The sequence below is a fragment of the Malania oleifera genome, chromosome 3, assembly GCF_029873635.1.
Source record: "Malania oleifera isolate guangnan ecotype guangnan chromosome 3, ASM2987363v1, whole genome shotgun sequence".
NCBI lineage: Eukaryota > Viridiplantae > Streptophyta > Magnoliopsida > Santalales > Ximeniaceae > Malania > Malania oleifera.
Genome location: NC_080419.1, coordinates 108,680,597 through 108,752,685, shown reverse-complemented (window position 1 = coordinate 108,752,685; position 72,089 = coordinate 108,680,597). Strand labels below are relative to the sequence as shown.

Genomic DNA, 72,089 nt, shown 5'->3' with positions numbered 1-72,089 from the left:
GAGTGGACAAAACACATTGAAGTTGATTGCCACTTTATTTGGGAGAAACTTGTACAAAAGCTCATCACAACCACTCATGTGAACTTTGAGTTTCAGCTTGCTGATTTGTTCACTAAGCCTTGGGAGTTGCTCGTGTGAAATTCATTTGTAACAAGCTAGGAACATATGATCGTGTGAAATTCATTTGTAACAAGCTAGGAGCATATGATATATGCTCCAGCTTGAGGGGGAGTGTTAATGGTTATTTAGTCATTTAGCATTATTATTGTATGTGTGAGAGTTATATTAATTAGTGTGAGTTAGTGAGGGTATTATGGTCTTTGGAATTGTACTCTACATATATTATAAATATAGGGAGATACCTATCATTGATGTTAAGTCTTCCATTTTAACCAATTATTCAACAATACCTTATTCTGATCTTATCCTGAATGTTCCTTTATTCTTTTTACCTCCATGTATATTCATGTGTGTGTCCTTTGTCCATCAATAAATCTAGGGGTGGATAAGTTTGATCTCTTATGCTATCAAATGTATTTTTTTTGGCTACTCATGCATTCAAGGGATGTTGTTATTATAGTCCTAACTTGAATTGTTTTTTTTTTTTTACCCCTCTTCTCATTTCTACCAATGTTTCCTTCTTTGGGCCTACATATTCTTTGATCCTTGTTGACCTTGACATAGCTTTTCCTTTGCTTATCCTTCTAGATTTTGGCCAATTATCTCTGCCTAGTCGTCCTCGTGCATTTTCATAGAGTCCTTCTAGTTGTCTAGATCATCTTAATTTGCAGATGTACACACAACAATAACTCAAGGGTGGAGAGCCACCTCCGATTTCTACTACTATGCCTTTGGTTTCATCTTCGGATGATCTTGTTTCCTAAGATGTTGACCTTCCTATTGTTTTTCATGAGGGAAATTGCACCTGTACCCAACATTCAATCGCTAATTTCATTTACTATAATTTCTTTCATCCTTATATTACTGTTTTATTAGTGCTTGACTATTGCTCTTTTTAATCCTATCCTAAAGCTTTATCCCATTTTGGATGGAGGACTACAGTGGTCGGAGAAATGCATGTGTTATAACGACACTTGGGTGCTGGCCATTGGTTGTCGTTGGATGTATAGTGTGAAGGTCAATATTGATGGTTTCATTAATTTTCTAAAGGCTTGTCTTGTTACCAAAGGATATACTCAAGTGTACAATTTGGACTGTTGTGACACGATATCCATGGTTGCCAAACTTGCCTCGGTTTGTTTGATCATCTCCTTATTCACCACTTGTCAATGTATTTTTGTATAGTGATCTTCAAGAGGACATCTGTATGGAGCAACTTATATCTTAGTGTGAGCCAGCATTGGTTTTTCATTAAGAAAAAAAATAAAAAAAATCTTATATGGCCTAAAGAAATCTACTAAAGCATGGGTTGGTAGGTTCAATGTAGTTGTGCTTGACTTTGGGCTTCAGAAATGTGCAACAGATCACTCTGTATTCTGTTGACATGCTGACACTGATAGGAATTTTCTAGAAGTGTACGTAGATACATTGTGATTACTAAAAGAATAAAACCGCTTCAAACTCCAAATACCTCACAATGTTTTTGTTGGTGGTAACCAAGAATCCTAAAAAGAGTAAGAAAGAAACTTTTTGTGGCCTAACTGAGTCCTGAGCCTAGATATAAGGCCATGGCACACAATACATGTGAATTGGTTGGTTGAAGAACATGTTAGAAGAACTTGGTTTTCCAGAGTCTCAGCCTATGAAATTGATGTGTGATAGTAAGGCTGCTATTTACATTGCCCCCATGAGAGAATGAAGCATACTGAAGTTGATTGTCATTTTTATCAAGGTGAGAAACTTGTATGGAAGCTCATTGAAACCACTCATGCGAAGTCTAGACACCAACTTGTTGATATGTTCACTAAAGCTATAGTGGTTGTTATTGGTCTCACGATATGCCGTCCGTGAGACCTACTCCGACATCGAGAACTCCTCCCAAATCTTCGAGCTTAAGACGCGACTACGCCAAATGAAGCAGGGAGAAAGGGATGTTACGGATTACTATATGGAGATGACTGCTCTTTGGTAGGAACTCGATCTGATTTTCGAAGAAGAGTGGGAATGCTCGGGAGATAGTGTTTGATATAAAAAATGCCTCGAAAATGAATGGGTGTTTGAGTTTCCTGTCGGTTTAAATTGGGCCCTTGATGATGTTCATGGAAGAATTCTAGGCCGTTGTCCCTTACCATCAACACGCGAAGTTTTCTCAGAATTAAGACGAGAAGAAAGTAGGCGTAAGGTGATGTTGAAGGAGACAATCTCTACTGACCATACTAGACCAGAAATGTCTGCCTTCGTGTCTCGAGGGACTCTTCCAGGATCTAGTTCACGACAACAGAAGGGATGCCCTTAGTGTGAACACTGTCGAAAAACTGGCCACACTAAGAAGACTTGTTGGGAGATACATGGGAAACCAGTTGATTGGAAGCCACGGCAAGGCAACAAAAATCGGGGCTAACGAGCCACGGTTGATAATCAAGCCGAGAGACCTCAAGGGGAGAAAAACAGTAATAGTTCCAATTCAAGTGGTGCATTTAACTCTGAGCAGTTGGAACAACTCTACAAGATGTTCTCTACCTTTCAGACTTCAGGTCAGTCTTCCACAAATATTTCATCCAGTTCTTTAGCACAAAGAGGTAATTTTTTTGCAAGCATTGAGTATAACCTCTAGATCCAAAACTCCTTGGATTATTGATTCTGGTGCCTCTGACCACATGATCGATGCCTATCATCTTTCTCATCATATTCACCTTGTGCTGGAAATTTGAAAGTTAAAATTGCAGATGGATCACTCTCGTCCGTCGCAAGCAAAGGGAATATCCGATTCTCTGACTCCATCACACTGGAGTCCGTTCTTCATGTTCCTAATTTATCCTGCAACTTACTATCCATTAGCCAGTTAACTAAGAATTCCAATTGTTCTACTAAATTTCTTCCCTCTCATTGTGTTTTTCAGGACCTATCATCGGGGAAGACGATTGGTAGTGCTAAGGAGTGTGAGGGACTCTACTACTTTGAGGAGGTTAATTTGTGTGGATAACGTCAAATTGCTATCTGTGATTCTGCATCTGTTCCCAAGGATAGTGATATTTTGTTATGGCATTTTAGAATGGGTCATCCTAATTTCCAGTATTTGAGATAGTTATTTTCTTCCATTTGTTCGAATAAAACATCATTTGATTTTCAATGTGAGATTTGTGAAATTGCAAAACACCAACGTACTTCTTTCCCAAAGTCCAAATTCAAACCAACTTCACAGTGATGTATGGGGCCCGTCTAGCACTCTCAATCGTACCCACACAAAATGGTTTGTTACTTTTATTGATGACCACACTCGTATTTGTTGGATGTATACTTATTGAAAGACAAAATTGAAGTGCGTTATGTGTTTATCAATTTTCATTCCATGATTCAAACACAATTTCACACGAAAATTCAAATTATGCATACAGATAATGGCACAGAATATTTTAATCATATTTTGGGAAATTATCTCCAAGAACATGGCATAATTTATCAAAGTTCCTGTGTCGACACCCCCCCATCAAAATGGGGTTGCTGAACGAAAAAACAGACATATCCTTGAAGTAGCTCGTGCATTGCTTTTTACTACCACTATGCCAAAATTTTTTTGGGGTGATGCCATTCTCACAACTACATATCTCATTAATAGAATGCCTAGTCGAGTTCTCTCTTTCGCCTCACCTCTTCAAAAATTCTAGGCATTTTTTCCAAACTCTCGTCTCAACTCAAATCTCTCTCTCAAAGTGTTTGGTTGTACTGCTTTTTTCCATACACATCATCGACTTAAACTGGATCCACGCGCCCTCAAGTGTGTCTTTCTTGGCTATTCTCCTACCCAAAAGGGTACAAATGTTATGATCCTGCAACAAAAAGGGTATTTGTTAGTCTTGATGTTACTTTCTTTGAAACTACTCCTTATTTCCAAAAGCCCTCGCTTCAGGTTGAGACTTTGAGTAGTAAAGAAGCTCAAGTTTTGGACTTCAATACCTTTATTACTGAACCCGAGCATGTCCCAAACACTGAAACTGTCCCAAACACTGAGCCTGTCTTGAAAAGTGCTTCTAATCTGCCAAATATAGAAGAAAACTTTAATTCAGGGAGAGATGTAGGAAAACAATATAACAAGGAGATACTTGTCTACTCAAGAAAGCCAAAATTAAAGGACACAGAGAATCTCATACCCGAGGCACCAAAAGAGTTGGAACCGGTGATAAATCCAAGCAACCATGAGTCTTCATCCACTCTTGATCAGGTAATGTCTTCAAGTAATCTTGAGTCCTCCTTTGATAAACTTGCACAGGCTGATCTCAATTTAGCCATTGCTCTCAGAAAACAAACTCGGTCATGTGCTCTCCATCCCATTTCCAAATTCATGTCTTACAATACTTTGTCTATAGGGTGTCGTGCTTTTACCTCTAATCTTAACAGGATAAAAATGGAACATGGGATGTGATGAATCTACTGAGAGGGAAGAAACTAGTGGGCTGCAAATGGGTGTTTACCGTGAAATGCAAAGCTGATGGGACAATGTAAAGGTACAAAGCCCACCTTGTTGCAAAAGGGTTTACTCAAACCTATGGCATTGACTACACAGAGACTTTTGCACCCGTGGCAAAACTGAATACCGTCCAAGTTCTCCTAGCCTTGGCAGCCAACCTGAATTGGCCACTCTAGCAACTTGACATCAAGAATGCTTTTCTGAATGGCGAACTAGAAGAAGAAGTCTTCATGACAATACCACCAGGCTTTTGTAAAAGGGGTGAAAAAAATAGAGTATGCAAACTCAAAAAGTCCCTGTATGGACTCAAACAGTCTCCAAGAGCCTGGTTCGATAGATTTACAAAGGTGATTACGAGCCAAGGATATCGGCAAGGACAATTAGACCATACTATGTTCTTCCGAGAGTCTAAAGATGGGAAGAATGCAATTCTGATTGTATATGTTGATGACATCATCCTAACTAGAGACAACATGGCAGAGATGGACAGGTTGAAGAAAGTCTTGGCCATTGAGTTTGAGGTAAAAGATTTGGGACAAATGAGGTTTTTTTTGGGGATGGAAGTTGCTAGATCAAAGAAGGGAATTAGTGTTTCTAAGAGGAAGTATGTCCTAGACCTCCTAACTGAAACTGGCATGCTTGGGTGCAAACCAAGCAATACCTTTAGTGAAGTAGGAAAAAGAAGAGAAGACATCGGAAAACCTGTTGAACGAGAAAGGTATCAGAGATTAGTTGGCAAACTAATCTACTTATCACACACTAGACCTGACATCGCATTTGTAGTAAGTGTGGTGAGTCAACCCATGAGGGAAAGTCACGTAGAAGCCGTGTACAGGATTCTTAGATAGGGATCTCTGGGCAAAGGACTATTTTTCAAAAAAATGTGAAAGCAAAGAAATAGAAGTCTTCACAGATGCTGATTGGGCAGGATCAGCAAAAGATAGAAGGTCCACTTCCGGGTATTGCACCTTTGTATGGGAAAACTTGGTGACTTGGAGAAGCAAAAAATAGAACGTTGTGGCCAGAAGTAGTGTTGAAGCAGAGTTTAGAGCAGTGGCACAAGGGATATGCGAAGGACTGTGGTTACGGAAACTCTTGGAGGAGTTGCATGTCATGGTAAAGTTCCCTATCAAACTCTACTGTGATAACAAATTAGCCATTAACATCTCTCTCAATCTAGTCCAGCACGATAGGACCAAACATGTAGAAGTGGACAGACGCTTTACCAAGGAAAAGATTGAAGAAGGAGCCATTTGCATGACTTATGTTCCTACCAAAGAACAAATAGCCGACATTTCACCAAAGGACTACCTTGAAAAATTTTGATGATTTCACATAAAAGTTGGATATGGTCAACATTTATGATCCAACTTGAGGGGGAGTGTAGAAATCCTGAGGATTATTAGAGTTCCTCAAAATAATGGGTCAATGATACTAGAGATTGTATAGGGATATCTAGTCTAATACTTGGGCAGACTTTATGCCCCTATTTTAGGCAATTCTTTCCTTATTGATATACGGTTTGTATTATGGATAGAGAGTTGTGATTGTATAAAAAAAATTCAAGAAATACAGAAATCATTCATTCTGATTTCATTTATCTTATGTTCATCCTGCCTCGTTGGAAGGATTGGAGGGAGTGTCTATTTTTAAAAATGATGGTTTAGTCAACAACTTACTGTGTAGGGATGGAATATTGCCTACTCCTGTGGAGGAAATTCCCAAGGAGGATTTAGAAGCTCAAGATCTTTTGGATAAGTTGGATTTAAAGTTGAGTGTTTTTGGAGGAAATAAGGTTCGCTTGGATGGTGGCAGAAGTCGTAACTTGAAGGGTCAAAGAGAATTAGCAAATTTGAAGAGTTCAGTAAATTATGATAGGATCGGTCTGAAAAATGGGTTTTCTTAGTTAATTTTATCAAGTTTCATGGTATGTTCTTAATTTTTTTCTTTGTTTTTTATTTTCTTTCTTCTTTTTTTGTTTTTGGTGGGTTCCTTGTCACCACACGTTGTACCTTCTTTTTTGCTTATCTAATATACTTACTTTTATTATAAAAAAAGATGGCCATTTGGTATCACTATAAAAAATTATGAGAACAAAAATAGAAACCAAACAACTAAAAACTGAAAACTGGAAACCTCTTTGATATTTTCAAAATTAAAAAATTAATAATCTAATTGAATGCATGTTCATTTTTTTTCTTTGAATCAAATAACAGTTAAAATATATGATTGGAATAATGAAAATGCAGAAGAATAAAAATTTAAAGATATTACAATAAAAATAGAAATTAATTATGACTATTTTACTTAATTATTATATTTTTAAACTCACTTTTTAGTACTCCAAAAAAAATAAATTCTATTGTATATAACAATTGAAAAGTGGTATTTATAAATAACATTTATTACTTTTTCAAAATTTTAGAAATCTATAAAATTTTTATTTTAATTATATTTTAAATTCATGTGGCCATTTTATTTTAGTTTTTTTTTTTATTAAAAATGTGTATATAATGATTTAATCCATAATTTTTTTTGGGTATTATCGCATTTAAGTAAGTTGCTGCAACAACGGAAAATAAAATCTGATTTTCAGTTTTTGCTATGAGAATTGAAACTGACATGAACTGAAAACAAGCAATGCAGACAAATGCATTGGTATCATCTATTTTTTCACTGTAGCGCGATGAAAACAGAAAACAAAAGACAACTGGTACTGAACAGCGCATAAGCTTTGAGGTTGTTTTTCTTGTAATGGTTGAGCTTCTTTTGTCTGTTTGCAGATTGTGCTCTGCTCAGCGCCTGGTTTTTGGAATTTTTTTATCTTTTGAGTCAACGCTAGGTTGGCTAGTAAGAAGCGTACAAAGTGGTATATTGTTGAAATGAATTTCATTATTGTTTTCTGCTGAAAAACATGAGAAGAAATTTTGATTTGTAAACATTAGATCTGCTGAGAAGGCTAGTAATGTGATGGCCTTGGATGGTATTACCTTTGAAGTATTGTAATTTTCTCAAAAAAATTGTTGAAGTTTTCCAATTTATTGTATCTTTTTTATTATTTTTACAAAAATATATTCAATTCTTTTAGCCTTGTGTGTGCATGTCAATAGGCAGATGGTGGTGCAATGGGTAGATTATGGTTTGAGGCAGGCTTGGTTATTTTCTGCTTTCAAACTTTTTATGTGCACATTCTTTATTCTGGTGTACTGGATAACTTACATTCTCATTGGCTTGATATGCTGCATGGAACTAACATGTTTTAGCTTCTAATCCAGGAAGGTCTAGTTAAATTGAGGAGACTAGTGACTATTACCCATCACTTCCTGCAACACAGTCCAAGTTAGCTCAATCCCAATCTGAATCAAGCTGCTGTTGGGTTAACCCCATGCTCTGCTAGTTGGCTTTGAGGGCCCTGACTGCATTTGTGGGTGGGCTCTCATATTTCTGCACAGAAAGATAGATCCATGATTGTTTGGTTCTCTTTGTGGTTTTGCTCAAGGAGGGACAGGAAATTCAAAAGGCTTTGCATTTTGCATTATCAAGAATCTCTTGGTCACATACACTGCATGTGCAGCCCTAAAATGGAATTAAAATGGACAATAGAACTCTTACAGTTAGGTGTGTATACCAGAGTACTACAGAACCTAAGCCTTAGCTGGAGAGTGAATTATTGCTTGAACAGCAGCAGATAATACTGCAGGTGAAATAAAGTTCCTCTTTTCCTTTCTGGTCTTGCAGTAAAATTCCTTAATTCCCCACTGGTCAAGGAAAGTTACCTGAAAAAGTGTCATTTGTTTTTCTTTTTGGTCCGCAAATTCTAGGCTTAGCCTCATCCTTTAAATTCCTTCCACTTTAGTCGGAAGCTATTATCATCGTGCATTGTGTTTTAGATGTTGGACATGTGCGTGCATAACTGTGCTCAAGTGCATCTTGTTAGACTCTACCTCATTTTTAACTTTTGATAAATGGTGCTTTAATAATGAAACATTGTTTTATTGGTTTGGTTATTTCTGATTTTGCTGAGGCTGATGTTACAAACTGGTGCATTTGCAACCAAGGTTGTTGTTGACTCTTGTAATTAGTGCTAGTAAGTTTAGAAACAATTGGGAGTATGAACACATTAGGGAGAACATGAGATGAGGGTGGAAATTTGTTAAATATTTGGATTGACCAGCTGTTCTCCTGGACAATAAGCTGCCACACTTATTGCATAAATATTAGGATAAGTTATACTTAAACCCCCTGAATGTCATAACTACACTAGCATCCTCACGTTTTAAGTATAGCACTTTTACCCCTTCTCAATTAATTTTTATTAACTGTGAAACGGACCAAACAAATTGACACTCCTATACTCTCACATTTTAAATGCAGTTACAAACAATTAATAAACAACTTCTATTTTATTGATTTCTGTGAATTAAAAGAATACTAGGGCCTTGCATTATAATTATGACAATAATTTTTAAGTTTTCCCATTTTATTGATACACACGTGCACACAGATGTGTGCGTGTGTGCGTGTGTGTAGGGCCATTGTGGTAGAGAAGGAAGGAGGGGAAGTTCTAGTTGTTTTTGTGGTTTTGTAGAAGGAGGATCGACCCTTTTATCAGTCTTGCTGCAATGGCTTCAACAGGTATATCTTCTAATCCTACTTAATCATATTGATCTTGTTTTTTAATTTTCAACAATTATTGGTGAAATTTCTCTGCAGTTGGTTCATTTGATTTGCCTGCTTTTGGCTAGCTGTGTCCTGTATGTTGTTTTCTTGTGTTTTTCTGATGTTCGAAACAGAGGGGAGGGGAGGGGGGAGAGAGTTAATTGTTGGAATATTTTGTTTCTTGGTTGATAACAATTCACATACCTCTCAGAAATGTTTTTCGCGGCACTTGTGCTTTTCCAAGCCCAGTACTGTATTAGACCCTTGTAATGCAATGAACACGTAGAATCATGATGGTCAGTACAGCCATGTTTGCTCTCTCTCTCTCTCTCTCTCTCTCTCTCTCTCTCTCAAACACATACACAAACACAAGGGGACAGACAAAAAATTGAAGTTGGAGTGCTGAGTGAACATCCGTCCGCATTTGGGAATGCATGAAATGCGTAGCTGGTAAACTGCATTTAGTTGTTTTCAAAGCTTGATACACATTGTTGGTCCACAACTTAATAGCTTACTAATAATCTAGCATGGTATTAGAGCTGGTTACCTAGAGTTCTTGGGTTCTTTTTGCCTGCGTTTATCGTATGGTGTTTAAAAATTAATTTATTCTTTGTATGGGTGTTATTTATCGTTTCTTTATCTCTCCACGTGCAACCGGGCTACTTGTTTGGGAGAGTGTAAAATATTGATATACATTGTTGGCCCTCAACCTAACAATAAAGTGGTAATCTAACATTTGTAGGATGCTAAAAATAAGTATTCTATCTTTTGGCTAATGGGATTAGAATTAATTGCTTTTATGAGTGTATGTAATAGAGAAAAATGAAAAAGAGGGGTTGGGGAGAGGGAGAGTGAAGAATTTACTTACTCTTCTTTTGGTCTTGATATTGTATTATTTGTTGCTTTTGGAAATCTTATTATCTTAGGTCTGTTCAATCGTGAAATACAAATATCATTTTTCATATTCAGTTTTTAAAGAATTACAAAAATATTATGTTGTTTTTCAATTTTATAACATTTGTATACAACAGATGGAACAATTAAAAGCTGTATTCAAGATTTTCTATAAAAATGTTGGAAAATTAGAAAATAAGGTGACATTTTTGTAATTTTTTGAAAAATTAGAAATGGAAATTAAAACTATTTATTACAGGTGAGTTGGCTTTATTGTTTTTCTTTAGGTACATACTTTCTGAAGCATATCTTTTGTTAGTTAAATTTTTTTTCCCTCCTAATAAGGTGGTTTGGAGTATTTAGATGTTGACAGTGCTACAGGAGCCTGATCAGGGATGAATTGAAGGAAACTTGCTTCAAATCTATGGCATGATTGTCTTGTTAATTAGGAGAACAAATTTGCTTTTTTTTTGGGGTGCAGGGTGTGAGGGCTATGTGCTCATGTGTATTATATAATTAATTATATGATTTTGTTTACATATTTTAATGATTTAATTAATTATTATTATTATTATTATTTTTTTTTTTGTCTTTGAATTTTGCTTTGTAAAGTAGCCCAACTGTTTACCAGCTGGTTAGGTAATAAATAATGTTTTTTGATCGAGAGTTAAATTTGTGTCGGAATATTTTGACAATGTTAAACAATTGGCACCAAAGAAAGAGATATAGATAATTATTAGTTATGTAATATTCATTGCATTTGTTAAAAGTAATTATGGATTACTCTTGAGATATTTAATATCTTCTTAAATGATCAATAACTTTACTATTCAACAAAATTTATATAGAAATATTTTTGAGAACAAAACAATTGACAAAACTAGGATTTTTTTTAGAGATAATTTTTGCCTCAGGTATTCATAATTTTTGATTTTGTTGAATTTTCTTCCTTGATCCATTAATTAACTAGTTTGAAACAAGTTGTGCTCATCATATGTATGAGCAAGCTAGCCAACAAGCCTTCTTGCAAACCTAAAATGCAAATGAAAGAATGTAAAATTTAGTCACCAGCATAATTTTGATGCAGATAACCTGTAGAAGAGCCTAAATATTTTCATCAGCTAGAGTTAGCACAAATAATGTGAAACCATTGGGAAGAGGGCTAAACAACTTGCCCTAAGGTGAAACCAAGCTTGGTCTAAAGTCTAAACAGATTAATTAGCAAGTTTAGGGACAAATTCCCCCACAATAAAAAATTTGCATCCTCATGCATATAGTTTCTCTTACTGCAATTCCTATAGAAAATAATGATTGAGATTACTTTTTTCATGATCTCTTGAATAAAGTTTAGTCAACTGAATGTAGTTTGAAAATTTAAACTCTCAGATATTAGTGTCACACACTAAAAAAGGATAATTTAATCAGTATTAAATATAATGAGTGATGTACTGTTCAACTTTCTTAGGGACACAATGATGATTAAATTTTGAATAAATGTGCTTCTGAGGATATTATCATTATTATCAAACTTGTTACAGGAGGACTATCAATGAAATATGGTTTTTTGAATTTTAGGGGTAGTTTAATTTATAGTATAACTAGCAAACTAACTATACTAATTTGAGCTCGAAAAGAATAATCAATAGAATTTACAAAGGGATTATTTTATTATTAACAATTTGTGCCAGTTGGAATCTTTAGTCTGACAATCTTGTGATGGCCGAAGGTCTTCATTTTGGTGTAATATATACTTTCTTGTCCATGTGCTTGTATGCTAAGAACCCATCACTGCAGTCTTCATTTTGTTCTTTAACTGATAAGATCTTCATTACTGATGGGCCATCATGTATTGCACTACATTATTAGATTATCTCCCAGTTATTTTTGGACACTATATACACCAAGGAAAATGCTAGGCTTCCCACTAGTTTTACAAACAAGTATCCCAAATTTGATTTGCAGGTTTCCTTTTGGAGCCTTCACAAATCATCACTCGGGTACCTTAATCTGATGTGATAGTACTTTTTTAAGTCACATGCACATCAGTGCTGAGTTGGGTGATTTGTGTGGGTCCCAAAAGAGCACTGTAACAGATTTAGGTATATGTTTGTAAAACTGTTGAAAAAACAAGTGGAACCAACATATTAATCGACATCCTTGTGCATAATGAAACATTTGTTGATGGTGAAGTTCCAATTGCTGGGTTTCATGTGTAAAATGAGAAGATAGTCAAATGTAGCCAAGGATGACTCAATGGCGGAGGAAATTAATACAAGTTGATATGGGAAAAAAATGAAAAGGAAATGCCCAGCGCCGGTCAAGTCATCCTTGGCTGCACTCAGCTTTCCATCTCCATATATATATATATATATATGTATCATCATGTCCACAAACTGTGGAAGCTCTGCAGCTGCATTATGTTGCTATGTATCTTTATATGTTTTTAAATATACCAAGCCATTTAAGGTCTTACATGAGAAGAAGAGAGCCTAACATAGCCAATAATGACTTGCCCGTGAACCGATACGAATCATGCATTTAACAATCTGTTGAATTGCATTATATATGGTTCCGACAAGTCATCCTTGGCTGCATTACACTCTCTGCCTCTTCATGCAAGGCTCCTTCAGCCATCAATTCCACACACACCACGTTGACACACACATATACTAAATTTTTAGCTAGCTACCTATTCATTTTCTCTGCCTTGCTTAATTAGTAGATAAGATGTGAGTAGTGAGGGTGTATATAGGCAGCGGCTAGAGCTCATCTGTTGAAAAAGATCAGTACTTACGAGCAATAGTGGGATTAGTCATGTGTGGCTCATATTATTTCCTTCAATATTCTCTCTCTCTCTCTCTCTCTCTCTCTCTCTCTCTTTCTCTAATGTAAATATTTAAGGAAATTGAAGCATGCATTGGGACATCTTTCAGAAAGGGCAAGACCAAACAATGCCAGCTTGCCAAAGGGCACCATTGCATGCATTGTCCCAAATCCCTTCCCCTCTGTAGCTAGTGATCATGAAGACCCAGCTGCTTAATTGGGACGCCAAGTGCCCACGCACTGTCCCTAGCTATCTAGCTAGCTTTACACCATTAAAAGACCCAACAGCCCATTGAAAACTTTTTGATTGGTTTGTGCATATGGGAATCTATACCATCTTGCCATGCAATGATTAAGTATTGGCCACCTGCCCAACCCCACAACAGCTTGTATTGGTTTCTTTTTTTTTTTCGAAATAAATATTCTAACCTTATCATTTTTCTGCTATATTTTTTTTGTTTTTTATTTTTACTTTAATTAGATTTCCAAGAGTTGTCCTATTTTAATCCCCTCTTGTGATTAACTTTCTTATTAATCTCTCGAGTAATTTTTCTTTTTGACTATCGGTATCTTTGATTTTTTTTTTTGAAAAATACGCAATTGCTGCATGATGTCGATAAAGTCATTTTCATAATCTTATTAATTACTTCCATTACCAATTATCACATTTTGTGTTGAACACAATTCCTCCTTTGGCTAGTTTTACTATTATTTTATTCTTTTACTAAAATAAAAAAGAAACACTTTGTTCTATAATTAATGAACATTTTTTTTTTGTAAAAAGAATAGGAAAGAAGTCAATCATCAAAAGGGGATAACTGATCAATCTACATAGTATTTCATTTTCAATTCTTTAGAATATATAGGAATTGAAGTAAGAATATTAAACAAATAGGACTATATATATAATTGTGATGGTCAAAGATTGAAAAAAAATATTTAGTGTAAAAAATAGTTAGAATAAGCAGTTTTATCAAAAAAGGTGTCTGTTTTGTAAGCAACAAGTACTTAAGTAGTTATTAGATGAAGTAGTTGTTAGAAAAGGTACTTACCATCAGATTGGACACACGGAGATAAGGAATACCACTTTTCAGCTGACGATAGAACCTGAAATAGGAGCAATGTCCATCTTGTAGGTATGCACGTACAAGATATGTATACTAGTTGGATGGTTGGTATATTCCCTTGCATGCACAAACCACTCCAAAAAAACGTTTTCAACGCCCTTTACTGGAGGGAGGGATAATGCACGGGCACATTTCGCATCCCAATTAAGCAGTAGTCATCATCTTCATTTGTCAACAGATGAACTCTAGCAGCTGCTTATATATATACCTTCACTCCCTCCTCACATCTCACATCTTATCTACAAATTAAGTAAAGCACAGAAAATGAATAAGTAGGTATAGGTAGCTAGCTAGGAGGTTTAGTATTTGTATGTGTGTTTTTATGGAATTGATTGCTGAAGGACCTTTGCATGAGGCTGAATGTGTAATGCAGCCAAGGATGACTTGCTGGAACCATATCTATATACAAGTAAAGGGATCCAATTATATTTGTGTTCTACAAGTAATAGGATCCAATTATATATGTGTTATACAAATAAAGGGATCCAATTATATTTGTGTTCTACAAGTAATGGGATCCAATTATATATGTGTTATACAAGTAAAGGGATCCAATTATATATGCGTATGTGATGTGTGTGTGTGTATATGTATATGCATGATTTTTCAGCTGGCAAGTTGTTCTTGGTTATGTTGGGCTCTCTTCTTCTCATGTAAGGCCTACATAGCATATGTAGCCAAAGAATGACCCCAACTTGTGCGCATGATGCCATATAAATAGAGGTGGAGAGTTGAGTGCAGCCAAGGATGATTTATTGGCATTCGACACTTGCATTTTCCTTTTAGTCCTTATTAATTTGTATTTTCTCTGTCAGTGAGTCATCTTTGGCTACATTGGGCTCTCTTCTCATGCAATGCAGTACTTCGCTTGGCTACACTGATCTGCTGCTGATATTAATATATGTGAAAGGATCCAGAGTCTTAATGTAAATATCCACTAAACATTACTTGAAAAATTAGGTGGTACTATGTTTAAATGAAAAAGGTACTGGATTCAATTAGTTTTCACATTTTAATTGATGGCCGAGGTCAATTACACTTGTACCTCTTCTTTTCTAATTATTTCAAAATTCTTAGTCATGCACGTGGTTGGTTTTGATTTTCTTTGTAATTAATAATCTCTATCAATTAAAAGTTTGACCAAACCCGTAGCCTAATTTTCTATTTCTAATTGATGGAAGTCCAGAGTGTGTAGGACATTTAATTCAGATGTTCCAAATACAGCCGTATAAAAATGATCATCAATTTGTTGTTTTGGAGAAACAGTAATTGCATGATCACCGAGTAAAGCTTCACTAAGTGAGGAAGTTTTTCTTGATTCAAAACTTCATTGATCGAAAGTGAGGGCTTAGTGTAAGGAGGAAAGTACTCCACCAACATAACAACCTTATGTTACATTATTGCAATCAGTCACAAGATTGCTAGGGTTAAAATTCTAATGGGCATCGATTGCTAATGTCGAAATAATCCTTTTGATGACTATGACCTTTACTCATATACAATTCTTTGCAACTTAAAATAGCATATTTAGTTTCCTTAAAATTTGCGTAAATGCCAGCACCACTATAAATAGGGGTAAATGTGGAAATGTAACACATTTGGCAAAATTATCACCAAAACCAAAAATAATTTCATTTTATGTTTTCCTTCAATATTGATAAGGTGATCATATCCTTATGCTTATAAAAATGCCATTGTAGAAATAGTTCGTTCAATCATTGTGCTAAATCTATCCAACTTAGAAATTAATGCCAAGCTTTCGGTGCCCCCTCAGGACTGATGCTCTTCTTACAATTTGTTTTTTGCTCAATAGGATGCCTTCCAGTGTTCTAAGGGGACAATGCCCTTTCTCATTGTGTATCTAGAAACATCCATATTCTCTTCCCTGTCTCTTTTCTTTGGTTGCACATTTTTTGTTCATGTTCTGCATATTGGATAGGACAAGTTCTCTCCTCCTACTGTTAAATGTGTCTTTTTCGGATACTTGAGAACTCAAAAAGGTTATAAATTTTATGATTCCTACACTCGCAGGAAATATGTTAATGCAAATGTCATATTTTTTGAAGGGATACCTTATTTCTCCAGTGTAGGGTGCTCCTTGGATGAACCTATTTTGAGTCCACAATGATTTTTTATTCCCCCATATGTGTTGATCCTTTGGTTCCTTCTGTTATCTCTCTCCAAAAATCTTCAGTTCCTCATCCAAATCCATTGTGAATGATAGAAAGCAAGCATAGACATCCCTACCACCGTGCAGCCGCCTCTTTTGCCCATAACTATTTCAAATTCTGATTTTGGAGATCCATCCCAGTGTGACTTGGATTTGCCCATTGCTCACCGGAAAGGTACTTGAACATGTACGTGGTCCTTAACTACTTATCCTATTGCTCATTATGTTTCAGTTCTTCACCTTCCTAGCCTTATGTATTCTTACTCCTTGTCTATTTCCTCTGTTTCTGTTCCTTCCTCGCATGTTGAAGTGATTGCCAACCCGGGGTGGAAGCATGCAATAGATGTAGAAATGGATGCTTTGACCACTCGAGAGACATGGGACTTGGTGGATCTTCCTCCCTGTAAGGAGTTGGTTAGGTGTCGTTGGGTCTACATTATTAAATAGCTTCTTGATGACTCTATTGGACGACTTAAGGCTCAGTTAGTTGCTAAGGAGTACACCCAAATATATGGTATTGATTATTTTGAGATCTTCTTTCCTGTTGCTCGACTAAACTTTGTTCATGTGTTAATCTCGTTGGCATTAATTTTGATTGGCCCTTATACCAATTGGATGTGAAGAGTGCATTTTTATATGGAGATTCACTGGAAGAGTTATACATGGAGCAGCCTCTTGGGTATGTTGCTTAGCGTGAGGATGGTAAAGTATGTAGGTTGCATAACGCCTCTTAAACAGTCTCCTTGAGCTTGGTTTGACAAATTTAGTGCGGTGGTCTCTACATATGGTTTTCATCCAGTTCTATTTTGATCATTCGGTGTTCGTCTGCAAAACAGAGGCAGGTCTGATACTTCTAGTAGTTTATGTTGATAATATCATCATCATTGGCAGTGACCAGAGTGGGATTGCAGATGCTAAGCAGTGGTTTCAAGCTAAATTTCAAATCTAGGACTTGGATATTCTGCATTACTTTCTTGGCATTGAGACTCTGCTGCGTTATAATCTCAGAAAAAATATACCTTTTGTGCAATCTGTGGATCAGTTGGGCGATGTTTTCACAAAGCTTTTATTTAAGACTGCCTTGTCTAATGTTTGTAACAAGCTGGGATTGGTTGATACTTATACATCTCTAGCTTGAGGGGGAGTGTTAGAAGAAAATAGGTTATTTCAGGAATTAGGTTGTGTAAGTGGGGTATTTTTGTCCTTAAGAATTTTATTATTATTAATATACAAGAGGGAAGACCTGGAGCTGTACATTACTCTCTAGGATACTGCTGCCTCCTCCTTTCTCTTACTTTGTTCTTCTTTTCTTCTCTTCTCATCTTTGCTTCTTCTCTCCTCCATCTCTAGGTTTACAACACATTTATTTTTCCAATTTTTGGAAAATTATAAAGGGGAGCAGCTTCTTCATGTTGTCCTTAACACCAGTTACCTTGACATAAGACTTGTGGTAGGGGGTCTCACTCCTGATAACACATACTTTTAAAGGTAGGAAAGCGCCCCCTCACTACATGTTTCACATTTACAGAACTGACAGTAAGGTGAATGGCCTCCAATTTTTTTTTTTTCTTTTTAATAGTGAATGCAATTAATCAATCAAGTAGGATTTTTGCAAGGCAAAAAATATTAACATGTTGGCCTGGGGCTAATAGTAGCTTTTATAAACTCAGAATATAAAACAATTCGATTCCTTTGTCTTAAATCCTCCACCCATAATCTGCATACTTCATGTTCTTTGATAACTGGCACCCCTTTTAAGCCTTTGTTCATGAGTTAATGTTTGTAAGGACCTCTCTCTATTCCTTGAGCCAAGGTTCCACGTGTTATAGAAGATGGAACATGGTGCTGGCCTAGAAGATTGACTGCTTGCTCCTAACCCTACAGCCATCGATGTTATCACCTTTGCAAGGATTTGAAGTAGTTCTGCCAGACCCATATTTCCCCACATCTAGGAGATAATTAGGGTAGAAGAAATTTTAGATATCGTCTGGTTTAAGTGGCATATTCCGTATATGCTATCATTGTTTGGTTGTCTTTCTCCAACAGTTTAAAATCCCTGGACAGGAAGTCAAATGGAATCTCTCTCTCTCTCTCTCTCTCTCTCTCACACACACACACACACACACACACACACACACACACACATGTTTGGCATTTTTGTCATAATTTAAGGGAAAGAAGGGACCATCTTTTCTTCACTTGCTCCTCCTCTAGTCAAATCTGCCTGGAGCTTGCTGAAAATTTGAAAATGTCTAAACCTTTCAAATATTGGGGAGAGGCAATTGTAAGCCTAACAAGGATGACTAAAAGCCCCGCTTCAGATTTGAGTTACCTTATCCTTGCAGCTAGCATCTACAACACCTGGATAGCTAGGAATTAAATTGTTTTCCAGGCATTAAACTTTCACTGTAATGAAATTACTTGTACCATTAACTAGGGATATTCAGTGCTATATACCTCTTGTAAAGAGGTGCAGCAGATTCTGTTACGCCCTGTACTTTGTATTGTATCCCCCTTTGTTCTAATATGTTGGGCATACCTCCTGAAAAAACATAAGCTACATCCTTAAAAAATTAACTTCAAGACAAAAAACATAAGCTTGGTTTGATCAGCTGAAAAAACGAAACTGAAATTCTCCGATTGAAATAGAATATCACTTACTATAGGTTAAAATTGTTGAAATCTTATAAGAATTTTCTTTTACCTTTTTGAAAGTTGGATATTTAATCTTTTATCTTGCAGAAGCAAATTCTTTTACCTTTTGGCTTGTGTTAGTGTTGCTTAAAAAATTGATTACATGAAAATGGCAAGATCTCTGAATATGAAATTAGCTAAAAGGACTTGCTTTCTTAATCAGTTTCTAAAATTTGTATGGGCAGCACACATTCTTTGCAAAATATTATGAACTCATGTTTTTAATTTATGAGTCATATTGTCTCAATTGATGGTTAGAATTGCAAATTACATGCACATACAGACATCTAGCCTCCCTTTAGGTCTAAAAAATGACAAAGAAAAGGGTGAGACAATGCTTCCAAAATACTTCATTTGGGAATAATACTATAGGAATTTCCTCAATAATTTTCCGGCCCTATTCTTTCTACTAATCAAAGAAAGCCAAAAAAAAGAGATGAAAATCCCATGTTTCCACTTCATCCAACTGAGTTGATCATGTCATAAATTTACATTAAAAATTTACATTACGAAAGAACATAGTTACAAACTTACAGTAAAAAATTCTCCATAAAATTATTTTATAATTCCGTACAGTTATAGAAAATCAATATTAAGATCAATAACTTTACATACTTTTGTCATTGTCTCTAGAATAAAGTTTAGTCTACTAAATATAGTTTGAATATGTGAACTCTCATACATTAATGCTACACTAAAAAAGGATAATATAATCAGTATCAAATATAAGAGTTTGAGCGGTGTACTGCTCAACTTTCTTTGGGACACACTGATGATTAAATTTTGAATAAATGTGCTTCTAAGGGTATTACCATTATTATCAAACTTGCTACAGGATATCATGAAAATATGGTTTTGACTTTTTGAGGCAGTTTAATTTGTAGTGGATGCATGATGATAGTGACCTGTGTTCTAAGCTAGTTAGCTAACTAAACTATTTGAGCTGAAAAGAGCTATTCTTATATAGATAATAATAATCTATAGAATTTACAAAGGAATTATTTTTATTATTAACGACTTGTTCCAGTTGGAATCTTTACTCCCAACAATCTTGTGATGGCCCAAAGGTCTTTATTTTGGTGTAATACTTTCATCCACATGCGGTTGTGTGATAAGAACCCATCACTGCAGATGAGGTCTTTATTTTGTTCTTAACCAATAAAGTTTTGCTTACTGATTGGTCATCATGTGCTGCACTACATTATTAGATTATCTCCTTGTTATTTGTGGACACTATATATGATGAGGAAAATGCTAGCCTTCCCACTGGTTATACAGACATTTATCTCAAATTTAATGTGCAGGTTTTCTTTTGGAGCCTTCACAAATGATCGCAAGTATTTTTTTATGTCCAACAGGGTTGAGTTAGGTGATTTGTGTGGGCCCCAAAATAGAACCATATCAGATTTAGGTACATGCTTATAAAGTTGTCGAGGAAGTTACTGGAACTGACATATTAGTTGATATCCTTATGCAGACTGAAAACATTTGTTGATGGTGAAGTTCCAATTGCTGGGTCTTATGCGTGGAATGAGAAGATAGTCAAATGTAGCCAAGGATGACTAACCGGGGGAGGAAATTATTACAAGTTAATACGGGCAAAAAATGAAAAAGGAAATGCCTGGCGCCGGTCAAGTCATCCTTGGCTGCACTCAACTCTCCTTCTCCATATGTATATGTATCATCATGTGCACAAATTGGGGAAGCTCTGCAGCTGCGTATGTTGCTATGTATCTTCATAGTTATATATATATATATATATATATATATATATATATATACACCAAGCCATTTAAGGTCTTACATGAGAAGAAGAGAGCCTAATATAGCCGAGAACGACTTGCCAGTGAACAGATGAGAACAATGCATTGAACTATCCCTTTCATTGCATAATTCAGGGATGGTTCCAGCAAGTCATCCTTGGCTGCATTACACTCTCTGCCTCTTCATGCAAGTCTCCTTCAGCTATCAATTCGCCACACACATACACACACCACGTTGACACACATATATGCTAAACCTCAAGCTAGCTACCTATTCATTTTTTTTTCCTTGCTTAATTTGTAGATGAGATGTGAGAGTAGTGAGGGTGTATATATAGGCAGCAGCTAGAGCTCTTCTGTTGACAAAAATCAGAGTACTCCCGTACAGGGATTAGTCTTGTGTGGCTCATATTATTTCCTTCAATACTCTCTCTCTGTAATGAAAATTGAAGACCCTTATCTTCCAAAAAGGGCAAGAGACCAAACAATGCCAACTTGCCAAAGGGCACAATTGCCTGCATTGTCCCAAATTCCTTCCCCTCTGTAGCTAGTGATTCTATCCTGAAGACCCAGCTGCTTAATGGGGACGCCAAGTGCCCATGCATTGTCCCTAGCTATCTAGCTAGCTTTACACCATTAAAAGACCCAACAGCCCGTTGAAAACTTTTTGATTGCTTTGTGCATATGCGAATCTATACCCTCTTGCCACGTAGCAATTAAGCATTGGCCACCTGCCCAACCTCACAACAGCTTCTATTGGTTTCTAATCTTCTTCTTCTTCTTCTTTGGAAATAAATATTATAACCTTATTATTTTACTGCATACATTTTTGTTTTGTTTTTTTTATTTTTGTATTTTATGTGTGTTTATTGTTACTTTTCTTGGATTTTCAGCAGTTTTCCTACTTTGGTTCCCTTTTGTGGTTAATTTTATTAATCTCTTGATTGCTTATTCTTTTTGACTTTTGATCATATTTGACTTTCAATTTTTTTGAAAAATATGTGATTGCACAATGGGGGCAATGACAAAGTCATCTACATAAGTTTACATTTGTTTTAACCACCATTGAAAGAAAAATTAAGTGTGCGTGCATGTTTATACTTTTTGTTGTTCTTATCTGTGATAAATTCTTATGTGTGCTAAATTAATTAATAAAACAAAATACATTATACACTCCACTAATCTATTAGACACATAAGACATACAAATAATACAAATATAAAATGGCTAGAAAAGAAAGAATGTTGAAGTTGAAAAATATATAACATAAATATCACATTACTAATAGTATCAAAATAAAATATTTTCCTAACAAGTTAGTATTTTCAAATTGTTAATTAATGTATCTCTTGTGAGTATTAAAGAAATAGTAAATTTTATATCATTGTCATCCTCATTATAATTTTTTTCCCCTCTCGCCACATGGTATATTGAAAATGATTTATGAAAGAGAGGAAAAAGTGAGAAAAAAAGTAAAAAATAAAATAATTTTTTTGGCGTAACAGTTCTGTAGCGGTCACGTAACGGCCGTGGCGGCCTTTACGTAATGGTTGCGGTCCATAATGGCTGCTACAACCATGATTTTTCTTCCCATTGATTTCGTGGTGTGTAACGGTATCGACAACCCAAAAAACCGTTTGCGGCCTTTTTTTAAAACCATGTATATATATAAATATAAAATTAGTGGGATGGTCAAAGACTGAACAATAAGATCTTTTAACTCTTATTTGAAACATCTTAAAAAAAAATTTATTGTAAAAAATATATAAAATAAGTACTTCTATGAAAAAAGTGTGTAGACGATAGCTAATACTTTAAGTACTGCATAGAAAAAGTAATTAATAGAAAAGGTACTTTTCATCAGATTGGACATGAAGATGAGGAATAACACTTTTCATATAATAGAAGCTGAAATAGGAGCAATATCCATTTGTACGCTTGCACGTATATATTCCCATGTAGGCACAAACAACTCCAAAAAGTTTTCAACGCCCGCATGGGTCCTTTACACGAGGGAGGGATGCTGCATGGGCACATTTAGCGTCCCAATTAAGCAGTACTAATCATCTTCGTTTGTCATACAAATGAACTCTAGCAGCTGCCTATATATATGCCCTCAGTCCCTCCTCACATGTCACATCTTATCTACAAATTATGCAAAGCGTAGAAAATGAATAGGTAGGTATAGGTAGCTAGCTATGATCTTTAGTGTATATATATGTGTGTATGGAATATTTGATTGGTGATGGAGCTTTGCATGAAGAGGCTGAGAGTGTAATGCAGCCAAGGATGACTTGCTAGAACCATATATGTAATCAATTATATATATGTGTGTGTATGATAATATATATATATATATATATATATATATATATGCATGATTTGTATATGGGCAAGTTGTACTTGGCTATGTTGGGCTCTCTTCTTCTCATGTAGGGCCTGATAGCATATGCAGCCAAAGAATGACCCCAGCTTGTGCACGTGACGTTACATATATAGAGGTGGAGAGTTGAGTGCAGCCAAGGATGATTTACCGGCATCCGATATTTGCATTTTCTTTTTAGCCATTATTAATTTGTATTTTCTTTGCTGGTGAGTCATCCTTGGCTACATTAGGCTCTCTTCTTATGCAATCGATACTTCGAGTGAGTTGGTCTCCTTTTTTGCCCCAACTTCTCTTTTTTAAAAGTAAAAGTTAGTTTTAAAGTATTTGACAATTAGATTTTCCATCTTTTCTAAGTCAGCTATAGCTTTTTGAAGAGCTTTTAAAAGTTACAGATTTGAAACTTTTAAAAGCTAAATGCTTGCTTTTTCTCCAACAAAATATTCTATTCCATGGCTGTCCTTATTTTTTTTTTCAAATATTTAAAAATTATCAAAGCATTAATCATATTTCCTAAAAGTGTATATCCATTAATTACACTACAAGAAAATTGATTTATAGAGACAACCACCCAAAAGTAAGAAAAATCATCCTCAAAAGCATAAAGGATGAAAAATATTGTCCCTATTGTCGTTCCTGATTCCTTCGTCGCTGAAACTATGGGGGATGACTATTTCAAAGACGTCCCTAACTTAGGGGACAAAATTTCTCCCCTACTCCTACCTTAAATAAGGACAGATTGTCCCAATACTCTCTTTAGGAAAAGGTTGTCCCTGATAGTTAATTTGTTTAGGGGATGAGTTATAATTCGTCCTGAATATTTTTGAAGGTATATAAGACAATTTGTCCTCAAATTTTATAAGAACACTTCATCCCCAATATTCTGAGAAGCTAAAGGACAAGCCGTCCCTAATTCAATTTCATCATTTTCAATTTAATGCAAATTGGGGACACCTAGAAGAGTTCTTAGGACAATTTTCGTCTCCTATTATTCCATTTGAAGTTAAAAATGATCCTAAATTATCTGAAATTATAATTTTATCCTTGAAACATAGTATCATTTGTACTCAAAACGACTTAAGAAAATTCAACAAATATTAGTCCTACAAACTTCTCAAGTCACCGGGCATCCATGTCCCAAAATATGAATAACATAGATCCATGTTCCAAATTGTTAACAAAATTAACTATTTCTGCAAAATAGTTACACAAAATAGTCATTCCCAAACTCTCAAGCATCAAGCATCCTAGAGTGTCACCATCACTACCATCCTTTCCAATTGCACCCATCAACCATTTTCATCACTGTCACCATCACCACAATCCTACAAAATGCAAATAGAAAAAAACAAGAACCAATGAAAAAATCGTTTTTCTCTCCTGAAAATTGAACATTCCCAAACAATTGGACCTGCTCCAAATTAGAGCAACATATTACAGGACTGCTGCAAAAATGGGAAAGAGTCAAAACTAACAAAAATTTGCTTTTATGTTGTTTAGGTTTCTTGAGTACAAAAGGAGCATATCAATTAAAGAAGCCACTGCAAGGTAAATGCAAAATGGTTTTGTTTTCTTACAATTACACATTCGTCATCCATATTGGATTAGTGAGAGATTCTGCTTAATCAATGCTCAGTAAGAATTATACATTCATCGTATCTATGAGCATATTATGCTAAGAATTAATGAAAAATTCGGCATGCAGTTCAATTGTTAGATTGACTCTACCATAGCATCATATACATTAAACGCACCCTACTCTTGACTGCAGCTAGTTGTGCTCCCTCACTGTTATGCACGCATGCAGTGATATGCATGATGCAGGATGGAGATAAATGTGTGCAGTTGTAGTGCAGTGTAGGGGATAATGAAAAAACGAAAAAGGGTCAACATGTGATGGATGCCCTACAATTACTCCCATCATCAGTACTGTTATTGATCAAGCTACCTAGCTAGTCCGCAGATGGATCTGGCCTCCAACTACTATTTTTCATGTGCATAAATACTCTGCCCTAGCTTCATATACATCAAACACACCCTACCCTACTTAAGTGCTTGTTATGTCTTTTGTTATTTTATCCAATGGTTTGACAAGACAGGTTGTGCATAGAGAGCGATTGCACATTTGGTTTGTCGAAAACCCAGCAAAGCAAAGTATAAAGTCACACTTAGTTTCTTGTAAAGCATGAATTAATAGTGAAACTCAGACAAAGTATGGATTAACACTCAAGCTCAAGAAAAGTAAGAACTGTTAAATTCATGTACATTACTTGAATGTGTTTTATTGTTGAAAATGTTCTGTGATGTGTTCAAATACAATAAAAGGCCTTGATAGATGCCTTTGGAGTTTGAAAATGACAAGCACTGTTTCACAATGCACTGTTCATTGACAAGATTTAAAACTGCTGTTTTTTGTCCCACATTGGTAGAATAGTTCCACATTAGTACAAAATGTTGTTTTGAATTTTTTATATTATTTGTTCCACATTGGAGAGAAGTGTTTTTTGGACTTGCTATATAAAGAGCTTAACTCTTCATTTGTAAAACACACCTCAAAGTTGTACTTTGTCAAGAAGTAGTGGATTGATCATTGGCGCCCGAGGATGTAGGTAATTCTATACCGAACCTCGTAAATTTTTTGTCTTGTTTTTTTTTTACTGTTTTATTATTAGTTTCTGCATTACTTTAATTTCTTATATATTCAATAGCAATAGTTGTAGTATTGGTACTTTGGCACAAGTGGGGTGCCCGGCACAACAATTGGTATCAGAGTTAGGTTGAATAATGTTGATACGGAGGTGTTCCTCTGTTAGGATCCTTGATTCCACGTTTGATGCCTAAGAAAGACCTTGTCTAAGCGAGTGCTTAGAGACCATTGCGGCTCAGTCACTCCCTGGAGCTTGGCCTGGTCAAAGTGGAATTTCATAGGATAAAACAGAATAGACACAGTTGGTACGTACTATTCATCCTAGGCCTTTTGCTTTGTTGGTTGCTATTGAATATATAAAAGATGGTAGAAACTAGTGCAGCATTAGAAGAAACTCTGTCCACACGAACTCCAACCCCTTCGGCTTCGACATCATCATCGAAGATGATAGCTAATGCTTGGTTTGAGGTGGAGAAATTTGATGGTACCAATAATTTTGGTATGTGGCAATGTGAGGTGATGGACATCTTGTATCAGTAAGAACTAGATATTGCTTTCGATGATAAATTAGTAGATATGGGTGACAGAGATTGGGAAAAGATCAATCGTCAAGCATGTGGTACGATTCGTCTGTGTCTCGCCAAAAATCATAAATATTATGTTATGAGGGAGACATATGCAAAGAAATTGTGGAAGACATTGGAAGATACATTTATGACCAAGAGTCTGGAAAATTGGCTCTATTTGAAAAAGAAATTGTTTCGCTTCCAGTATCAACCAGGTATTTTGATTAATGACCACATAAATGCTTTCAATAAAATTTTGGCCGATTTGTTAAATTTGGATGAAAAGGTGAAAGATGAGGATAAAGCCATATTGTTACTGAATTCTCTCCCTGATGAGTATGAACATTTGACCACCACTTTATTGTATGGGAAAGATAAAGTTACTTATGATGCTGTTTATACTGCATTGATTAGTACTGAATGCAGAAAGAAGGATTAGAGGGTCCATAAAGAAACAGCAGAAGCACTAACAATAAGGGGACATTCTCAGAGTCGTGTGCCTGGAAGGAAGAATAAATCTCATGGGAGGAGTAAATCTCGTGGGAGACCTGCTAAAGATGAATGCGCCTTTTGTCATGAGAGAGGGCATTAGAAGAAAGTTTGCCTTAAATTACAGCAGAAGAATAAGGGCAAAGCACACTCTAATGCCAATATAGCCAATGATGATGGAAGTGAGTCATATTTTTCTCTTGTTGGAACATCTTCGTCACATTATTTTGGTGAGTGGATTTTGGATTCTGGTTGTTCCTATCACATGTGTCCCAATAGGGAATGATTCTCTAATTTTGAAGAATTAGATGGTGGGGTTGTTTTTATGGGAAATGATAATACTTGTAAAACAACTGGAATAGGATCAATACAGTTGAAATGTCAAGATGGAACTATTAAGACCTTGATTGATGTTAGGTATGTTCCAAGCCTAAAGAAGAATCTGATTTCATTGGGTGCCTTAGAATCTAAAGGGTTCACTAACACTTTGAAAGATGGAACCTTAAAGATTAAATCAGGTGCGCTGGTGGTGATGAAAGGAATAGGAAAAATAACTTATATTATTTACAAGGTAGTACAGTTATTGGCTCAGTAGCTGTTGTTTTTGAGAAAGATGCAGGTTCAGATACAACTAGGTTATGGCATATGCGATTAGCACATGTAGGAGAAAAATTTTTGCAACAATTAGCTAAGCAAGGTTTGTTAAAGGGTGCAAAGGTATGCAAACTTGAATTTTGTGAGCATTACATTCTGGGAAAACAAACTAGAGTGAAATTTGACACAGCAATCCATTAGACTGAAGGTATTTTAGACTATATCCATACAGATGTATGGGGGCCCACAAAAACGGCTTCGTTGGGTGGTATGCATTATTTTGTCACTTTTGTTGATAATTTTTCCAGAAGAGTTTGGGTGTATTCTATGAAGCATAAAAATGAAGTGTGTGATATTTTCCTTAAGTGGAGAAAATTAGTTGAAACTCAAACTGACAAAAAGATTAAACGGCTTAGGTCAGATAATGGTGGTGAATACACGAGTGACCCGTTTATGAAGGTATGTCAGGATGAACTGATGAAGGTATTGCTCAACACTTCACAGTTCGAAATACACCACAACAGAATGGGGTGGCAGAGCGCATGAATCGAACTTTGTTGGAGAAAGTTCGATGTATGTTTTCTAATGCTGGGTTAGACAAAAGGTTTTGGGTTGAGGCTGTTAGATATGTGTGTCATCTCATCAATCGTCCACCATCATCTGCAATAGGGGGAAACACCGTATGAGGTATAGTCTGAAAAGCCTGCTAGTGATTATGATTCTTTACATGTATTTGGTACTATGACTTATTGTCATGTTAAAAAATCTAAGTTGGATCCAAGAGCCAAGAAAGCAATATTCTTGGGGATAAGTGCAGGAGTCAAAAGATATCGTCTTTGGTGTCTAGAGACGAAAAAAATGATTTTATGTAGAGATGTGACTTTTGATGAACTTGTGATGATGAAGAAAACAATACGCAAGGAGTCACGAGTTGAAGAGAAGACCAGTGGTACTCAACAACAGGTGGAGGTTGAGACAATTTTGGGAAACCCAGTGAGAAATGAGACTACACAAGGTAACTCTCCAGTTACGGTGGGGAATAGTGTACAAGAAGAGGAGATTTCAATTCGAAAATCTTCATAGCAACAAGAATCAATTGTTTCTCAAAGGCCAAGACGAGAAATTCGAAAACCTGCTCGATATACTGATATGGTGGCCTATGCACTTCCAATTGTGGATGATAATGTTCCTTACACTTTCAAAGAAGCAATGAGGAACTTTGAATCAGACAAGTGGAAAAGAGCAATGGATGAAGAAATGCAGTCTCTTCATCAGAATTAGACTTGGGAGCTAGCCCAGCTGCCCAAGGGTAAGAAAGCAATTGGTTGCAAATGGGTTTATGTAAAGAAAGAAAGATTTCCAGATGCAAATAATGTTCGCTTCAAAGTTAGATTGGTAGCTAAGGGCTACGCACAGAAGGAAGACATTGATTATAATGAGGTATTTTCTCCAGTTGTTAAACATTCTTCCATTCGAATTTTGTTGGCTTTGGTAGCACAATTTGATCTTGAACTAGTTTAGCTTGATGTAAAAACTGCATTTTTACATGGTGATTTGGAAGAGGAAATCTATATGACTCAGCTAGATGGATTTCAGGTTGCTGGAAAAGAAAATTGGGTATGTAAACTGGGTAAATCGTTGCATGGTTTAAAACAGTCTCCAAGACAGTGGTACAAACAATTTCATCAGTTTATGATGGGTCAGAAGTACATCAAAAATAAATATGATCATTGTGTTTATTTTCGCAGACTACAAAATGGATCTTTTATATATTTACTCTTGTATGTTGATGATATGTTGATAGCTTCAAAGAATAGGGAAGAAATCAACAAGTTGAAAAGTTAGTTAAATCAAGAGTTTGAGATGAAAGAACTTGGTGAAGCAAAGAAAATACTTGGCATGGAGATTCGCAGAGACAGAATGAGAGGAAGAGTTAGTTTGTCTCAGAAACAGTATTTGAAAAAGGTAGTACAAAGTTTTAGCATGTCTGAGCAGTCAAAACTAGTAAGCACTCCTCTTGCTCCTCATTTCAAATTTAGTGCAGCTTTATCTCCTAAATCAGATGAGGAACGTAAGTATATGTCACAGGTTCCTTATGCAAGTGCTGTTGGTAGTCTGATGTATGCAATGGTTTGTACTAGACCTGATATTTCACAAGCTGTTAGTCTGGTGAGCAGGTATATGCATGATTCGGGTAAAGGACATTGGCAAGCTGTGAAATGGATTTTGAGATATATTATGAATACGATTGATGTTGGTATAGTATTTGAGAAAAATAATACTATTGATCAACATATTGTTGGATATGTGGATTCTAATTTTACAGGTGATATGGATAAACGTCAATCAACTACTGGGTATGTTTTTACATTTTCTAATGGTCCAGTGAGTTGGAGGTCTACCTTATAGTCTACCATGCCTTGTCTACAACAAAAACAGAATACATGGCAGCTTTAGAGGCTGTTAAGGAAGCTATTTGGTTGCAGGGTTTACTTGAAAATTTGGGAGTTGTTCAGAAGCACATTGTTGTGTTCTGTGATAGCTAGAGTGCTATTCATTTGGCAAAGAACCAAGTCTACCATGCACGAACGAAGCACATCGACGTTCGGTTTCATTTTATGCGGGATATTATTGATGGAGGCAAGATACTTCTTCAGAAGATTGCTACAACTGAAAATCTTGCAGATATGTTGACCAAGATTGTGACAACAATCAAGTTCAAACATTGTTTGGACTTGATCAATATTCTGCAAGTCTGAATATTTTTGGAAGGCGCCGATGATGTGGAACTCCAGAAAATGTTGGTAACTGAAAAATTTGTTGAATTTATTGTCAAGGTGGAGATTTGTTGTTTTTTGTCCCACATTGGTAGAATAGTTTCACATTAGTATAAAAGGTTGTTTTGAATTTTTTATATTATTTGTCCCACATTGGAGAGAAGTGTTTTTTGAACTTGAGGTTGAAGTTATATAAAGAGCTCTACTCTTCATTTGTAAAACACACCTCAAAGTTGTACTTTGTCAAAAAGTAGTGGATTGATCATTGGCGCCCGAGGACGTAGGTAATTCTATACCGAACCTTGTAAATTTCTTGTCTTGTTTTTTTTTACTGTTTTATTATTAGTTTCTGCATTACTTTAATTTCTTATATATTCAATAGCAATAGTTGTAGTATTGGTGTTTGGCACAAGTGGGGTGCCCAGTACAACAAAAGCCATATAACCAAAAACAGCAACAGAATATCATATCGAGTCATTTCTATAACCCCATAACCAAAATGACAATATATGATGAGAGTGGTCAAAGCAGAAGTAATTTCCCAAGAAAAATAGAGTCCCAGTAGTAGTCAAAGAGAAGTAGAAACCATTAAATATTCAACTTGGTTATTTAACTCCAGCCTTGCAACTTATGTTGGTTTGGTTACTTGAACACATGCCCAAGTCCAATGCTATCAATATGATTTTCATGTTTAGAATAATTGTGTTAACAACTTGTGACTGATAAATCACAAGTTAATTGAAGGCAGTAAATCAGTAACACAGACAATATAATCCACATTACTTATCTTAACAATTTGAAGTTTTGATGTCACTATATGGGTACTTTAATTTATGTCAAGATGTGTATCGAAATGATATTTCGGCAACAATGAATTCTAATTAATAATCATCAACACAGTGAATAACCATATGCCCAACGCACCTCTATGTAGAAGGATATCTGTTGCAATTTTTAAACACATGCACAGAACCACCTAATAAATTAAATATCTAAAACTTCCCCCAAAATTTGATCTTCCAAATTTCCAAATACTCAAGAAACAAAAAATATTGCAGACTTGGTCATTAAGTTACAAATGCCCATTTAAAAAGAAAAAAAAAAAAGAAAGATTTTTAGACATCCCACATCACCATAACAATTACAGCAGATAGCTATGCTGCAACAATTATTTTTTTACAAATCCTATCAAAGGAAGAAAGTTCACTTGCTTCTCATTGACATCATAATCTTAGGATCCTGACATCATCTAAAGATATCATCTGTGTCCTCTTTTTCCAAGGTTTCATTTTCCATTTATACATAAAAGTAAGAAACCATGACTCAACTGAACCTGAATCTACATGAATATCTTTTCACAATTCTACTCCTCCAAATGCCATATATCCTCTCAATTAGGATGGGAAGCCAAAACTACTTCTAAGAATTCGCAAGATTCAATAGTTCTACAAAAGATGAAACCTTGGGAAAAGAGGACTAGCAATAATCTGCACAAGACTCAATAATTCTGCATAAGACTTTATAATTCCAGGACCAAGAAGCATTATTAGGAAAACAGAGTCCAAAAACAAAGAGCAACAGAGTCCATCTATTGAACAACTACAGATCAAAACAGCTATAGCATTTGAAATAACACTTCAAAAAACCAAATTGCTGCACTGAGCTACTTCCAGCTAGCTAAGAATCAGAAACAAGCCTAGAACAAAAGCAATGGAATAGAAACCTTAACAAAGAGCAATTCCGATCATCAATTGAAGCTCATATCTATTACTCCCTACTTTTAATAATAGTTGTGAAATCGAGATTCGAATTGTTATTCGAAATCCAAATTTCATGAGTCGAGAATTGAGAATCGAATCAAACCGTAAGATTTGGTTCAAAACTTGAAAAATCAATTCCTAATGACTTGCATATATATAACAAGTAAAATAGTAAAATACATTGAAATTTCAAAAGCTATGGATCATCCATGTTCATAATTGGAATGGCGCTTGCCTTCGAAGCAAGTTTTGTAGGTCAAAATCCTGCTATGATCTATTTCTCATACATATATTGATATAAAAGTAAAACTAGTCATAAAAGCAAGATATAACATGATCTAACCATTCCACCTTTGTGAACTAACAAGTTAGCTATTTTCTATGAAACTATAATACTTGTTATGTGACTCAAAACTAAAGCACCAAGTCAGAGTTCAAGATACACTAAAAAGTAAGATATGGATACAAAATAATTTTTAAAAATTGAAATTCATGTTAGGGTGTAAGCTTGCATATTTAACAATAAAAATTCATGTGTACGCTTTCTTTACAAAACAATGAGGAGAGGAAACAAGGAAAACTTAATGAAAAATTGAACTTTATGGTTTTTAAGGGAATCAATCAATGAAAAACAATAAAAATTTGAACTTTATGGTGTTTAATAAGAAAAGTCATTTTTAATGCATGGGCTTGCTCCAATAGCTAAAACAAGAAGATAAAATAAATAAAAAACATAAACAAAACTTACTAAAATATAGAAACTAATGAAAATCAGATCTTTAAATCGAGAGGAGTGGAGAGGACAACGTGCCGGCTGAAAGCTCATCTACCTAGTTGACTTTGGTTTTCTTCTCAAGACAGGTTTCTTTCTCTAACTCTGGTTTTCTTCTAATCTTATCTAACGGCAGAAATAAGTGGTGCATAATGTGAGTGCCAACAAACTTCTTTCTTCCCTCTTTAAGGACAAAACTCATGTGAATAGAAAATGGAAGGCCACCATGAAAAAGGTTTAAAAATCTTTAAGTTGGGTTTTAGAGGAGTTGCATCCTAATCTTACAATTCATTCAATTTGATTCTCCGATTCACCTCAACTACCTTCTATGATTCTCCCATGCAATCAAACCGATTGATGTCTTTCTCGATACAAATTGTACCATTCAAGTTAAGAATCATACGATTCTAATAATTATGCTTTTAATCATCATTTCCACAATATATGCAGCAAAAGTTATCTTGAAGTTCACTAAAAACAGTGTATCCATCATCAACATTGTCCGAAGGTACTGCTGTAAGGGTACTACTGCCACATTTAGATTTCAGCTAAAAATTAAAAATTTTATTGTAAAGTAAAAGCCACTCACCATAGGGTTTGAGCGCGTCTGCTGCTGCAGCATCTGTTCTTAGTGTTTTGTAGTCTTCTCCATGCATTCTTCTTTGTCTTTCATCCTCACCATTTGCTAGTCGTAGTCCTCCTAGCGTGCCTGCATAATCTTCAGATTACTTTCTAACTCAATAAACATTTCTGTTTGAGGGTTGGAGATGATGTGCTTCTTTGAGGCTTTGTGACTGGAATTTTTCCCACAAATATGACTGGATTTAACCCCAACAACCATAACCAATATCTCATCATTTCTTGGAATTGGCTCCTCCGCTTGCCTTGGATGATTTTTGATTTTTTTTATATCATCCTTCAAAAAACCACCAAACCAATCAAATTGCACACATTTATGCACTTATTAGCCAAAGTAATTATTAGGAAAGGTACTTTTCATCAGATTGGACACACGAAGACAAGGAATACCACTTTTATCTGATGATAGAAGCTGAAATAGGAGCAATATCCATCTTGTAGGTATGCATGTACAAGATAGATATACTAGTGGGATGGTTGGTATATATTCCCATAAATGCACAAACAACTCCAAAAAGTTTTCAATGCCATCTTATTGAGTCCTTTAATGGTAAAGCTGGCTAGCTAGCTACAGGAGGGAGGGATACTGCATGGGCACATTTGGCGTCCCAGTTAAGCAGTACTCATCATCTTCATTTGTCAACAGATGAACACCAGCAGCTGCCTATATATAACACCAGCAGCTACCTATATATACACGGCCCCCACTCCTCACACCTCACATCTTATATATCTACTAAGCAAGGTAGAGAAAATGAATAGGTAGGTATAGGTAGCTAGCTAGGGGTTTAGTGTTGGTATGTGTGTGTATGGAATTGATTGCTAAAGGAGTTTTGCATGAAAGGCCGAGAGTATAATGCAGTTGAGGATGACTCGCTGGAACTGTTTATGAAATTAGGGGGATTCAATTATATATGTGTGTGATCATATATATATGCATGATTTGTATGCTAGCAATATTGAGCTCTCTTCTTCTTCTCATGTAAGGCCACAAAGCATATGCAACCAAAGAACGGCCCTACTTGTGCGCATGAGGTAGATATATAAATGGAGGTGGAGAGTTGAGTGCAGCCAAGGATGATTTACCGGCATCAGACATTTTCATTTTCTTTTAATTTAGCCCATCTTAATTTGTATTTTCTTTGTCGGGGAGTCATCGTTGGTTACGTTGGGCTTTCTCTCATGCAATGCAATACATAGCTTGGCTACTCGATCTGCTGTTGAAGGATATGCTAGAATCCTATAAATCACCAAAGATGGCTCTCAATCTTCTCCTCAAGCTTCTTTTTGTGATAGTTCAACCATGTTTAGCACCACTTCCGACCAAAATAAAGGAAGTGTTTGAGGAAGAGGACGGGGTTTGGAAGGCAAAGGTAGTGTGTTAAAAGCTTGATATACATTGTTGGCGCCCCCTTTGGACTGATGCTCTTCTTACAACTTGTTTTTTGCTTAATAGGATGCCCTCTAGTGCTCTAAGGGGATAATACCCTTTCTCATCGTGTAACCATAAACATCCATATTCTATTTCGTGTCTTTTTTCTTTGGTTGCACATGTTTTGTTCATGTTCTGGATAGGAGAAGTTCTCTCCTCCTACTGTTAAATGTGTCTTTTTTGGATACTTGAGAAGTTCTCTGCCAGCTATATTGAGCTCTCTTCTTCTTCTCATGTAAGGCCTCATAGCATATGCAACCAAAGAACGACCCCAACTTGTGCGCATGAGGTGCATATATAAATGGAGGTGGAGAGTTGAGTGCAGCCAAGGATGATTTACCAGCATCCGATATTTTCATTTTCTTTTAATTTAGCCTATCTTAATTTGTATTTTCTTTGTCGGTGAGTCATTGTTTCGCTACATTGGGCTTTCTCTCATGCAATGCAATACTTAGCTTGGCTACTTGATCTGCTGTTGAAGGATATGCTAGAATCCTATAAATCACCAAAGATGGCTCTCAATCTTCTCCTCAAGCTTCTTCTTGTGATCGTTCAACCATGTTTAGCACCACTTCCGACCATAATAAGGGAAGTGTTTGAGGAAGAGGACGGGATTTGGAAGGCAAAGGTAATGTGTTAAAAGCTTGATATACAGTGTTGGCCCACTACCTAAGAGCTTAAGCTTTTAGGTAAAGTGGTAATCTAACATGGTATCAGAGCTCTGGTTATTAGGAGGTCCTGGGTTCTAGTCTTGTCTCCCGTTTTTATATTGTGATTATTTATCATTTGTTTATCTCTTCATGTGCTGTCGTGCTGCACGTGCGGGGGAGTGTTAAAAGCTTGACATACATTATTGGGCCCCAACCTAAGAGCTTAAGATTTTAGGTAAAGTGATAATCTAACATACTGTATCCAGATGAGGAGCCCACCATGGAATTTCTAGCATTTGCACACATTACGTTAAGAAAAACCATATTGTTGATTGCTGTTGGGATTTCTATGGGAAACCAACTTGGGCTAATAAGTTTGTTGTTGAGGTGATTCCATTATTGAATGTTGAAGTGCTCCTAGCCACTCTACTAGAGAGTTGGGTATCGTAAATTGTGTCCCAAGAAGAGTATAATAATCTTGTCTGCATGATTTAACAACTCCAAACTCTTTCTTTTGCATTTGATGCTATTGTGGCCCATTTAGGTACAACCGGATTTCTTGCCTTTTCATCCTTTTCACCCTAGGTTATTGATTCTAGTGCCTTCTCTTATATTATAGGGAGTCCCAATTTATTTTTGTCCTTGAAACCCACTACTTTACACTATTAGGTTTCTTTTGATGATGGTTCAGTGACATTGGTTTTTGGTTGTGGCAATTTTCTCTTGTTTCCTTCTATGCCTCTTTCCTTTGTCTTGTATATGCCTAAATTTCTCTTGAACCTATTATCAGTTACTCAACTGAAAAAATGTTGTAACTATTTTTGTGGCCTTCTTTCCTTCTCATTGTGTTATTTAGGATCTCCAGATGAAGAAAAAGATTGGTGCAGGGCTTGAGAAGGGTGACTTGTACTCTTTTGATGGTGGTGGTGACAAATCAATTCTCGTCACACTGCTTCCTCAATTTCCACTTATGGTGTTTCTCTTGATTAGTGGCATGCTTGTTTGAGTCATCCATCCCTTCAAAAACTAGGACAAGTTTTTCCCATGTTCAAGTGTGTTTTTTCATTTTGAGTGTACTGCATGTCGACATCTTTCTTGTCTAAAATTGAGTCTCGTAGTAAATTGTTATTTTCTCTCATTCATTCCGATATTTGGGGTCCATGTAGAGTCAAGAACTTGAGTGGTCATTAATATTTGATGTCCTTGGATTATTTGGTTAACTGATAGGTCAAAATTTTTTAATGTATTTATTCAATTCTACCAAGAAATAAAAATTCAGGTTGGCACTGGTATTCAAATTTTTTGATCTGATCATCAATATTTTGTGTCCTTTGCGGATGGTTTTTCGTGGATGACTTGGATTTTTTTGTTAAAAGACAGGCTAGAAGTTTTGAATGTATTTATTCTATTATCCAAGAAATAAAAACTCAGTTTGACATGGATATTCAAATTTTTTTGATCTGATAATGCACTTGAATTTGTTTGAAATGAGCTTCAATTTTTTTGTTTGGCCAAAGGAATTTTTCGTCAAACATCATGTATACATACCCCTCAGCAGAATGGAGTTGTTGAAAGCAAAAATAAATAGTTACTTAACGTAGCATGGTCTCTCCTCCTTTATATGCATGTTTCTAAAACTTTATAGACTGATGCTTTTCTTACAACTTATTTTTTTGGTTAATAGGATGCCCGTAAGTGTTCTAGGGGAGCAAATGTATCCAAAAACATCCATGTTCTCCATAAATTATTTTATAATTCCTTATAGGAATAGAAAATAATGATTAAGATCGATAACTTTACTTGCTTTTGTCACTGTCTCTCGAATAAACTTTGGTCAACTGAATATTGTTTGAATATGTAAACTCTCATACATTAATGCCACACACTAAAAAAGAATAATAATATCAGTATTAAATATAAGAATTTGAGTGATGTACCTTCAACTTTCTTAGGGACACTGATGATTAAATTTTGAATAAATATGCTTCTAAGGATATTATCATTATTATCTAACTTGTTACAGGAGGACTACCATGAAAATATGATTTTGCCTTTTAGAGGTAGTTTAATTTATAGTGGATGCATGAGGGTAGGGACCTATGTTCTAAGCTAAGTAGCTAACTAAACTATTTGAGCTGAAAACAAAAAACTATTCTTATATAGATCATAATAATCGATAGAATTTACAAAGAAATTATTTTAATATTAGCTATTTGTGCTAGATTCCCAAAATTCTTGTGATGACCGAAGGTCTTCATTTTGGTGTAATACTTTCATCCACATGCACTTGTATGCTCAGAATCCATCACTGCAGATGAAGGCTTCATTTTGTTCTTTAACCAATAAGATCTGGCTTACTGATTGACCATCTTGTGTTGCACTACATTATTAGATTACCTCCCAATTATTTGTGGACACTATATATATTAAGGAATATGCTAGCCTTGCCACTAGTTTTTCAAACATTTATCCCAAATTCAGTTTGCAGCTTTTCTTTTAGAGCCTTCAAAAAACATCATGAGTACTTTTTCTACCTCCTATGCACATCTGGGTTGAGTTAGGTGATTTGTATTGTTGGGAATGACGGCCACCTGCTCTGCAGACTTTGCTGAAATTGCAAGCCACCGTCTTTGATTTTTCACTCCTCCCTGTGTGTATATATATATGTGCAGCAAGGTGTGGCTGAGTTGTGCGTGTGTATGTTGTGGTGGAGTTGTGCGCAGAGTGTGCTGCGTGTGAGAGTATGGCTATGTGTTGTGTGTAGAGAGCAAAGAGTGTGGAGAGCTTTGTATGCTGAGTAGAGTTGAGCAGTGTGGCTCCTTTTCCTTGTTATATTTCTCCCAGTTTATAGTGCAGTGGTGTGTGCTCCCGTGGATGTAGGTCAGTTTGGACCGAACCACGTAAATCCGGTGTTCCATTGTGATTGTGTTTGTTTATTTTTCTTTGTGTGTGATTATTGCTCCAGGTTTTATTTCCTAACAATTGGTATCAGAGCCTTGGTTGGAGTAAAATCGTCAGATCGAGAAAAATTCCGGATTTTGACCCTCTGTCCAGTAGCTCGAATTTTGATTTTAAGGCTGCCATCAAACTCCTCTCGCCGAGACGAAGCCAATGAAGGTAACTGGAGCTCAAATAGAGCTCGGAGGAAGCCGCACGCCCTCACACGCGCAAACCGGCGTAAATACTGCCCTGCCACGCGCCATCACGCGCCCTCACGTGCTGACTACAGGTCGGGAGAGGTCCTCACGCGCGCCCACACGCCGGAGAAAGTCCGTCGAGCGTTTCGGAGGTTGAAGACGCTGACGTTAGGGTCCACGTCAGCGCCGCGTTAGCTAGATCCCGCCACATTTGCGCGCCACGCCAGCTCTGTGTCAGCCGCCCAGTGAGCGCCACGTGGTGCCGAGTAAGCGCCTAGTTAGCAGCGGCAGCAGCGACACGTCAGCAGTCGAGTTAGCCGGCACGTCAGCCACGGGTCCCACGCCACGTCAGCCGTGGACCCCACAGTGCCACGGCATCAGTGGGCCCCACAGTGCCATGTCAGCAGTGGGCCCACGTGCCACTTCAGCAGACTGTCCCACTGCCACGTCAGCAGGGTTGACCGAGTTTGACCGAAAGTTTGACTTGGCTTTTTTTGAAGCCATTTCGGGTCCGTTTATCGAACTACTTAAGCCATTTCTAGGGTTTTTGGCCGTTCCGGATCCAACCGTGCTGTCCGATTGAGCTAATTCCATCTCTAGATTAGCGAATCGAGATATCGAACGAAAAAAGCTCTCACATCGAGATGTTTGACGGCACAAACTTCGGTTTTGGGAAAATGTAGATCGAGGACTTCTTGTTTGGTAAGGAGTTGCACTTACCACTGATGGAGAAGCCGGAATCCATGAAGGAGAGCGAGTGGGAGTTGCTTGACCGAAAAGCCCTCGGAGCCGTGAGGATGACATTGGCAAAGTCTGTTGCCTTCAACATCAAGCACTTGACAACCACCAAGTCTTTTATGGATGCGCTATCTAACTTGTACGAGCAGCCATCAGCCGCGAACAAGGTACATCTCATGAAAAGACTGTTTACAATGAGCATGTCTGCAAGTGAGAGTTTCAGTAGGCATTTGAATAATTTCAACGAGCTGTCGGATCAACTCGCCTCGGTCGGGATTACCTTTGACAGTGAGATCCATGCCCTATTAATTCTTAGTCAGCTGCCTGAGAGTTGGAAAGGTATTGTAACTGCGATCAGTAGCTCTGCAGGAAAATCGAAACTGAAATATGACAAGGTTATCAGCATGATTTTGACAGAGGAGATCAGAATGCAGTCGAACAATGACTCCACTTCAAGTTCAGCTTTGAATGTGGAAAGCCGAGGAAAGGGAAGCGGGCATGGACGATCTAACAATCGTGGCAGATCCAGGACCATGTGGTCCAAATCCAGAGATCCCAGAGGTTCCCAGGGCACAAAGAATGTTGAGTGCTGGAACTGTGGAAAGACTGGACATTTCAGAAACCAGTGTAAAGGTTCGAGAAAGGAATCTGAGGCAAAGTTAGAAGCAAATATTGCTTCTGAGAATGATGAGATGTTGATCTGCTCTTTGGAGAGCAAGCAGGAGTCTTGGTCTTAGACTCTGGAGCCTCATATCATGCCACATGCTGCAAAGATTGCCTAGAGGAGTACACACTAGGTGATTTCGGTAAGGTGTACCTTGGCAACGATCAACCTTGCGACGTAATCAGCAAGGGAGTTGTGAAGATCAAAATGAATGGGTCAGTATGGAAGCTAAAGGATGTCAGATATATTCCAGACCTGAGAAAGAATTTGATCTCAGTTGGTCAGCTGGTAGATGAGGGATACACGACGAAATTCATTGGCGATGAATGGAAAGTCTCAAAGGGTGTACTAATGACTGCGTGAGGTAAGAAAAGCGGGACACTTTTTCTAACCTCCAACGCCTCCATGTCTATTTCAGTTGCTGCAGGAAATGACGACAGCAACATCTGGCACCAACGACTTGGTCACATGAGCGAGAAGGAACTCAGGGTGATGCACTCAAAGGGAAAATTGAGTGGTCTACAGTCAGTGCAGATTGACATGTGTGAGGATTGTATAGTCAGGAAACAGAAGAGGGTCAGTTTCCAGATAAACACCCGTGCCCCAAAGAAGTGTGTCGGGACACAACAGCAGAATGCCGAGAATCCTCAGGCGGAGGAACCAGTGGAGCAGATCGTTGCACCACCATCTCCTACTCCAGCACCGGAGCTTAGGAGATTTAGTCAGCCTCATATACCAGATGGAAGGTATATAGATGATTGCTTACTTCCTACAGATAGAGGAGAGCCCGAATGTTGTGAAGAAGCATGTCAGGCAGGAGATGCAAGCAAGTGGGAGCTTGCAATGAAGGACGAGATGAAGTTCCTCACCTCCAACAGAATGTAGAAGTTGCCCAAAGGCCTTCACAACAAGTGGGCGTACAGAATTGAAGAGGAGCATGACGGCTCCAGAAGGTACAAGCCTCAGTTGGTAGTCAAAGACTTTGAGCAGAAGAAAGGAATTGACTACACTGGCATTTTTACACCAGTTGTGAAGATGACAGCCATCAAATTAGTCCGCAGAAATCTAGCAGACAAGAAGGTGGTAACTGGAGAGAAACTGAAGTTGAGCAAGAGAGAAACTGAAGTTGTGCTCAACTTCAGTTGGTCTTCATGCTTGAAGACAAACATGAGCACATCATTTGCCTATACATTGGTTGAGATGCTGCCTCCGTCTCCAAGTGGGAGATTGTTGGGAATTCTGGTGTGGAACTGTTGGTAGCAGCACCTCCCCATGTAGCCTATGTTGACATTGAAGAATGACGGCCACTTGCTCTGCAGACTTTGCTGAAATTGCAAGCCACCGTCTTTGATTTTTCACTCCTCCCTGTGTGTATATATATATGTGCAGCAAGGTGTGGCTGAGTTGTGCGCAGAGTGTGCTGCGTGTGAGAGTATGGCTATGTGTTGTGTGTAGAGAGCAAAGAGTGTGGAGAGCTTTGTATGCCGATTAGAGTTGAGCAATGTGGCTCCTCCTCCTTGTTATATTTCTCCCAGTTTATAGTGCAGTGGTGTGTGTTCCCGTGGACGTAAGTCAGTTTGGACCGAACCACGTAAATCCGGTGTTCCATTGTGATTGTGTTTGTTTATTTTTCTTCATGTGTGATTATTGCTCCAGGTTTTATTTCCCAACATGTATCAGCTCTGAAAGAGCACTGTGTCAGATTTAATTACATGTTTGTAAAGCTATCAAAAAAGCTAGTGGAACTAACATATTAATCAACATCCTAATGCAGGATGAAACATTTGTTGGTGGTGAAGTTCCAATTTCTGGGTGGGTCTCATGCATAGAATGAGTAGATAGTTAGATGTAGCCAAGAATGACTCACCCACGGCAGAAATTAATACCAATTAGTATAGGCAAAAAATGAAAATGAAAATGCTTGGTGCCAGTCAAGGCATCCTTGGCTGCACTCAACTCTCCATCTCCATATGTATATATATGAATCATCATGCGTGCAAACTGGAGAAGCTCTGCAGCTGCATATGTTGCTATGTATCATCATGTGTTTTTATATATATAGCAAGCTATTTAAGGTCTTACATTAGAAGAAGAGAGCCTAACATAACCAAGAATGACTTGGCGGTGAACAAATAAGAATGACACATTGAACTATCCCTTTAATTGCATATGTCAAGGATGGTTTCGGCAAGTCATCCGTGGCTGCATTACACTCTATGCCTCTTTATGCAAGGCTCCTTCAGCCATCAATTCGCCCACACACACACACCACGTTGACACACATATATACTAAACCTCTAGCTAGCTACTTATCCATTTTCTCTGCCTTGCTTAATTTGTAGATAAGATGTGAGAATAGTGAGGGCGTGTATATAGGCAGCGGCTAGAGCTCTTGTGTTGACAAGGATGAGAGTACTTACAATAGTACAGGTACTAGTCCTGTGTGGCTCATATAATTTCCTTCAATACTCTCTCTCTCTCTCTCAACTCATACCAATTTCATTTTATGTTTTCCTTCGGTATTGGTATGATGATCAAATCCTTATGCTTATAAAAATGCCATTGCAGAAAAAGTTCGTTCAATCATTATGCCAAATCTATCCAACTCAGAAACTCCAAATCTATCCAACTCAGAAATTGACACCAAGCTTTTGGCGCCCCCTTTGGACTGATGCTCTTCTTACAACTTGTTTTTTGCTTAATAGGATGCCCTCGAGTGCTTTAAGGGGATAATACCCTTTCTTATTGTGTATCCAGAAACATCCATATTCTCTTTTGTGTCTTTTTTCTTTGGTTGCACATGTTTTGTTCATGTTCTAGATAGGAGATGTTCTCTCCTCCTACTGTTAAATATGTCTTTTTCGGATACTTGAGAACTCAAAAATGTTATAAATTTTATGATTCTTACACTCCCAGGAAATATGTTGGTGCAAATGTCATCTTTTTTGAAGGGATACCTTATTTCTCTAGTGTAGGGTGCTCCTTGGATGAACCTATTTTCAGTCCACAATGATTTTTTATTCCCCCATATGTGTTGATCCTCTGGTTCGTTCTATTATATCTCTAAAAAAATCTTTAGTTCCTTATCCAAATCCATCAAATACAGACAAAGCTAAACAATTTAGGGTTTATGAATGATTGAAAGCAAGCACAGACATCCCTACCACTGTGCAACCACCTAATAAACAATTTAGGTTTTATGAATGATAGAAAGCAAGCACAAACATCCCTACCACTGTGCAACCACCCCTTTTGTCCATCACTATTTTAAATTCTGATTTTGGAGATCCATCCTAGTGTGACTTGGATTTGCCCATTTCTCACTGAAAAGGTACTCGAACATGTACGCAATCCTTAATTATTTATCCTACTGTTCACTGAAAAGGGAGTACGTTGGTTGATCAATAAGTTGCAGAAACCATAAGGGAGTATGCTGATTGATTTAACACCCAAGACTTATTAACTGAGAGTTTGTTTAAAGTCTAAATTCTTGGAAAGAGTGTTTTGCTTCATATTGCGAAATCAATTAACCACACGGCTTACATATATTTACAGGGCTGCAAACAAGAAAATATCTTGAATTCTTGAAAAGCTGAAAATTGCCAAAAGGTTATCTTGATTGGATATTTGTGGATTGAACACTTTGATTGTTGAATGGTTGGTTGATTGTTTAAGTTTTATTTACTTGTGTTGTGTTGAATACTTTAGTTGTTGGTTTATGGATTGAACAAGTAAATAAGCTTTTGCTAAACAAGTAACTAAGCTTTTGTTGTGTATTGGATAAATCAACAAGAAGTCAAGAATTCATTAAAAGAATTAAAAGAGGTTAAGGATTCTTGGAAAGTATTAAAAAAAATTTTTAAACCCAGTTCACCCTCCTTTTGGAACTACACCTTAGTTTTCACTTTGCATGCTAGTACAGCTTCTCAGTGCTTTGATCTTATCCATAGTGATGTTTGGGGACCTTCCCCGGTTAGTTCACTTGAAAAATTTAAATACTATGTGACTTTCATTGATAATCATAGCAGATTTACTTGGGTCTACTTTGTTCGCTCTAAATCTGAGGTTTTTCGTACTTTCACTGAGTTTTTAGTGTACGTTGACAATCAATTTTCTACTTCTATTAAGAGATTACGCATAGATTTTGGTGGTGAATATGTGTCTATTGAGTTTTAGGTACTTTTGGCTTCTAAAGGTATTATTCATCAACGTTCATGTCTTGCTACTACTCAATAGAATGGAGTAGCCGAACGGAAAAATCGTCATCTCCTAGACGTGGTACGTACTCTCTTGCTAGAATCCTCTGTTCCATCTTTGTTCTAGGTTGAGGCTCTGAAAACTGTTACTTACTTGATTAATCATTTACCTTCTCAAGTCCTACTCATGGAGTCTCCCTATTTTTGCTTATTTGCTAAGCAACCTAGTTACGATAACCTCCATACCTTTGGTTGTGTATGTTTTGTTCATTTACCTCCTCATGAGCGACATAAGTAATCTGCTTAATCTGTTCGGTGTGCATTCTTGGGTTATAATGTGTGTCAAAAGGGATATGTTTGCTATGATCCTACATTACATCGTACGCGCATTTCTAGGAATGTTATTTTCTTTGAAAATCAACATTTCTTTCTTGTGTCCTCTGTACCCTCCTCTTCTACTATGATTCTTCCCTCATTTGAGGAGTAGTTCTCGGATCCTCATCAAGTTAGTTCTCGTTTTAAACTAGGTATTGTGTATACGTGACGCTCCCGCCCACAGTCTCTTTCGGTAGCTCATCTAATATCTAATCTTACTACGCTCCAGATTTAGTTAGTTGCAGCACCTCCAGAGCCTTTGGTACGTTGCTCTTCTCGAGTGTTTGTAACCCCCGGATACGTATGGGTTTCCCTTTTCAAGTTCTGGCAATTTTGTTTTAGCTCTTACTGCTGCATTGTCCAATTTAGATATTCTCACATCCTGCTCACATGCTGCCAAGCATGATTATTGGCGACAAGCTATGCAGGAAGAAATTGCTGTTCTAGAGGCCAATCACACCTGGGACATTGCACCTTGTCCTCCCACCATTGTTCCTCTGGGTTGTAAATGGGTTTACTTGGTCAAGGTCCGATTTGATGGAAGTCTGGATCGTTACAAAGCTCGCCTTGTTGCACTTAGGAATAATTAGGAATATGGTGTCAATTATGAAGAGACCTTTGCTCCTGTGGCTAAGATGACTACTGTTTGTACGATTTTGGCTATTGCTGGCCACTACATCAAATGGATGTCAAGAATGCTTTTCTTCACGAGGATCTTAAAGAGTGTACTTATATGAAGCCACCCTCGGGCTTGTTTCCCTTTCTGACTTCACATGTGTGTAAGCTTTGTTGCTCTCTTTATGGTACAAGATCCGAGGGCTTGGTTTGATAAATTTTGCACCACTTTATTACAATTTTCATTCAAGCCGAGCAAGTATAACACTTCATTGTTCTTCGGAAATCAAACATGGGTATTGTTCTTTTGGTTTATGTTGATGATATTGTGATTACTAGTTCCGATTTTGCTTTACTTGCTGAGCTCAAGACTCATCTCTCAGAGTCTTTTCATATGAAAGATCTTGGGTCTCTCACATATTTTCTTGGTCTTGAGGTGAATCGTAGTCCCTCTGGTATTTCAATCAATTAACATAAGTATGCTAGTGACTTGGTGGCCTCAGCTGGACTTCAAAAGGGTACTTCTGTTGATACTCCCATGGAATTAAATGTCAAGCTTCGCAAAGTGGAGGGTGACTTACTTGCTGATCCTAGTTTATACCGGAAGTTGGTGGGTAGTCTTGTCTATCTCACTATTACTAGACCAGACATTTCTTTTGCTGTACAGCAAGTCAGTTAGTTGCTTCAGACTCCTTGTCATCTTCATTTGGCTGCTGTCCGTAGGATCATATGCTATGTTCAGGGCACTTCTGCCTGTAGTTTATTCTTCTCTGCAGACAATTCTACTCGCCTTGCTGCTTATAGCGATGCTGATTGGGCTGGTTGTGCGGATACACGTCGCTCTATCACTGGTTGGTGTGTGTTCTTAGGTGATGCATTGAGCTCTTGGAAGAGCAAGAAGCAAGACACAGTTTCTAAATCATCGACAGAATCTGAATACCGGGCGATGTCTCTTACTTGTTCTGAAATTATTTGGCTTCGAGGTTTGCTTACTGAGCTAGATTTTTCTGAGACCGATCCTACACCTCTACATGCCGATAATACGAGTTCTATCCATATCATGGCCAACCCTATCTATCATGAGCGCACGATGTATATTGAAGTCGATTGTCACTCTATCCGTGAAGCATTTGAAGCTCGTGTAATCACTCTTCCACATATTTCCACTGAATTACAAACTGCGAATATCTTCACCAAGGCTCTCACTCATCATCGACATTACTTCCTAAGTAGAAAATTGATGCTTGTTGATCAACTCGCATCAATTTTAGGGGGGCTGTCAATGGAACAAAAAACAGCAAAGCAAAATATATCTTTCCTTTCTTCAGCCCACAATTATTTCCTTATTTCTCATTTCATTATTTTGTACAGTTAGCATATATTTAGTTTACATGTATAGGGCTTGACAGATTATAGTTTACATGTATAGGGTTAGAATCATGCTAAAACTTATCTACTTTCCATGTATAGCATTCTTGTGAAGTCTATATATAATATACAGAACAAGGCCAAATCATTCAGCCATTCGCACAATACTTTGACAGTCCTTAACACCGGTGTTCTTGACATAAGATCTGTGGTAGAGGGTCTCACTCCTGATAACACATACTTTTAAAGGTAGGAAAGCGCCCCCTCACTACATGTTTCACATTTACACAACTGACGTAGTAAGGTGAATGGGCTCCAATTTTATTTTATTTTATTTATTTATTTATTTTAATTAATAGTGAATGCAATTAATCAATCGAATAGGATTTTGGCAAGGCAAAAAAGATTGTCATGTTGGTCTGGGGTTAATAGTGGCTTTTATAAACTCAAAATATAAAACAATTTGATGCCTCTGTCTTAAGTCTTCCACCCATAATCTACATACTTCTTTCTTATTTGATAACTGACACCCCTTTTAAGCCTTTGTTCATTAGTATTAAGCTTGTAAGGACCTCTCTCCATCCCTTGTGCCAAGGTTTCATGTGTTATAGAAGAAGGTGTTAGGATGACTGGTGTGGAGCCGTCGGCAGCTGCACCAGCCCAACCACCCAGTAGAAAATATTGAACTGGAGATGGACGGCCACCAAATCTGCCCACCTCTTGTGACTTTGCAGCAACCTTTGTTTGACTTCTTCCCCCCCTCACCTTGTATATATATATGTGCTGTGTGCTGTGTGGTGAAGGTAGAGTGTGGAGAAGCTTTGTATGCAGTGAGTTGTGAGAGGTGTGTGTGGGTTGCAGAAGAATGCCGTGAGAGTGTTGTGCAGTGCAGAGAGTTGAGGTGAGAGAGAAGTGCAGAGAGCAGAGAGTTGTGGTGAGAGATAGAGTTGAGCAGTGGCTCCTCCTTGTATTGTTTCTCCCAGTTTATAGTGCAGTGGTGTGTGCTCCCGTGGACGTAGGTCAGTTCGGACCGAACCACGTAAATCCGGTGTTCCATTGTGGATGTGCTTGAATTTTTCTTTGTGTGTGATTGTTGCTCCAGGTTTTATTTCCTAACAATTGGTATCAGAGCTTTGGTTGGAGTAAAATCGCCAGATCGAGAAAAATTCTGGATTTTGAGCCTCTGTCCAGTAGCTCAAATTTTGATTTTGAGGCTACCATCGGACTTCTCTCGTTGAGACGAAGCCAACGGCAGTAACTGGAGCTCAAACAGAGCTCGGACGAAGCCGCACGCGCCGTCAACGTCCAAAGGACGTTCCCACGCGCACGCACCCGCCTTCACGCGCCGGCAGAGCTTCAGCGCATCACTCCATGCGCGGCCACGCGTCGGAGAAAGTCCGGCGAGCGTTCGGAGGTTGAAGATGCTGACGTCAGCGTCCACGTCAGCGCCGCGTCAGCCAAATCCCTCCACGCCAGCGCCCTGTCAGCGCCACGTGGCGCCAAGTAAGCAGGCGAGTCAGCGCCACGTCAGCAGGGGACCGGTGACACGTCATCGCACATGTCAGCCCCGGACCCACGCCACGTCAGCAGTGGGTTCCACAATGCCACGTCAGCAGTGGGCCCACGTGCCACGTCAGCAGGGTTGACCGACTTTGACCAGGTTTGACCGAAAGTTTGACTTGACTTTTCGAAGCCATTTTGGGTCCGTTTTTCGAGTGAATTAAGCCATTTCTAGGGTTTGCGGCCGTTCCGGATCCAATGGTGCTGTCTGATTGAGCCAATTCCATCTCTAGATCAGTGAATCGAGATGTCGAACGAAAAGAGCTCTCACATCGAGATGTTTGACGGCACGAACTTCGGTTTCTGAAAAATGCAGATCGAGGACTTCTTATTTGGTAGGGAGTTGCACTTACCACTGATGGAGAAGCCAGAATCCATGAAGGAAAGCGAGTGGGAGTTGCTTGACCGAAAAGCCCTCGGAGTCGTGAGGATGACGTTGGCAAAGTATGTTGCCTTCAGCATCAAGCACTTGACAACCACCAAGGCCCTTATGGATGCGCTATCTAACATATACGAGCAGCCATCAGGCGCAAATAAGGTACATCTAATGAAGAGACTGTTTACCATGAGCATGTCTGCAGGTGAAAGCTTCAGCAGACACTTAAATAATTTCAACGAGTTGTCGGATCAACTCGCCTCGGCCGGGATTACCTTTGACAGTGAGATTCGTGCCCTATTAATTCTCAGTCAGCTTCCTGAGAGTTGGAAAGGTATTGTAACTGCGATCAGTAACTCTGCAGGAAAATCGAAGCTGAAATACGACGAGGTTATCAACATGATTTTGACAGAGGAGATCAGAATGCAGTCAAACAATGACTCCACTTCAAGCTTAGCTTTGAATGTGGAAAGCCGAGGAAAGGGAAGCGGGCATGGACGATCTAACAATCGTGGCAGATCCAGGACCAGGAGGTCCAAATCCAGAGATTCTAGAGGTACTCAGGACACAGGTTCTCAGAGCAGAAAAGTTATTGAGTGCTGGAACTGTGGAAAGACTGGTCATTACAAAAACCAGTGCAGGAGTCAGAAGAAAGAGACGAGGGCAAAGATAGAAGCAAATATTGCTTTCGAGAATGATGAGATGTTAATTTGCTCTTTTGAGAGCAAGCAGGAGTCTTGGGTCTTAGACTCCGGAGCCTCATATCATGCTACATGCTGCAGAGATTGCCTAGAGGAGTACACACCAGGTGATTTCGGTAAAGTGTACTTTGGCAACGATCAACCTTGCGACGTAATTGGCAAGGGAGTTGTGAAGATCAAAATGAACGGGTCAGTATGGAAGCTGAAGGATGTCAGACATATTCCAGACCTGAGGAAGAATTTGATCTCAGTTGGTCAGCTAGTGGATGAGGGATACACGACGAAATTCATCGGCGATGAATGGAAAGTCTCAAAGGGTGTACTAACGATTGCGCGAGGTAAGAAAAGCGGGACACTTTTTCTAACCTCCAATGCCTCCATGTCTATTTCAGTTGCTGCAGGAAATGACGACAGCAACATTTGGCACGAACGACTTGGTCACATGAGCGAGAAGGAACTCAGGGTGATGCACTCAAAGGAAAAATTGAGTGGTCTACAGTCAGTACAGATTGACATGTGTGAGGATTGTATAGTCAGGAAACAGAAGAAGGTCAGTTTCCAGATAAACACCCGTGCCTTAAAGAAGTGTGTCGGGACACAACAGCAGAATGTCGAGAATCCTCAGGTGGAGGAACCAGTGGAGCAGATCGCCGCACCACCATATCCTACTCCAGCACCGGAGCTTAGGAGATCTACTCGGCCACATATACCAGACGGAAGGTATATAGATTGCTTACTTCCTACAGATGGAGGAGAGCCTGAATGCTGTGATGAAGCATGTCAGGCAGGAGATGTGAGCAAGTGGGAGCTTGCAATGAAGGACGAGATGAAGTCCCTCACCTCCAACAGAACGTGGAAGTTGCCCAAAGGCCTTCACAACAAGTGGGTGTACAGAATTGAAGAGGAGCATGACGGCTCCAGAAGGTACAAGTCTCAGTTGGTAGTCAAAGGCTTTGAGCAGAAGAAAGGGATTGACTACACCGAAATTTTTACACCAATTGTGAAGATGACAGCCATCAGATTAGTCCGCAGAAATCTAGCAGACAGGAAGGTGGTGACTAGAGAGAAACTGAAGTTGTGCTCAACTTCAGTTGGTCTTCATGCTTGAAGACAGACATGAGCACATCATTCGCCTATACACTGTTTGAGATGCAGCCTCCGTCTCCAAGTGGGAGATTGTTAGGATGACTAGTGTGGAGCCGTCGGTAGCCGCACCAGCCCAACCACCCAGCATAAAATATTGAACTGGAGATGGACGGCCACCAAATCTGCCCACCTCTTGTGACTTTGCAGCAGCCTTTGTTTGACTTCTTCCCCCCCTCACCTTGTATATATATATGTGCTGTGTGCTGTGTGGTGAAGGTAGAGTGTGGAGAAGCTTTGTATGCAGTGAGTTGTGAGAGGTGTGTGTGGGTTGCAGAAGAATGCTGTGAGAGTGTTGTGCAGTGCAGAGAGTTGAGGTGAGAGAGAAGTGCAGAGAGCAGAGAGTTGTGGTGAAAGAGAGAGTTGAGCAGTGGCTCCTCCTTGTATTATTTCTCCCAATTTATAGTGCAGTGGTGTGTGCTCCCGTGGACGTAGGTCAGTTCGGACCGAACCACGTAAATCCGGTGTTCCATTGTGGATGTGCTTGAATTTTTCTTTGTGTGTGATTGTTGCTCCAGGTATTATCCCCTAACAGAAGGAACATGGTGCTGGCCTGGACGATTGACTGCTAGGGGCAATTTCTTTGCTCCTAACCCTACAGCCATGGATGGTATCACCTTTGCAAGGATTAGAAGTAGTTCTGCCAGACCCATATTTCCCCACATATAGAAGATAATTAGGGTAGAAGAAATTTTAGATATTGTCTGGTTTAAATGGCATATTCCGTATATGCTATCGTTGAATGGCTGTCTTTCTCCAATAGTTTAAAATCCCTGGACAGGAAGTCAAATGGAATCTCTCTCTCTCTCTCTCTCTCTCTCTCATGCACACACACAGCACACACAAGTTTGACATTTTTGTCATATTTTAAGGAAAACAAGGGACCATCTTTTCTTCACTTGCTCCTTCTCTAGTCAAACCTGCATGGAGCTTGCTGAAAATTTGAAAATGTCTAAACCTTTAAATTCTTGGAGAGAGGTAATTGTAAGCCTAACAAGGATGACTAAAAGCCCCGCTTCAGATTTCAGTTACCTTATCCTAGCACCTAGCATCTACCACATCTGGATAGCTAGGAATAAAATTGTTTTCCAGGTATTAAACTTTAGTTGTAATGAAATTACTTGTACCATTAACTAGGGATATTCAGTGCTATATGCCTCTTGTAAAGAGGTGCAGCAGATTCTGTTACGCCCTGTACTTCATATTGTATCCCCCTTTGTTTTAATATGTTGGGTTTACCTCCTCCTGAAAAAACATGAGCTACATTCTTAAAAAACTAACTTCAAGACAAAAAACATAAGCTTGGTTTGATCAGTTGAAAAACAAAACTGCAATTCTCCAAATCAAAATAGAATATCACTTACTATAGGTTAAAATTGTTGAAATCTTATAAGAATTTTCTTTTACCTTTTTGAAAGTTGGATATTTAATCTTTTATCTTGCAGAAGCAAATTCTTTTACCGTTTAGCTTGTGTTAGTGTTGCTAAAAAAATTGATTGCATGAAAATGGCAAGATCTCTGAATATGAAATTAGCTAAAAGGACTTGCTTTCTTAATCAGTTTCTAAAATTCGTATGGGCGGTACACATTCTTTGTAAAATATTATGAACTCATGTTCATGCTTTTTATTTTATGAGTCATATTGTCTCAATTGATGGTTAGAAATGCAAATTACATGCACATACAGACATCCAGCCTCCCTTTAGGTCTCAAAAATGACAAAGAAAAGGGTGAGACAATGCACAAAATACTTCATTAGGGGATAATACTATAGGAATTTCCCAATAATTTTGCAGCCCTATTCTTTCCACTAATCAAAGAAAATGAAAAAAAAAAAAAAAAGGAGACGAAAGGTCCCATGTTTCACTTAATCCAACAGAGTTGATCATGTCATAAATTTACATTAAAAATGATTACAACTACAAAAGAACATAGTTACAATAAAAATTTCTCCATAAATTATTTTATAATTTCATACAGTAATTGAAAATAATGATTAAGATCAATAACTTTACTTAATTTTGTCATTGTCTCTCGAATAAAGTTTAGTCAGCTGAATGCAGTTTTAATATATGAACCTCATACAATAATGCCACACTAAAAAAGGATAATATAATCAGTATTAAATATAAGAGTTTGAGTGGTGAACAGTTCAACTTTCTTAGGGACATTAAGATGATTATATTTTGAATAGTATGCTTCTAAGGGTATTATCATTATTATCAAACTTGTTACAGGAAGACTATCATGAAAATATGGTTTTGACTTTTAGAGGTAGTTTAATTTATAGTGGATGCATGATATGATAGTGACCTGTGTTCTAAGCTAGCTAGCTAACTAAACTATTTGAGCTGGAAAAGAGCTATTCTTATATAGATCATAATAATCTATAGAATTTACAAAGGCATTTTTTTAATATTAACAATTTGTGCTAGTTGGAATCTTTACTCCCAACAATCTTGTGATGGACCAAAGGTCTTTATTTTGGGGTAATACTTTCCTATGATACTTTCATCCACATGAACTTGTATGGTGAGAACCCTTCATTGCAGATGAAGTCTTCATTTTGTTCTTTAACCAATAAGGTCCTCCTTAGTGATCGGTCATCATGTGTTGCACTACATTATTAGATTATCTCCTAGTTATTTGTGGACACTATATATGGTGAGGAAAATGCTAGCCTTCCCACTAATTATACAAATATTTATCTCAAATTTAATGTGCAGGTTTTCTTTTGGAGCCTTTACAAATGATCACGAGTACTTTTTTATGTCCAGTGCACAACAGTGTTGAGTTAGGTGATCTGTGTGGGTGCCAAAAGAGAACCATATCAGATTTAGGTACATGTTTATAAAGCTGTGGAGAAAGTTACTGAACCGACATATTAGTTGGCATCCTTACGCAGAATGAAAACATTTGTTGATGGTGAAGTTCCAATTGCTGGGTCTCATGCTTAGAATGAGAAGATAGTCAAATGTAGGGATGACTAACTGGCGGGGGAAATTAATATAAGTTAATACGAACAAAAAATGAAAAAGGGAATGCCTGCCCCGGTCAAGTCATCCTTGGCTGCACTCTACTCTCCTTTTCTCCATATGTATATGTATCATCACGTGCGCGAACTGGGGAAGCTCTGCAGCTGCATATCTTGCTATATACCTTCATATATATATATATATATATATACCAAGCCATTTAAGGTCTTACATGAGAAGAAGAGAGCCTAACATAGCCGAGAACAACTTGCCGGTGAACAGATAAGAACGATGCATTGAACTATCACTTTAATTGCATAGTTCAAGGATGGTTCCGGCAAGTCATCCTTGGCTGCATTACACTCTCTGCCTCTTCATGCAAGGTTTCTTCAGCCATCAATTCCCCCACACACATACACACACCACGTTGACACACATATATGCTAAACCTCTAGCTAGCTCCCTATTCATTTTCTTTGCCTTGCTTAATTTGTAGATGAGATGTGAGAGTAGTGAGGGTGTATATATAGGTAGCAGCTAGAGCTCTTTTGTTGACAAAGATCAGAGTACTTACGGGCAGTACAGGGGTTAGTCATGTGTGGGTCATATATATTATTTCCTTCAATATTCTCTTCTCTCTCCCTCTCTCTAATATGATTATTAATGAAAATTGAAGCATGCATTGGGGCATCTTCCAAAAAGGGCAAGAGTCCACCAAACATTGCCAGCTTGCCAAAGGGAACCATTGCTTGCATTGTCTCAAATCCATTCCCCTCTGTAGCTAGTGATCCGGTCATGAAGACTCAGCTGCTTGATTTGGACGCCAAGTGCCCATGCATTGTCCCTAAGCTTTACACCATTAAAAGACCCAACAACCCGTTGATAACTTATTCATTGCTTTGTGCATATGGGAATCTATACCCTCTTGCCATGCAACCATTAAGCACCGGCCACCTGCCCCAACACCACAACAGCTGTACTGGTTTCTGTTCTTATTTTTTAAAATAAATATTATTACCTTTTCAATTATTCTGTATATATTTTTGTTTTCTGTGTTTTAATTTTTTTTATGTGTTTTTATTTTTACTTTTGTTGGATTTTCACGAGTTTTCCTATTTTAGTTTGCTTTTGTGATTAATTTTCTTATTAATCTCTCGAGTGCTTTTTTATTTTTGGTGACCTTTGATCATCTTTGATTTTTTTTTTTTTCAAAAAAAAAACCCAATTGCACTGCGGGATCGATGACAAAGTCATTTACACAATCTTATTAAGTACTTTCATGACCAATTATCAAATTTTGTGTTGAACATAATTTCTCCTCTGGTTGGTTTAACTATTATTTTATTCTTTGACTCTAAAAAAAACACTTTGTCCTTAAAATAATACAGATTTTTTTTTTTTGTAAAAAGAATAGAGAAAAAAATCAATGGTCAAAAGTGGATAAGTGATCGATCTTTGTAGGGTTTCATTTCAATTCTCTAGAATATATAGGAATTGAAGTAAGAATATTAAACAAATAGGACTGTGTGCCTATATATATATATATATATGTGGGGTGGGCAAAGATTGAACTATAATATTTTTATTTCCAATTTAAAACATCTTTAAAAAAAATATTTATTTTAAAAAATACTTAAAATAAGTAGTTTTACTAAAAAGAGGTGTTTGTTTTGGAAGCAACAGGTAATTATTAGAAAAAGTAGTTGTTAGAAAAGGTACCTTTCATCAGACTGATTGGACACATGAAGATAAGGAATACCGCTTTTCATTAGATGATAGAAATTGAAATAGGAGCAATATCCATCTTGTAGGTATGGACGTAGAAGACAGATATAGTAGTGGGATAGTTGGCATATATTCCCATGCATGGACACAAATCACTCCCTTCATTTGTCAACAGATGAACTCTATCTACTAGCTGTCTGTATATATAGCCCCACTCCCTTCTCACATCTTGTCAACAAATTAAGCAAAGGTAATTTTAATGGGTGTTAGGAAATTTAATAAAAAAAAAAAAAAAAAAAACATTAAACTTAAAACACAAATAAAAATAACAATATAAACACAATTCATAAACAGGCTGAGATACGGTTATCTCGCTCTCTTTAAGGAGATTCAAACCCTCTGCGGTTTATTGGTTTAGCCCACGAATTGGTGCAGCAGAACTGCTCAAGACTTGTCTCCTCTAGGATATAACGGCCGCTTTGAATCGTATGACTCTCCAATTCCGCACAAACGGAGGAGTCCAAAGCTCCAAAAAAACACATTTTTTTGCTTGTCAAACTCTCTAGACTAAAAAAAAAATGATGATATGGTGAGAATGAAGATAAGAGATTGATGTATTGTGTTAATGCCTCAAGAGTTTATATATAGGCACAAAATGACGTTTAATTCTCCATGTACTTAATAAATAAGTTATATATATATATATATATAAAATTAATCTTATGCCTTTATGAGATACATGAATAAATGACCACAAGCCAATCAATGGTACATATTTTTTTCCAAGATAAAATAATATTATTGTTATAATACACAAACAATATAATAATAATATTAAAATACACTAACAATAATATTAAAATACACTAATAATATTATTCATTAAAATACACAAACAATATAATAACGGCCGCTTTGAATCGTATGACTCTCCAATTCCGTACAAACGGAGGAGTCCAAAGCTCCACAAAAAAACACATTTTTTTGCTTGTCAAACTCTTTAAACTAAAAAAAAATGATGATATGGTGAGAATGAAGATAAGAGATTGATGTATTGTGCTAATACCTCAAGAGTCTATATATAGACACCAAATGACTTTTTATTCTCCATGTACTTAATAAAGAAGTTATATATATAATTAATCTTATACATTTATGAGATACATGAATAAATGACCACAAGCCAATCCATGGTACATATTCTTTTCCAAGATAAAATAATAATATTATTGTAATACACAAACAATATAATAATAATATTAAAATACACTAACAATTCCCCCCTCATTTTAATATTATGTATGTACCATTCATGTAGAGAATTTAACAATCAAAGATGAATAATTATGCATAATGAAGGTGTGCTCTACATTGAACCTTCACTTAGCGAACAATAATCTTTACTCCAAAGTCAGTAGTTGTAATGACCTGAAAAATAATGGTATTTAACTATTAAAGAGAGAGGGAAATGGAAGGTGGCAGTAGACTTCGTCGACGACGTGACAACTTGGGCAATTATGAATTTCGTCGACGAAGGGGAGAGTTCGCCGACGAATTATCTCTTAACCTCGTCGACGAGGTGACGTGACTCGTCAACGAGAAGATATCAAAAGGATATTTTGGGCGATTCTGAATTTCGTCGACGAAAGGGAGAGTTCGTCGACGAATTGCCTTTTGATCTCGTCGACGAGGTGACGTGACTTGTTGACGAAGCCCCTTGTATAAATAACCGAAAACTCGAATTTAAACATAGAAAAATCAGAAAATCACTCCCTCTCTCTCTCTCTCTCTATCTCTCTCTCTCTCTCTACGGTTTCTCTCTCCTCTCTCTTCGATTTCGGCTCTGTCATTCACCGGATCGACGATCTTAGGTCACCACAACGTTCTTGGAGAAGTTCTCTCCAAATCTGCCGGAGCAGATCGTTGGTGGAGTGAGTTGGAATGCATCCCTGATTCAAGGTAATGCTAAATATTTAGAATTTGGTCTTCCCATAGTTATAGGAAAGATTATTCACCAAGAAATACTGAAGTTTAGTTTTGTGAGTTATTATTTTCAGGGAGTTGAACGGGGAACTCTGCGAGTGTAGGACCGGTATTTTAGGGGGTTTTTTTCAGTGTCAGGTAAGGGAATAAACTAAAGCAGTTATTTTTCACGCAAATTACTATTATTTATCAGCAAATTAATTTTCAGAAAAACATGTATTATATCTAAATATTATTGAGTAAATGCATATTTGGGAAAATACTGCTGCTATACAAGAATTACGATTTTAGAATGAAATGTATGATTTTATTCAGTATTGTGTGACATGAATATTATTTTTACTTGATATGTATTATATTATGACAATTTTACGAATAAGCATATTTTCAGGAATTATGAAATAATGTAGTATATGATGATTTTGAAATACATGATAAATGACTTATTTACTCAAAATGATACGTATGAGATTTTCGGTGCAAGGCCGTGATTGATAGTTGACGCAAGGCCATGTATGTTATATGTTTCCAACGCAAAGCCGTGTTTATGAAATGTTCGGTGCAAAGCCGTATGTATAAAAGTATAGAAATGCTATTAATCCATTTATGTTAAATGCTATATTATCATGTACTATATGTTATCAGAATCCAGATGTTAGTTTAGTTCAGTTTTAGGAGCACGGTACTGTAGCCATACAGATCAGATTACTATGTTCAGATTTGTACTAACCGCCCTATGAGGGGGTGAGAGATGGATAGTCGATGTGACTTTCAGTGTAGAATTGTAGACATCCACCTAGTAGTCCGGACTAGGGTGTGACGGGCTCATCGTACTTACAGACATTTTTGATTCAGCAGTGGTCAACTAGCCATTGTTGGGTCCCGCTTTCGAGCTGCGCAATTCGTCATGGGGAGTAATACATGATATCACCTAACTATTCGTCCTGGGTATGTTTTCAGTATTATCAGCTATACTAGACATTTTATGAACTATATGATGTATTAGAAAATACGAAAGTATTTAATTATTCAGTATGTTATGATGAATGTTTCAGATAAATGAAATGTACTGCATATGTATAATTACATCAAATATTCATGTTGTCATACAACTGTGTTTAGTTTATTTTCCCTTACTGAGAAGTGTCTCACCCCCGAACATTAAATGATTTTCAGGAAACGCAGAAGGACCGGCGGGTTGTGGTTGTCGTTGAGTTTGTTGTGCTAGCTCGTTAGGAGGGTAAGTCTTGTACTAGGTTTAGGAGATTTTTGTTGTGGGATCCTAAATGCATTTTTGATATTTTGTGGTTGTATATAAATACAATATCACTGTGGATTGTAGTTGGCTTTGGTATTTTATATTTGATGGTCATAAGAATGTGATTTACATTTATTGCTGCCTAGGTTTCGCTGTATATGATGGGTGTCCTCGTTACCCACGGGTTCAGGTTGACTATTTTATTTAGTATGTTTATTAAATGATAAGATAAACAGGTTATCATAGTTTGGTATCAGAGCTTAAGATACTAGGTTCTGTAAACTTTAGAGTGCAGTAGTAATAATACCAGAGTATAAGATAAGAGATTTGGAGGTCTGATTTTATAGTTTAGATATAGGACTTCCGTGGTGCCTTGTGTGATTTTCCTGAGGTGACAATTTCAGGAAAGTCATGGTAAACTATTGTCGGGTTGGGTATCTAGGTTGCAGGATTGAACATTGAATTTAGATCAGGAGTGATGAATTAATTAATGAAGTATTGTACTATTGGATGATATGATATGGTGATAGGAGTTCTAAGATAAGTTATTTGTTTTTCAGGATGGACCTTGGTGGCAATAGTGCCCATGCCAGTGGGAATGAGGGTGCTGGACCCTCAGGTGCTACGGGCGGTGATTCATATGCAGTCTTACGCAGTGTGGCATAACAAGTCATGACCGAAATTGCAAGGAATTCGAGGGAATAGGGTGGTCCGTCAACAAGCCACGATAGCATAATATAGAAATTCATAAAGATGAATCCTTCAGCTTTCTCAGGAGGAACTATTTTTGCAGTCGCTGAAAATTGGGTGCAGGAGACAAAGAAAATATTTGCAGTACTGCAGTGTTCAGAGGAGCAGAGAGTTCTGTTTGCTACCTACAGATTGACTGGAGAGGCTGAGAGATGGTGGTTAACGGTGAAACTCTTGGAGCAGCAGAGGATGGTACTTATGGAAATGACGTGGGAGCGGTTTAAGGAGACATTTTTTGACAGGTATTTTCTAGCCTTGTCCAGGGAAGTTAAGATTGAGGAGTTTCTGAATCTGAAGCAGGGATAGCAGATCGTACAAAAGTACGCGGCGAGGTTCATCGAATTATCTCGCTTCGCCTTGTACATCATAGTAGATGAAGCAAAGAAGGTATGGTAGTTTGAGAGAGGTTTAAGGAGAGAAATATATAAACAGGTGTCGATAGTAAAGTTGCAGGATTTTGCTGAGGTGGTGGATAGGGGCCACTATAGTAGAGGTTGGGGAGCGGATGGAGGCTGAGGAGTAGAGAAAGAAGAAGAGATCCACACCTTCTGGTTCCGAGTAGGGAGTTAGCCATGGTTCGTGGAATAGGGGTGGCTATTACAGAGACTAGAGGCAGGAGATAGGGAATCGTTGATTTCAGGGTGTGCTACCATCTCCAGCTAGCCCGACTTGCGGGAAGAGACACCTAGGGGAGTGTCGTGTTGGACGAGGTGTCCGTTATCGATGTGGGGAGCCAGGGCATATGATGATAGATTTTCAGACTCGGATTGATGCTGCTCCTGATCCTAGACCTACTCGAGGAGGCTATCAGGCGCCACGTGGAAGTCAGCAGAGGAATATGGCCCCAGCCAGGATTTTCGCTTTGACGTCGGGCGATGCTGAGGCAGCCAGCGACGTGGTGACAGGTACGGTTAATATGTTTATGTTTAAAGTTATTGCACTATTTGATTCAGGTGCCACACACTCGTTCGTATCTTTGGGGTGTGTTAAATTGTGTGGGGCAGAAACACAATCACTAGATGTTGAATTATTAGTGGCTACACCGATCGGGTTAGCGGTGAGATGTAGTAGGATGCTACAATATTCCAAATCAAACACATATCAAATATAACATTGTAAAATTCTAATTGGCTCAATTAGCCAACAAAATTAAATAAACTCATGCCACATAATTTATTCAATAATTATAATTTTGCAAATTGCCTACAAAATTTCCAAAATATATACTCAATAAATTTAATTAAAATGCGAGTATGATCAACTCTCCGTTTTTGAATTTAATTCCCAATATATTTATAAAGCCAAATATGTTCAAACCCCTGTAGTTTTTTAATTTCAAAATATTCCATAAAACCCAGGCATATAGAAATAATTGAATTAACATACTCAATTTAAATCAGGAATATATTTAAAATAAATCTTGACATAATGTAGTCCACTTACCCTAACCCTGAAGTGGTGCCTACAACGTGCGGATGATAAAATCTCTCCGGTTAAATCCTTGGAGAGCGGAGTTGGGACCCGGGAATGATGTTCTTTTTTCAATTCGGCCAAGAAATGGCAACAATTTTGAGAGAGAGAGAGAGAGAGAGAGAGAGAGAGAGAGAGAGAGAGAGAGATTGATGAGAGAGGGAAAATATAGAGAGGGCGAGAGAGCAGAGAGACATGAGAAGGGGGGGGTCTTCTGTAAGTAACTTTCCTAATTTTTTGGGAAAGTTTAACATATATATATATATATATATAATATCATATTATTGTATTATATTATATTATAATATATTATTTAATTAATAATTAATTAATTAATTATTTTTTGGATTACTACATGGTAGATGGAAATTAAAATTAATAAAGATGGCTGGAGTTTGGTGAGGTTGGTGGAGATGGTTGCCTACTCTCCACTGCAGATTTAATAACAGCGGGGTGGTTGGTGAGTGTGTCTCCACTGCAAATTCAACAATAGTGGGCTTGGGGATGGTGGAGGCAAGTTTAATTTTAAACACATATATAGATGGAGGTGGAGAGTTGAATGCAACCATGGATGATTTAGCGACATATGACATTTGGAGATTTTCTCTTCAGACCTTATTAATTTATATTTTCTCTGGCGGCGAGTCATTCTTGGCTACATTGGGCTCTCTTTTTATGAACTCCAATACTTAGGGTGAGTTTTGTCCTCTTTTTTTTGTCCCAACTTATATTTTTAGATGTAAAAGTTTAATTTAAAGTGTTTCATAATTAGCTTTTCCATCTTTTAAAGGTAAACTTTTAGCTTTTTTTGGAGTGTTTTCAAAAGTTCCAAAGAAAAAAAAACAAACTTTTAGCCGTTTTTGGAGAGTTTTCAAAAGTTATAGATTTGAAACTTTTAAAAATTAAAAGTTAGTTTTTTTTTTTCTAAAACAAAATATTCTATTCCATTTTTGTTGTCCTTAGGCTTTTTTCGAATATGAAAAAACTATCTAAACATTAAATATATTTCCTAAAAGTGTATATCCATTTTAGTCATTTTAATACTTTTAGGTATCTTACAATTTTTTTACCAAACGATCAAAGTCAATTGTTTTTTTCTAATATTTACCATTTCACGAGGGACCAAATATTTTAAATCCATATCAATAAGCTTTTTCTCATAAATTCCTTTTTAGAAGGTCTTTTTACAAAGCTATTTTGGGGGAGAGGGGGGCTACATTGATTTGTTACTGATATTAACACATGTTAGAGGATCCCAAGCCTTAATATAAATAATGCCCACTAAATATTACTTGATAAATTATGCCATACTACGTTTAAAAGAAAGTACTCACTTCAATTAATTTTCAAATTTTAACTGATAGCCAAGGTCTGATACTTGTACCCTCTTTCCATTCTAATTAATCTCAAAATTCTTGGTAATGTATTTGGTTGGTTTTGATTTTCTTTGTTATTTATAACCTCTATTAATTAAAACTGTGGTCAAACTCCTAGCCTACCTTTTTGTTACTGTTGCGGGATAAAAATGGTTGGGACCTACGACGTTATTCCCCAACTTTCGATGACTTGAAAGGGTGAAAACAAAATAGGTTTGGAGGACCCAGGGTGTATTTCGAGGGATCACTTTGATGCCTAAGTAAGGGAATGTTTCAAAGAGGTTGAATGCAGAAGTAAAGTGAGTTAAGAATGACTTACCTTGGCCTCTCGCCCAAGTCCCTATTTATAGTGGCAAAAGTTGACCTGAGGGTGTATGACCATTTATTAGCGAGTTATGGCTCGGGAGTGAATCCCTCTAGCCATTATGGGGCTGACAACAGCTGTTTGTGGCGCGAGCATGGATTGCTCTGGTTTATATGGGGTTGAGCCCTTCAGGGCAGCTGTCCTTGAGCAATGGTGACCTTGATTGTGGATGTGTTTTAATGCTGCAAATTGAACGTTTGACCATGATATATTTAGGGTATATCAGTTGTCCCCCCTAATTTCAAATTTTTGAAACTTGTTATTGAAATTTTGAACTGATGTTCTATCCTTTTTTTTTTGGTTGGCTGGTCTGAGCTGGTTGGAATCCTGCTCGGCTTCGTCGAGCCAGGTTGCGTTGTGTCGAGCCGATGACATGGGGGGTTTGGCTGGGTTAGTTTTGTCGAGCCAATGTTCGGCTGAGTTGGTCCTGACGAGCCAATGATGATCTTTTGTCGAGCTGCCCTTGCCGAGCTGCCTTTGCTAAGCTTATCTTGTCGAGCCATTACAGCCGAGTTTGTTTCAGCCAAGCTGCTTTTAGCGGCATCTTTTGTCGAGCTGTTTCTACTGAACTGATCTTCAAGGCATTTCTTGCCGAGCTGCTCCTCGTGACATTCTTGTTGAGCTGTTTCTATTGAACTGCTTTTCCTAGCATTTCTTGTCGAGCTGTTCTTTGCGGTATTCTTGCTGAGCTATTTCTACCGAGCCGCTCTTCATAACATTTCTTTTCGAGCTGCCATTCGTAACATTTTGTGCCAAGCTGCTCTTCATGACATTCTTGCCGAGCTGTTTCTGTCGATCTTCTCTTCCTAGCATTTCTTGTCGAGTTGCTCTTTGTGGTATTCTTGCCAAGCTATTTCTGTCAAGCCGCTCTTCATGGTGTTTCTTGCCGAGTAGCTCTTCGTAGCATTTCCTGTCGAGCTGCTCTTCGTGGCATTCTTGCTGAGTTGTTTCTGTCGAGTCACTCTTTATGGAATTTCTTGCAAAGCTGCTCTTCGTGGCATTCTTGCCGAGCTGTTTTGTTGAGCCGCACTTCATGGCATTTCTTGCCAAGCAGCTCTTCCTAGCATTTCTTACTGAGCTGCTCTTCATGGCATTTTTGTTGAGCTATTTCTGCTGAGCCGCTCTTCATGGCATTTCTTGCTGAGCTGCTCTTCGAGGTATTCTTACTGAGTTGTTTTTTTCGAGTAGCTCTTCCTAGCGTTTTTTATCGAGCTGCTCTTCGTGGCATTCTTGCCGAACTGTTTCTGCCGAGCCGCTCTTCATGGCTTTTCTTGCCGAGCTGCTCTTCATGGAATTCTTGATGAATTGTTTCTGTTAAGCCACTTTTCATGGAATTTCTTGCTGAGCTGCCCTTCATAGCATTCCTTGCCGAGCTACTCTTCGTGGCATTCTTGTCGAGCTGTTTTTGCCAAGCCGCATTTCATGACATTTCTTACTGAGCCGCTTTTTGTGGCATTTCTTGCCGAGCTGCTCTTCATGGCATTTTTTGCCAAGCCGCTCTTCTTGCCGAGCTGTTTCTATTAAGCCGTTCTTCATGACATTTCTTGCTGAGCTGCCCTTCGTACCATTTCTTGTCGAGCTACTCTTTGTGGCTTTTTTTGCCGAGCTATTTTTGCTGAATTGCTCTTTGCGACATTTCCTACCGAGCTACTCTTCATGGCATTTCTTGCCGAGCTGCTCTTTGCTTCATTTCTTGTGCCCTCGCGTGCTTGGCTCGTCAATTGGAACGTATTTGCCTAATGAGCTGTGCTCATTTGTTGGGTATGACCTAATAAGTTTTGCTCATCAGTTGGGCCAATTTTTCTTGATGAACTGTGCTCATTTGTTGGGCATGGCCTCACGAGCTTTGCTCGTCAATTGGGCCAAATTTGCCAAATGAGTTGTGCTCATTTAATGGTCATGGCCTCACGAGCTTTTCTTTGTCATGTTGGGCCAAATTTTGTAGGTTTTTAAGGTCTTCCGTGATAGCACCTACAGGGTATAAAAGATTTCTTGTTATTTGTGCCATAATTGGAAATTTGGGACATCTTGGGACTCGAGGTTGCTCCAGCTGGATGTCCCTTCTGGATGGGATGAGGTCACGTCAGCTTCTGCGACTAGCATGATATGAGTATCTTTCTTGGGAAGTGTGCTCGTATGGGTACTTATCATTTTTCCTTAGAAACGTGAACTAGTTAATACCTTCCCTTTTTCTCGAGATGCATGATTTATCGAGATTTGAGAAAGCTTTCTTCTATAAAAGGAGTTGATTTGCTCATTTGCCTCTTGTCTCGCTTGAGAGGCTCTCTACTAGGTACGCTTTTCCTATGCCTTTCTCTGTGTCTTTCTTTACTTTTGTATGTTAAGTTTGGCTTTGTTCTTCGCTTGTTCTTGGTGTTCTTAGTAATTGTTCTTCGCGTTCTTCCCTTCCTTCGATTGGGTTTTATTAGCAAATCTATAGAAAAGGCTTTGTTGATCCAAACTGTAAAGTGTTGTAAGTTGTTTGTTGTGCTTGCCTTCAATTTTGATTCTTATGGAGTCCTCAGGGGTTTAGTCTAAGCCTCATGTTACTGTACGAACTGCCCGGTGTTATCTTTCTGAGGAAGATATGTGCAATGTTAACTGCCTGTTCACTATTCCTAACGATATTCATACTAGGTTGCCCAATGACTCTGAGTTTGCTCTAAAGCCAAGGTCTAATGAGATCTGTTTATATACTGACTTCATGGATCTATGTCTTTGGTTTCCCTTCTATACTTTCTTCTCCGATGTCCTTAGATTTTATAACGTAGCTCCCTCACAACTTGTCCCCAACTCGTACTTATCATTACTATCGTTCGCCATCCTCCTTCTAAAACGAGGTCACCAGCCCACTGTGCCTCTATTTTGGAGTTGTTTTCAAATGAGGACGCACTCCGTAGAGAAGGAGCTATACTACTTCAACTCACTTCCCTAGTATAAACTATTTACTCTCGGTAGTTCTTCCATTCACGAATGGAAGTTTCGATTCTTCTTTGCCTCGGGGGGAGCTAAACTATCGTAGGCCTCGTGTCTGGGCTACTCCTCTTGATGGTGATATTCCTTCCTCTGTCTTTTATTTTTTTTGCATGTGCCTGGGTTATGTTGGTGTTTGTATGTTTGTCTTTAATCTTTTCTATTTGTTTCAGCATGTCTACAACACTTGGCTCCTACTCTTTCCCTAGCAAAGCATGCCATTCTTAAGGATTTGCAAGATAGTAGTCGGCAGGGTATTGCCCTGCACAACAAACTGCTCAAGGAACGGGTCCTTGTGCAGTACGGACTTAGCCGCATCTCTCAGAGTAACTACATTTCCCATTTTATGATGTCATACTCATATTTGCGCCGTGCTATGTTTTCTCAATTTTCCCTTATTCTCTCTTAGAGATATGGACAACCAATACGAGGCGCTGATGGCGGAGGCGAAGAAGTAGAGGTCAAGTAAGAAGAAGAAAAAAAGAGAATTTTGATGCGGGCTCCTCTCAAATGAGGGATGCCCCAATAGTAACCAGCGATCCCTCACCTCCGGTGGATCCGATTGTGCCTACTCCTACATCGGGCCCAATTTTTCATGAGCCTACTCTTACTGGTCCTGCCTTGCATTGGGTGGTGCATGTGGAGGACCTTGTGGAGGCTAAGATGTCGCTTCCGGATCGTTTGTCCACAAAGATACGACATACCTCCTATCAGGTGTGCTTTTTAGTCTTTGTCCATAACCTTACTCTTTGGTTCTCTTTACTATGTCTAATCTTGCTTATAGATGGTGACCATGACTTTGGCCCAAGAGGATAAGGTGGTTGAGATATATTAGTAGACCCTTGATGCAAGGGAGAAGTATGTGGTTGCCTAGAATGAGTTGCATGAAGCCCGAGCTGATGTCGAACGCCGCGAGAGGGCTCATCAAGAGGAGATAGTGAGGATCCGTCGTGAAGAAGTCCCTGCTGCTATTTCGGAGTACTGAAACTCCAAGAAGTTCATCTCGGATACTGCTAAAACCTATCGTGAAGGCTTCAGGAGATGCCGAGAACAGGTCAGGATGATGCAACCTGACCTTTCCCTTGTCGGCGTGTGTTCACATGGCTACGACAATGTGAGCCCAACATCAAAGGAGGAGATGGGTGAGGAGGACAAGCCTGGGGAAGAGGATTTTGCAGAAGGAAGCAAGGCTGATGAATGAATAAACCAGTTGGTGGTTTTATTAATATTGTACTTTTGAAATTTTTATCGTACAACTTTTTTGAGTAATGGATTTTCAACTCTGTTGTACAACTTTTTGAGCAATGAAATTTTCAAGAATAATACTTTTTCAACATATTAGAGTTCTATTTGTCTTTTATCTCCCCTCCCCCTAAGTCCTCCAAGGTGTATGTTCCCAGCTTTACCTTTGACGCCACTTAGTATGTCCCCAACCAATTTGGCTCCAATTTGTTGGGTCTAGGCTCTGTCGGGTGGGTTCACATCTTAATGAGGACTAGTTCTCCTGGGTGGAATGTCCATACTTTAATGTGAGTGTTATAGTACTTGGCCGCTTTTTTTTGGTATGCGGCGATTCTCATATGCGCTTGCTCTTGCCTCTCCTCAAGGAGGTCTAATTCCGCCTTTAATTCTTCATTATTACTCTTTTCGTCAAAATGTTGCCTTCGATAGGAAGGGATCCCGACTTCGGCAGGAATGATTGTCTCTGCTCCGAAAGCGAGCATAAATGGGGTTTCGCCTGTTGCTGCTCATCGGGTCATGTGATAAGCCTAGATTATGGATGGGAGCTCTTCCACCCATTTGCCCCTGTGAAGTTTCAAGCCGCGTTCTCAAACTATGCAGTATCGTACGATTCATGTTCTCCACCTGTCCATTGCTTTAGGAATGAGCAACCAACACGAATAGAAGTTTTATAGACAGGTCGGTGCAAAATTTCTTGAAGCATTCATTATCAAACTGTGTCCCGTGGTTTGTGACTATGGCCACAGGATCCGAACCAGCAAACCACTGAAGCCCACATGAATCGGCTGATGTTTTGCTTGGTTATGTGAGTTAGGGCTTCAACTTCTACCCACTTGGTGAAGTAATCGATCGCCACCAACAAAAACTTCCTTTGTCCAGTTGCTTGAGGCAATGGTCTCAAGATATCCAGCCCCATTGGGTGAAGGGATGCAGATTGGTCAAGGGGGAGAGAAGGCTGGACGACATGTGTGGTGTTCACGTGCACTGCTGACACTTGTCGCACCGTTTGACCATCTTGATTGTATCCTTCCTCATTGTGGGCCTATAGAATCCTTGCTGTAGGGCCTTGTGGGCTAAGGCTTTGCTAGCAAGGTGATTTTCACATACTCTTTCGTGAATTTCCCTTAGCACATATTCTCCCTCTTCGATATCTAAGCACCGTAGGTATGACAGTGTCTGGGATCTCCTGTACAACTCTTTGTCTATGAGCATGTATTTTTCCGCCCTCCTCCTTACCTTTATAGATTGCTTTTTGTCTTCTGGTAAGGATCCATTGAGAAGGTACTGCATTAAAGGGGTCCTCCAATCCTCTTCGTTACCTTAAACTACCATCAAGTCGGCATTGACCTGCTCGTAAGAGGGTTCTCCAACTCACTCCAAGTAGACTGTGCCCTTCCAATCTAACTTTGTATCCGTGGCTAGTCAGGCCAGCGTATCAGCCTTTGCATTGTCCGCTCGTGGCACACACTCTATCTCGAACTGAGTGAACGCTTTGATGTGTTCTTGGACCTTGACTAAGTATTTCTTTATTTTTTGATCCTTAGCCTCAAACTCTTCCTTCACCTATTCCACCACTAGTTGGGAATTGCTTGCTACATGAATTCATGCCACCCCCAGTGCCTCTACCAAGCATAGCCTTGCCAATAGGAATTTCATACTCGGCATCATTGTTGGTTGTTGCAAACTCTAACTTCAATGCGTATAATGTCTCCGCACCATATGGTGCTATCAGGATTAGTTCTACTCCTCCTCTTGCTGCATTAGACGACCCATCTACATGTAATGTCCACACCTCTGAGTTATCTTTTGTTTCCTAGGATTGTTTTTCCATGAAGCCAGCGTTGATGGCAGGATTTGGCTGATATTGTATGTTGAACTCCCCTACCTTAATTGACCACCTCAACATTCTCCCAGAACTCTCTGGCCACTGCAGGATCTATCTTAGCAGTAGGTTTGTCAGCATGATTATCTTGTACGCCTGAAAGTATGGTCTTAGCTTCCGAGCTGCACAGATAACGGAGAAGGCTGCCTTTTTCACTATGGTGTAATTCATCTAAGCTCCATTCAGCACCTTGCTGGTGTAGTAGGTAGGATTGTGCTGGCTTTCTTCTTCTCTAACCAAGACTGAGCTGACCACATGTGGAGTCGAGGCCACGTATAGGTAGAGATCTTCTCCTGCTTTCACCTTTGTTAGTAGTGGGGGAGGGGGGAACCAAGGTAATGTTTGAGCTAATCAAAGGCTCTACTTTGCTCTTCCCTTCATTCAAATCCTCCTTTCTTTCGCAATACCTTGAAGAAAAATAGACCTTTATCTCCCAAACAGGAGACAAACTTGCCGAGGGAGGCGATTCTTCTTGTCAAGACCTGGATCTCCTTCTTTGTTCGAGGGGCTTTCATCTCCAGCAGTGCCCTTACCTTGTTGGGATTGGCTTCTATCTCCCTGTGTGTCACCATGAAGCCTAAAAACTTCCTTGCAGAAACACCAAACACACATTTGGAAGGATTTAATTTCATTTGATACCTGTGCACTAGTTCAAATGTTTCCTTCAAATCCTTGCGATTCTCTCACGCTTTCAGGATTTTTACCAACATGTTATTTACATACGCCTCCATCGTCTTTTTGAGCTAATTTTTGAATATCTTGTTCACCAGCCTCTGATAGGTAGCCTCTGCATTCTTCAGTCCGAAGGGCATCACACGGTAGCAATAAAGTCCTCTTTCTGTGATGAACGATTTTTTCTCCTCGTCCCCCTGGTACATTGGTATTTGGTTATATCCCGAATACATGTCCATAAAGGTTAAGAGCTCATGTACAGACGTCGAGTCTACCAGTTGATCGATTCGAGGAAGTGGGAAACTATCATTTGGACACGCCTTGTTCAAGTTTGTGAAATCGATACACGTCCGCCACTTTCCATTTGATTTCTTTACCAAAACCACGTTGCTTAGCCACTCTAGATAGTTGACCTTCTTGACGAATTTGGCCTGCACCAGTTTCGTTACCTCCTCATCTATCACCTTGATCTACTCCAAAGCGAAACTCCTCTTCTTCTGCTTTACAGGCTTATGGTTGGGGTCCACTTGCAACCTGTGTTCCATGATTGCAGGGTCGATCCCTGACATGTCATCGGCCGACCAGAAAAACACATCCGTGAACTCGTTTAGCAGTTTGCTCAGTTCCATTTTTAAAGGATTGGACAGGCAACTTCTAATCTGCACACACTTCTCCTTATTACCGTTTATTGGTATGCGTGTAAGGTCATCATCTAGTGTGATAATTTGTGGGTACTCTCCCCTCACCTCTAGGTCTTCAACGGTTAAGGTTTCCTTTGCGTCAGTTTTGCCTTTTAAGGCCATCACGTAGTAATTTCGAGCTGTTGCTTGATCTCCCATGACCATTCCCGTCCTGTGTAGGGTAGGGAATTTCATCTTTAGGTGGTAGGTGGACGTTATGGCTCGAGCCGCATTGAGCAATGGGCGGTCCAGTATAATGTTGTATACTGATGGTCGATCGACCACTAGGAAATCCATCAACGAGGTGATTTTTTGTGGGGTCGTTCCCATGGTTACTAGTAGCATAATTGTTCCCATGGGATGTACTATGTCTCCTCCAAACTCGACCAACAGGGTGGAGATCGGTTTGAGGCATTCCCTACCAATCTTCATTCCTTCGAGCACTAACCAGAACATTATGTTGACCAAGCTCCCATTGTCTATTAGCATGCGCCTCACTTCATAGGTGGCCACCAGAAGGGATACTACTAGTGCATCATCGTAGGGCTGTTGTACTTCTTCTTCATCTTCACTACTGAAGGTGATGGTGTCTTCCTATTTTGGTCTTTTGCCATTTGGTTCCCTTTTCTCTGCTAAGAGCACCTGCTTGGCATACCTTTTTTGTGGGCCTCCACTGTAACTGCCACTAGCGGAACCGCCAAAATTCACAACGATTTCTCCAATGATCTAGTCTTCTTTTTCATTCCCGTTTGGCATTTTCTGCTCACGAGCTTCCCCTTGATAATCTCCCTTCTTAATGAACCTCGACAGATGACTTTTTTTATTTATTATTTTATTAAGTCCTCAATTTCATTTTTCAATTGAATACACTCCTCGGTGTCGTGCCTGTGATCCCTATGGAACTGATAGAACTTTGACATGTTCCATTTATATGAGGGTGTTCGCATAGGTTTAGGCCATGACACATACTCCTTCTTTCTTATGTGTATCAACACATCGGTTCATGGTACGTTTAAAGGGGTATAAGTTTGAAACTCAGTGGTGTGCCCCGTAGCCTGAGAGCTGGCCTGCAACATGCTGTTCTCCTATCTCTTTTCGGGTCTGGAAGGTTCTTCGATCTCTCTATTACCCTTCCTTTTCAACTCGATCCGATTTCCTCTTATATCCATCATCTTTTATAGGTTGACATATTTTTGTGCTTTAGCCATTAGCTCTCCCATGTCAGCTGGGGGCTTCTTCCCCAATAAATATAGGAAATTTCCCGACTGAAGGGCTATGGTCAGGGTTGTGATGGCCACTCCCATGTCTAGGTTGTGGATATCCAGGGTTGTGGTAAGGAAGCGGTGCATGAAATTTTTTAATGTCTCCTGTTCTCCTTGAACCAAGATCATCAGATAAGCCGAAGTTTTGACAATTCTCCGACTGTTGATGAAGTGGCCGGTAAACTGCTACTCCATCTTAGAGAAGGAGCCGATTGGTCCAAGCTGTAGGATTCAGTACCAATCCCTAGCACTACCTTTAAGGGTGGCTGCAAATGCATGACACATGATGGCGTTAGGTGCGCCCTACAATTGCATCAACACCCTAAACGTGTCCAGATGATCAATCAGGTTAGTCAAGCCCTCGTACCTTTCGAAAGTTAGAATTTTGAACTTGTTGGGGAGCGGGACCTCCATCACTTCTTTGGTGAATGACGGCTCCAAGGATTTTAAAGAGGTCGCCCCATAAGAGGGGGTGGTTCGCCCCTCTTACGTCACCTTCTCTATTTGATCTATTTTTTGATCTTCTCCTCTAACTCATTCGATTTTTAATCGTTTACTCCTACACTGTTCGCGTCTTCCACCTTTTTAGCGAGGTTAATTTTTTCCTCACTCTCCTTCAGGTTCTCTGCTTTCTTAGGTGAGCCGAAGCTGACTTGTTGTTGGTGGGGGACATGTTCTTCCTTACTCTTTTGCTGCAAGAGTAGGTTGAACATATCCTCCATCTTCTTCTGGGAGGCCTCTATTCTCCTTTGGAAAGCGAGGAATTCCTCCCTGGTGACCCTCGAATGATCTCTAGGCGTGGAATGAACAGAATGAGGTGATCTTTTACCAGTGGTAGGATCGGGGCTTGAACCATGGGTTGTTGTCATATTCGGGAATCAGAGGTTGGAAGCAAGATGAGCAACTCTTAGAAATAGTTCCCACAGACATCGCTAACTGTTATGGGATAAAAATGGTTGGGACTTGCAACGTTGCTCTCTGACTTGCGATGACTTGAAAAGGGTGAAAACAAAATAGGCTTGGAAGACCTGAGTTATACTCTGGGGGATCATTCTCATGCCTAAGTAAGGGAACGTTTCAAAGAGGTTGAATGTAATAGTAGTAAAATGGGTTAAGAATGACTTACTATGGCCTCTCGCTCAAGTCCCTATTTATAGTGGCAGAAGTTGACCCGAGGGTG

The 72,089-nt window shown here is 38.3% G+C and overlaps 1 long non-coding RNA gene across 1 annotated transcript; it reads left to right on the top strand.

Annotated features, from left to right (window-relative positions):
• Positions 1-22,433: 22,433 nt before the first annotated feature.
• LOC131151830 (uncharacterized) lies at positions 22,434-54,331 on the top strand. Its single transcript, XR_009135766.1, has 3 exons — positions 22,434-23,360; positions 24,599-24,646; positions 53,024-54,331. It is a non-coding gene; the product is annotated as an uncharacterized LOC131151830 (long non-coding RNA).
• The last annotated feature ends 17,758 nt before the right edge of the window (positions 54,332-72,089 follow it).